We start from the raw sequence: 72,089 nt of genomic DNA on the forward strand, positions 1-72,089 counted from the left end.
TGTTTATCCAGTCTATCCATTGATGGGCATTTTAAAAAATGTGCAAAGGACATGAACAGACACTTAAAAGAAGACATGCACATGGCCAATAAGCATATGAAAAAATGCTCAACATCACCAATCATTAGGGAAATGCAAATCAAAACCACCATGAGATAAAATAATAAAGTGTATAAAATGAAATCGTGTTTGTGTGCTGATGAGTATAATTAGAGAGGTAGCACTTGATGATTAAACATTATTTAATACATTTAAATGCAAATGATTCCACATTTTACATACTCTCTGCACTCCATCCCCAGATTCAGGTAAAATTGTGCCAATATTTATCTTGGAGGGCATTTTTGCATCTTAGCACACAGGGCCTGGTTTCTAGCTGTTCTTCAACAAGAATTCTCTGAGCAATTGCTGTGTGCTTGGTTATTATTTTCAGTGCTGGGAATACAATAGAAAACAACATTCACAAATATCTAATATCATAGAATTTTCCAGAAAATGTATAGCCCATTAGAGGGTAGTAGATACATAGAAAGATAGGTCAGGATAAATGATATGTGAAAAGAATTTTTATGGTATTCAAGTATATCAGGGAAGGCCTCCCTGAAAACATGATTATTGATCAGACCTGGAGGAAGTAGGCCATGCAATTACCTAGAGAAAGGACATTCCAGGCAGAAGGAACAGTAAGTGCCTTGATATGGTTTGGCTGTGTCTCCACTCAAATCTCATCTTGAATTGTAGCTCCCATAACCCCCATGTGTTGTGGGAGGGACCCAGTGGGAGGTAATTAAATCATGGAGGCAGGTTTTCCTATGCTGTTCTCATAATAGTGAATAAGTCTCACAAGATCTGATGGTTTTATAAAGGGCAGTTCCCCTGCACATGCTTTCTTGCCTGCCACCATTTAAGATGTGCCTCTGCTCCTCCTTTGCCTCCCTCCATGATTGTGAGGCCTCCCCAGCCACGTGGAACTGTGAGTTAAATCTTTTTCTTTATAAATTACCTAGTCTTAGATATTTCTTCATAGCAGTATGAAAAGGGACTAATATGGTAAATTGGTACCAGAAGAGTTGTGTACTGCAATAAGGATACCAAAAAATGTGGAAGAAACTTTGGAACTGGATAACAGGCAGAGGTTGGAACAGTTTGGAGGGCTCAGAAGAAGATAGAAAAATGTGGGAAAGTTTGGAACTTCCTGGAGACATGTTGATTGGCTTTGATCAAAATGTTGGTGGTGATTTGGACAGTAAAATCCAGACTGAGGTAGCCTCAGATGAAGATGAGGAATTTATTGGGAAGTGGAGCAAAGGTGATTCTTGCTATGCTTTAGTAAAGAGACTGGTGGCATTTTGCCCCTGCCCTAGATATCTGTGAAACTTTGAACTTGAGAGAAATGATTTAAGGTATCTTGCAGAATAAATTTCTAAGCATCAAAGTGTTCAAGAGGTGACTTGAGTGCTCTTGAAAGCATTTAATTTTATTCATCCACAAAGGTATAGTTTGGAGTTAACACTTATGTTTAAAAGATAAGCAGAGCATAAAAGTTCAGAAAATTTCCAGCCTCATGATGCAATAGAAAAGAAGAACCCATTTCTGTTATTATCCACTTTCTGAAGCCTGTTTCTGTCAATTTGTCATACTCTTTCTCGGTCATGTTGTGTTGCCATGTTGTTGTGGAGTTGTGATCCCTTTAAGGAGAAGAGGTGTGCTGGTCTTTGATGGTTTTGTCTTTTTTGCACTGGTTTTTTTCCCCATCTTCATGGATTAACCTGGCTGTGATCTCAGAGAGGCTGCTTGAGGAGGTCGCTTGTCTGCCTGTTGAGGCATTACTGGGTTTCTAAGGACTCCTTCAGGTTGCTAGGTAAGCTTCCTGTGTTATTTTTTTGTTTACACTGGGAGATTGCTTCGCTGACCTGGAGGTGGGGCTGGGTGGTCAAGAACACTGTCTGTTGCTACACAGATTTCCTGTGTTTTTTTTTGTTAAAAATGAAGCCTACTTTCACCCCTTTAATGGTTGGTTATGTCTTTCCTCCACAGGGCTGGATCATTCAGGGTTCAGCTCAGACTGTGACATTTGGCTGCATAACCTGTTAGAGTTAGTGCTTCTACCCTCTGGGGTTTGGGGGGGAGGGTAGGGACCCACCCAGCCTCACTGCCTCCCTCCCCACTTTCAGATCCCTGTCTGCAGTCATGGGAGAGAGGCTCATCCAGCTGCTCCCTCTGTCTTCAGCGTTCAGCTCCCTCTCTCTCCGGGCAGGGGGAGGGGACGATAGCTTCGTCTGCAGGCTCTCTCGGCCGGCTTATGGGCTTATGTGTTTGCTTAGATTGGTGCGCCAATCCGGGACATTGTCCTGGATTATTATTCAACTGTGCTTGTAATTCCCGGTGCTTGACTGGTTAAGATCCCCTGTTCTGTGTATTGCTGAGGTGTTGGGGGAAGTGCTGTATCTGGACTGTAGTGCCAGAGGAGGAGCCTCTGACTCATCAGTCAGATGCACTTCCTGGGTGAAGCAGCCCCCCTCCCCACCTTGGTCTTCCCTGCCTGGGCTTTGCTGACCGTCGAACCAGACCCATTGAAATGCACCTGGTACCTTGATTAGAGCTAGGAGATCTCTGGGTTTCTGCGTCTCTCTCACTGGGTGTTGTGCACTGGGGTTGTGTCTATTCAGCCATCTTGATTCTTCCCACCCATTTTCATTATTTCTTAATTGATAAAGGTGATTTACTGTGCCTAATCTGTTTGTAGAAACAATAGAATCGGTCCTTAGTGTCCATGGGCTCTACATACTTTGGATTCAACAAGCGGTTGATTGAAAATATTTTTTAAGAAAGGATTGCTGCATCTGTATCAAACATGTACAAACTTTTTTCTTAACATTACTTCCTAAACAATACATTATAACAACTGTTTACATAGTATTTATATTGTATTGGGTAGTATAAGTAATCTAGGAGTGATTAAAAGTATATGAGAGAGGAAGGGCTTCAAGATGGCTGAATAGAAGCATTTCTTGCTCACCTCCTTCCTTCACTTAGAAGAACCAAAATAGTGTATAGACAATCACATTTCAAATACATTGTCCAAGACAGAACACTGAAATTCAACAGAAAAGTGACAGGAAGCAAGAAAAGAGAATGAAGAGAGGCAGTCTGTCTGACTGAGATTGGCTGGGAACTGGGAGTGACTTCCCTACATGGGGGAAAGGTAAGTGAGAGACAGTGGCCCACATCCCCACCATGGAATCTACAATCCTGATCACTTGGAGAGCCCCTCAATACTCCCAAGCACTAAAACTAACATAAAGAGCTGGCAGAAGATGATGAGACAAAACTGTTCTACGGAGAGAGCTTGCACTGTGTCCCAAACCCTTTCTGAGAACTAAATGGCTACTTTAGTTAGCAAGGTGCCATTTTAGATCCCAGCCTTTAACAGAGTATGCCAGGACTAAGTCATTAGTGCAACGTGGGCTGCTGTTGTTAGAGCTGGGGAGCAAGATGGAAACAAGCTCCCATGACTGGGGCTGAGAAGTGAGCAAGGCATGTGCTGCAGCTGCCAGTGTTGGAAATTGAACACTATTAATATTGAGACTGAGATGTGAAAGGGGTGCAAGTTGCCATTGGGACTTAGTTGTAACCTGGGTGATGGACTCCTGCAGCTTGGGCTAGGGTGAGACTTAGGTGTGAGCTACCACCACCAGGATCAGGGGGTGAGCCTTGCCGGAGCTGGAGCATGAGAGGGATATGCATTTCCCACCTGCCAGCCCAGGCTGTGACCACAAGGCGAGCCCCACCCTGTCCAGCAGCAGGGACTCAACTCAGCTTCTAACCACCCTTCTACTGAGCATTCCACCTGGAGTCTGAGGATTGTCTGTCCCTGCTCGCCACAGCTGGTGCCTACAGTCACCATTGGAGGGCCTGAGTACAAGCCCACTCAGCCCAGCTTTACACACTCCCTCCAAGACCCCAGGCATATAACATGGGATTAGGTGGATTACCCAACTCAATCCATCACTTTGAACACCTAAACACTCTTTCCAGGGGCCTGAGATTCAGTAAAATCTTTTGGCCACTGTCACCATAGCTAGCTTCTGCCTGCAAACACCATCTTCAGGTCTGGAGACTGACCCATCCAAGCCATTGCAGCCACTACCAACATCAATGCATACTGTTCCGGACCCAGAAAATTATCCCACCATTGCTAGTGCCGTTGTATATGCCACACCAGTTGCCGAGGGGCCCAAGAACCCACCCTACCATCTGGTTTGGCACTGCCACTACTGGTATGTAAGCAAGCCACCTGGATGCCCAAGAATTGGCCTGCTGGCAACCAGCAACACTTGTGCCAGTGTACACTGTCCTGAAGCACAAGGATACACACTTTCAGGCCACTGCTGCCACTCCTGGGGCCTGAGGACTTGCCCACCCAGGGTTCCAGTACGAAGCACAACTTCATCCCTGCCTCTACTAATAACTACACCTAACCACCAAGTAAATCATACACACCACTAATGCTGCTTATAGCCAAATAAATCCTACAGAGATTACACTACTGCATACACCCAGAATCAAAGCCAAAATGCCCTACCCAATCAACACCATAAATACATCTTCCGGAAAACGTCTTCCCCTTCCAAAGTAAATTCCAAAATAAGAAGAAGCAACTGTTACACTAGATGTTCAGATAGCAACATAAAGACACAAGAAACATGAAAGACCAAGGAAATATGATACTTTCAAAGGAACACAATAATTCTCCAGCAATAGACCTTAATCAAAAAGAAATTTTCAAAATCCCAGATGAAGATTTCAAAATATTGATTTTAAAGAGGCTCAGTGAGATACAAGAGAATTCTTAAAAACAATACAAAGAAATCAGTAAAACAATTCATGATATGAATGACAAATTTGCCAAAATGATAGATATTTAAAAAATAAACAAATAGAAATCCTGGTACAGAATAATTCATTGAAGAAAGTACAAAACATTTGAAAGCTTCAACAATATGTTAGATCAAGCAGAAGCTATAATCTCAGAACTTGAAGACAGGTACTTGAAAATCATCTGGTCAATGAGAACACATGAACACAGGGAGGGGAGCATCACACACTGGGGTCTGTTGGGATGGTTAGGGGAGGGACAGAGGTGGGTGGGGATGTTGGGGAGGGATAACATGAGGAGAAACGCCAGATATAGGTGATGAGGGGATGGAGGCAGCAAACCACATTGCCGTGTATGTACCTATGCAACAACCCTGCATAATCTGCACATGTACCCCAGAACGTAAAGCACAGTTAAAAAATAAATAAATAAAATCAATAAAAATTTCACCAAAGAAAAAAAAAATAATCCTGTCAGAAAAAACTAAAGAAAAAAAGAATTAAAAATTAGCAAAGCTTTCATGACATTTGAAGTACCATAATGTAAATACTTACGGCTAACTGGTCTTTGACAAAGGATACAAAAACATAAAGCGGAAGAAGGACACCCTCTTCAACAAATGGTGCTGGGGTAATAGGCAAGCCACATGTAGAAGAATGAAAGTGGATCTTCATCTCTCACCTATACAAAAATCAATTCAGGATGGATCAAAGACCTAAATTGAAGACCTAAAACCATAAAAACTCTAGAACATAACATTGGAAAAACTCTTCTAGATACTGGCTTGGGCAAAATGTTCATGACAAAGCACCTAAAAGCCAATGCAACAAAGACAAAAATAAATAAATGGGACCCAATTAAACTAAAACACCTTCTACATAGCAAAAGAAATAATCAGTAGAGTAAACAGACAACCCATGGAGTGGGAGAAAATATTTGCAACCTATGCATCTCACAAAGGGCTAACATCTAGAATCTACAAAGAACTCAAACAAATCAGCAAAACTCCCACAAATAAACCCCCTCAAAAAGTGGGCCAAGGGCATGAATAGACAATTCTCTAAAGAAGATACACAAATGGCCATCAAACATATGAAAAACTGCTTAATATGACTAACAGAGAAATGCAAATTAAAACCACAATGAGATACCAACCTACTCCTGCAAAAATGGCCATAATTTAAAAATAAAAAATAATAGACGTTGATGTGGATGTGGTGAAAAGAGAACACTTTTAAACTGCTGGTGGGAATATAAACCAGTACAACCACTATGGAAAACAGCATGGTGATTCCCTAAAGAACTAAAAATAGAACTACCATTTGATCCAGCAAACTCACTTCTGAGTATCTACCCAGAGGAAAAGAAGTCATTATGTGAAAAAGACATTTCCACATGCATGTTTATAGCAGCACAATTTGCAATTGCAAAAATATGGAAAAAACCTAAATACCCATCAATCAATGAGTGTATAAAGAAAATGTAGTATATATACAGCATAGAATACTACTCAGCTGTAAAAAGAAATGAAATAATGGCATTTGCAGAAAATTGGAGTTGGAGATTACTATTATAAGTGAAGTAACTAAGAAATGGAAAACCAAATACCATATGTTCTCACTTATAAGTTGGAGTTAAACTGTGAGGATGGAAAGACATAAGAATGATATAATGAACTTTGGGGAATTAAGGAGAAGGGTGAGAGGGGAATGAAGGATAAGAGAGTACATATTGGGCACAGTGTACACTGCTCAAGTGAAGAGTGCACCAAAATCTCAGAAATCACCACTAAATAACTTCTCTATGCAATCAAAAACCACTTGCTCCCCTAAAACTATGGAAATAAAAAAAAAGTCACAGCACAATGGATGCAAAAGAAAAAAAAACAGCAACATCCATGTTTGTCAAAAATACTGATCATGCAAAATTTCAGTACATTACTAATAGGAGTACAAGTTGTTTTAATCAATTATGGGAGTAGATTGGAATAACCTAGTTAAAAGGAAGAGGCACATAACTATGACTACAAGTACATACCCCAGAGAAAAATACGTACATATGCACCACAAAATATTCACAAGAACATGCATAAGAATGTTGTTCTTATTAGCCCAAATCTATAAAATACAGAAATCCATCTACCCCAAAGAGGACTACTGGGTGGTGTGTACACTCTGTGAATTATTATAAGGTAGTGAAAATGCATACATGAAAACTACAAGCAGCAATGTAGTTCAATTTCCAATCATAATGTTGAGTAAATGAAAGAAGATTATACAAAGTATGTTTGCATGGTTATTTTGTTATATAAAGTTCAAAGGAAGGCAGTATTTATCTAGAGAAACATAGCTAAGATAGCTTTGTAAAGCCTGTGGTATCTATATTGAAATTCCTCCTTTTCTAGCATTTTTAATATTGATAATGTCTGTCACCTCTTTTTTTTTCTGACATTCTATATTTTGCCATGTTTTAATTGTATTATCATCTTTCTTTTGTTTGTATGTTTAACTGATAAATAATGATATATATTTGTAGGGTACAATGTGGTATTTTGATATATATGAATATTATAGAATGATTAAATTAAGCAAATTAACAAAAAATTGAAGTAACAAAGTGACAGAATAGTAGAATAATCGGTATCCCCCAGGGCAAAGAGAGAACAAGAGTATTAGAAAATCTATTTAACAAAATGATAGATAAAAACTGCCCAAGTCTAGCAAAAGATTTAGACATCCAGATAAAGGAGACTCTGATCACCAAGCAGATCGAATGCAAAAAGATCTTTTACCTGACACATTATAGTTGGACTATTTAAAGTTAGAAATAAAAAGCCAAATTCTAAAAACAGCAAGAGAAAAGCAACTTGCCACCTATAAAGAAATTCCTTCAGACTAAAAGCAGGTTTCTCTGCAGAAACCTTACAGGCTAAAAGAAAATGGGATGATAGGCCATGCGTAGTGGCTCATGCCTGTAGTCCAAACACTTTGGGAGGCCAAGGTGGGCAGATTACTTGAGGTCAGGAGTTTGAGACCAGACTAGCTAGGAAAACATAGTGAAACCTCATCTCTACTGAAAAAGAGAGAGAGAGAGAGAGAGAGAGAGAGAGAGAGAGAGAGAGAGAGAGAGAATGGGATGATATATTCAAAGTGCTGAAAGGAAAAACTGCTAGTCAAGAATATTATATCCAGCAAAAGTATGGGAATACAGTCTTTTCCAGACAAGCAAATGTTTAGGAAAGTGCGTTACCAATAGAACATCTCTAGAAGAAATGCTCAGGGGAGTCCTAAATATGGAAGTGAAAGGATGACATTTATTAATACTATCATGAAAACAAATGAAAGTCTAGCTCACTGGTAAAGCAATTACACAAGGGACTCAGAGAAAGGACTCAAATGATATCACTATAGAAAACCACTAAATCACAATGGCAGACAATAAGAAAGATATATAGGGCAGGATGTACATAGTTCTATGCAAATACTACACCATTTTACATAAGGGACTTACGCATCTGTGGGTTTTGATTTCCACACACATTCCTCTTTCCTTTGTTGCATGTATACTGAGGGAAGACAGGATATTTTAAACTGAGTGCTTTTGTTTGTAGGAGTCTAGAGTATTGGTATATGCTTGGCATAGAGTGCCTAAGTGACCAGATCTCAAGAAAAACCTTGCATGCTGAGTCTCTAATGAGCTTCCCTGGTAGACAACCTTTCATACAAATTGTTATGTATCATTGCTGGAGGAAAAAAATGTGTGATTCCATAAGGAGAGAACTTTTTAAAAACTTGTGCAGATATCTTTCAGTCTTCACTCCAGGCATCTTTTCCTTTTGCTATTTTTGTTTTATGTCCTTTTACTGTAGTAAATGTATTTTTTCCTTTTTGATTATGGGAAAATCACATAAATTTATCATCTCAACAATTTCTGGGCTCAGTAGTGTTAAGCATTTTCACATTAATATGCAACTAATCTCCAGAACATTTTCATATTGCAAAACTAAAACTCTATACCCATTCAACAACAGCTCCACTTCTGTTGTAGTAAATCTGAGTTTGAGTTTAACTTATAAACTGAGTCCTGCGAGTTTTCCTAGGAACTCATCAAACTTGTGGTAGTCTTGGGAACACCTGACACTGATGTATACATGTTAAGTTAGTTAGTCTTTGAGTTGCCTTCACTGAGCACACATTTTACATGTGGGAGATGGAGTAGAGGAATTATCACTTCCGCCTCCAGTGAATCTTCATTTTTACATAGATAAAATAAACATAGGGCAGAAGAAACAGTCAGATACACATTTTACTCAGGTAAGCAGAGGGATGACTTTTTTTTTTGTTCGTTATCTGGTACCTGTGAAGATAAGCTATTAATTTACATTGTCAGGGTGAAATTTACAGAACTATCTTAGGGTAAAGAACTTGGGGCTCATTGTGGGCAAATTATGAGAGAGGTGCACAGTTTTATTTTTCTTATGTTTGTAGCTATCTTATTTAGGTGAACAAAATGGGGGGTAGCCTTGTGTGACCCTGGTCCCAGCTCGGCTTGTCCTTTCAGCTTAGTGAGTATGGTGTCCCAAGTTTTTTTTTCTTTCACAGTAGTAAAATGGTTACTATAGTGAAGCAAATAAACTTTTTTAACTCCTAAAATTTCCATTTGGTTCTTTGTTACATCTTTTTTCATGCTTGTGTGTGCATATGCTGAGATGTCTATATTTCTTTCAGAAGTGTTCACGATTGTATGTTGGAGTATTTTGACAATTTTGGCTTTAAGACTGTCAGATAATCCCAACATCTCTGCCTTTTTGGCATTGGTATCTGTTAATTGTCTTTTCCCAGGTAGGTTGAGATTTCCCAAATCTTCATGCTGTGAAAATTTTGAATTATATCCTGGGAATTTTGATATCAGGTTATGAGACTCTTGGTCTTGTATACATTCTATAAAGAATGTTGATATTTTTGTTTTAGCATGTAGTCTACTTATCTTCTCTGGTGATACCTTTGCCATGACTCTTTTCCTCATGATGGAGCTAATGCAAAACTGAAAGGCTGCAGAAGGAAGGTGTTTAGTTAAAGATAGGGTGAGTCTTGAGGGCACTGTTTAAGGTGTCTGTGCCCAGGAGGCAGCTGGAACTGCTGGTGGTGCACAGATTTCAGAATCCTCAGTGAATACCAAACATGGAGGTAAGGTAGTAAAGAAATGGCCTAATAGTTAAAAGTTCTGTCAAGTTTTAACTGCATCTCTGAGATTTATAATGTGACAAGCAACAGACAGTGCCAAGTGAGGAGAGCACCACTTATGGTCTCAACTTTACCAATTATTGAACCAGTACAGATGAATAAACAGAGGACTAAATATTGTTTTATTATGGGTGACCAAGTGTTAACATTTGGCCATTACTTACACTCTGGCTTGGATAGACCTTAGTCAGGCTTCTTTCTTCCTTCCAGGCACCTAAATATTGGTATGCTCCCTAGTTGGGGGGAGCAGTCACTTTAATTCAAAATCTACCTGTAACAGCTTATCCTGAGAAGCAATTGACCACAGCATAAAATATTTTTTCAGGTTACTGGTCATGTTGTCTGTTCATTCTCACGCTTTTCTGCAATTTCCCTTCAAAAAATCCTGCTAGACCTGCTTATCTTTTCTTGCAAGGGAAAGCCTTTTTCTTTTTGATTCTGACAAACTCAGAGACTGTGAGGTCAGAGCATTCTTCCTATGGTAACAGTGTTTTTGAAAAAAGTCTTTCCTAACCTAAGATTAGATTCTTTTTTATTTAACTTAGTGATATGGATGGAGGAAAAAAAGTGTGTGTATGTGTGTGTATTTTGCTATCTTCCAGCTTAGTTATAAATTTAACATGAATGTAAAGAAGTAATGTAATAAAAATAATAAAAGTAATAACCCTTCTGAGGAGAATGATAGAAGACTGGAGAAATTTGGCAATTACTCTTTTCTTTGATAAACTGACCTAGTTATAGAAAGACAATTATCTTCCCTAACTTAATATATAAGCTAAATACTACTGCAATTAGCATCCCAATAGATTTTTTTTTTTTTTTTTGGCATCTGACTGAAAGATTCTTAAGTTCTTCTGAAAGATCAAAGTACCAGAGGAGCCAGGAAAAAGAGAAAATAATAGACGATATTGAATACAGTGAGCTCCAAATTTCTTTTTAAAGAATCTGTATGCCAATATGTTCCGTTTCTGTTTTCTTTGTTCTCCATTTTAAAGGTTAACTTTCTCATTCTCTTCCTCTCCTTGCCTCTAGTTTCAGTAAACAACCTTCCCGCCAGCTCTAATCAGTAGTTCAGATCTGTACCCCTGTTTACTTGCTCCATCCTGAGTCACCCCTGGTCACCTGCTCCATCCTGAGTCACCCCTGGTCACCTGCTCCATCTTGAGTCACCTCTGGTCACCTGCTCTGACTTAAGTCACCTTTAGTCACCTGTTTTGTAACAGTCTTTATTGTGGAAACTTCTCACCCTACCACTCTGGCTCATACCCCTGCTCTCTTTAAAATAGCCAGTTGGAATTAGCTTAGACTGTGTGTTTCAACCCTAGCCAATAGGGGAAAGACACAGCAGTAGGGGTGACGTGTCAGGGATAAGAACCCCTTCCCCTTCCCTGTTCAGGTGTGTTCTTGCCATTGCTCTATCCATGAGATGCACCCTTCTATAGAAGCAAAAATTGTCTTGCTGAGAAAATTTATGTTTGAGTGCTATTTCTTTTGTGGCAACAAAAATTTGCTTCTAACCGGAAGAACAAACATTACTTGAAATTTAAAATATAATTAGGTTACAGCGATTAAAATAGGTTAAAGTGGTATAAGAATAAATATACAAAAATAAATATTGAATAAGCAAATATACAATAAAGAAAGAAAAGAACATTAAAAGGAGAGAACTAAATATGAAAATGAATGGACGTGTAGGACATAAAGAAAGAGCCATTTTAAACAAGTGGGAGAAACAGGGATTCATTAAACAATGGTGAATCCTTCACTTTTTGCCCCAAGTAGATGTGCTAAAGAAAAAATTATTCAATGAAACTTGTTAAAGCATGTCAAGGAAGACTTTATTCTGGATCATTGTGATGGATATGGGGACCATGACACTGTTTTATTTTTTATTTTTTATTTTTTTTATTGCATTTTAGGTTTTGGGGTACATGTGAAGAACATGCAAAATTGTTGCATAGGTACACACATGGCAGTGTGATTTGCTGCTTTCCTCCCCCTCACCTATATCTGTCATTTCTCGACACTGGGGTTTTACAGCAGGAAAAAGAGATTGGATTCAACTCCAAAAGTAGCATGGGAAAGTAGTAATTTATAGCCAAGGAGCAGGGTGGGAGTCAGTGGATGGAAAATTACTAAGAGGAAACATCAGGACTAAGAGGGATTCTGGCTAAACCTGCCTATCAGCATTCTTGCTGAAGACAGGGCAGAGTGATCAGACATCACGTAGGGAATTGTGGAGGATGGGGAACAGGCAGATATCAAAGATAATCAGATATCAAGGGTAGCGTTTCTTGCTAAAAGGACTTAGCAGGGTTCTTTGTTAAAACTGGATTTTACAAGGGAAGTACATAGATGGGCCTAGGAAAAGTTTCAGGAGCCTGACTAAAGTTTGGTCAAATGAAACTCTTTGTCAGATGAGGCAATTAAATGTATAATAATACAACCAAATTGCATTAAACAAAACACGTGTGAATGTATTCATTCTGTGGGGTGGACAAAGTCATTGTAAGAATGACAGAAAAACCAGGAACAGGCAAGGAAATGATTGATGAAAGTGTGAACAAAAAAGCCAAACTCTAAAAAATATCTGAAGATTTATTCTGAGCCAAATGTGAGGACCATGACTCGTATGCAGGGGCCTCCCTCTACTCATGATTTTTCCCTAGCTGTTAAAAAAGAGGAAAGATTTTTTTTTTTCAGATTTAGATGCTGAGCATAATAATGAATTAACATATCTGTTTTTCCTTTACACTGACAACACATATCCAGTGTGTTTACGCAAAATTCAAACTCTGTAAAATATTTGAAGAAATGTATTCTGAGTCACATGTGAGGACCTGTGACACAGCCTCAGGAGATCCTGGGAACATGTGCACAAAGTGGTTGCATTGCAGTTTGGTTTTGTAAGTTTCAGGTAGACATAAGCTATCAACCCATACATGTGAGGTATACATTGGTTTGGCCCTTAAAGGCAGGACAACTTGAAGTGAGGGTACTCACAGGTCATAAATGGATTCAAAGATTTTCTGAATTTGGCAATTGGTTGAAAGAGTTGAGTTATTATCTAAAAACCTGTAATCAATAGAAAAGAGTGTCTAAGTTAAGATGAGGGGTGTAGATACCAAGGTTTATATTAGGTGGATGAAGTCTCATAGGTGACCATCCTTAGAGGCAATAGATGGCAAATGTTTCCTCTAAAAGATGTTAGACTCTCAGTTAATATCTTAAGGATCAGAAAGACCTGGAAAGGGAAGGAGATTCTCTACAGAATATAAATTTTCTCCACAGCAATTTTGCAGAACAATTTCCAAATATGTCAAGGAAATATATTTCGGGATAAAAATACTTCAGTTTCCTTCAGGGCCTGTTATCTGTCATTTGATGCTATAATAGAGTCAGGCTTGAATTTGATATCTTACTGCTACAAAGAGTTTGTTTTGTCAGTCTTAATATCTCTGTTTTAATGTTAGTGCTCGTCAGTTGTGCCTGAATTCCAAAGGGAGGAGAGTATAATGAGGCATGTCTCAGGGGAAGATGGGGCTAGTGCTGGGGGTGCTGTTGGAGCTATCTGAGTCAGGGACAGATTTCAGACTCCTTGATGGAGACTGAGGAAGGGGCAGAATAGACTATAAGAAGGAGTTCCAGAAACTGGGAATACTGAGGACTCGTGCCCACAGCCCCAAGATCTATAGAGCACCCCATGGAGGTACTGAGTGACGAGTGTGCCCTTAGCTCCTTGTTGCAATTTTTCACCTCTGCCATAGATGTCTAGGGAAGGAATGGGCGAGACTGTGTGTTCCAACAAAACTTGATTATAGGGAGGAAATGGGCCTGGCAAATTAGTATGAAAGCAGTAGTCACTCCAGTTTCAGTTCTCTAGTGGTGTTTTTCTAAATGTTTTCACTTTGGAGAATCCTGTTGTGAAACTAAATCTCATTGATAAACTCCTCTATCTTTTTACCATGTGCCTTAAAGTGATTTCTATGCCTGCTTGACCGTGAAATAAACAAAAGCATACTTGCTCTGATTAGAAAGTGTGCACAGTATAACTGGGATTTATTATTAAAACATTTTCAAATAAAAAAATTACCCAAATGCAGGTATGCATGCTTGCCACTTACAGAGTCCAATTAACAAGAATGAAGTCTCGTAGAAATAAAGTGTCTTTTTTTAACCAAAACTACTAAATGGGAAGTGGCCAGATTCCTATCCAAAGTAACAACTTCGATTTCGGGCGGTGGGGTTGGGGGGGAAGTAGCCACAAATATTTGTTTTCCTCTCTAAAATTCTTTATTGCCTAACAACAAATCTCACTTGCAAGTTCTTCCCGCTTCCTGATTCCAGACTTACATCTTGTCATTGTACACAAGGACAACACATGACATCTGTGAGCTCCCATTTGAGCCCTCACACTCTTAAAAACAGTTCTGCAACAAAAGACTCTACTAAGAATCTACCCTGCTTAGTGAAGCAATTATTTCTTCCTCCTACAGAGATTTAAAAATAAATTTCTGATATAAAGGCACTGAAAATCTATGGTTCAAATAAAAAGTGAGACTTATTGTAGGATATCCCAATTTGCCACAACATATGTGTAATGTCCCCACACTGGGACCGCAGAGGTGGATAGACAGGGTGCAGCCTCAAAAAAAAGCAATGTTCCCATCCCCTGGGGGAGAACAAAATGTCAATGGTCAATTAACATAGAGTGATTCCTGTTGCAATAGCAATAAAAGTACTATCAGCGTTTACCTGACTGATTCTGTGTCAGACACTTGCTGATCAGTTTATGAGTCCTGTTTTTCTCACACTAATTCTGAGTGTAAACAGTAATGTTTATCATTAGTTTACATACGGGAAAATTGAGGCCCTAAAGGCCTTCTGTGTTCTCATCAACGCTGAGCAGTCCTTTGCTGGGGCCTTTCTGATCTTCTTCTCCCTCCTCCTAGTGACTAGCTCTAGAATCCTAATCTCACAGTGGTTCCTGCTCTCTCTCTCCTCAGCGCTCATCCCAGCTGTCACCCACTCATATCTTACAACACTTTCACTTCCCCTTCTGGATGACTATGGTCTAGAGTGAGACCAGGTCCGAACCTGAGCTTCCTGCTAAGTCAACGTGATCTTTTCCTGTCAATCAGGGAAGAAGAGCTGTGAAATTGGCCCCATGTTGAGTGACTTGCTGTCACCAGTCAGAGCTCAGACTGCCCACATTGCAGAAATACCTGTTTTTGCCAGCAGGGGCATCTTATCTCCTAGACCTAGACCTGGAGATCCTCAGAGAAGACAAGGGAGAGACACACTCTTTTTTTTGTTTTGTTTTGTTTTTGTTTTTGTTGTTTTTTTTTGTTTGTTTGTTTTGTTTTTTAACTGCATTTTAGGTTTTGAGCTACATGTGAAGAAGATGCAAGATTGTTGCATAGGTACACACATGGCAGTGTGATGTGCTGCCTTCTTCCCCATCACCTATATCTCCATGCTATCTCTCCCCAACTTCCCACCCCCTGCTGTCCCTCCCCTGTTTCCCCCCAACAGACCCCAGTGTGTGATGCTCCTCTCTGTGTCCATGTGTTCTCATTGTTCAACACCCACCTATGAGTGAGAAAGTGCGGTGTTTGATTTTCTGTTCTTGGAGACACACTCTTAAACACTTAAGCACTCATATCTGTTGAGGTCACAGGCCTCAGGGTGCACGAGCCCCGAGCTGGGGTGTCCATCCAATCAACCCTCTCTGTGCATGGGCAGGTGGGGTGGGCTAAGGCTGGCTTAGGCCTTTCCTTTTAAAAGGCCCCAATTTTAGTCAGTGCTGTTAGGAGTCATCTGCTTATGGCCCTTTTCTCCTTCATGCTCCTTTTCCTCACACCAGAAACTTATTTCCAAGGCTAAGAGAAAATTCTCACACATGTTTGTCTTCTTTTTCTTAATGATTGCATTATATGCTTTCTTCTACAAGATGCACTGGTTCTGAGAGAGGTCAGTGCACCTTGTACTTGTGCCAGGGCAGGGCAGGCTACAACTTGGCCAGTCCTGAGGGCACAGGCCTGGATCCTGAAGACACTGGGGAAAACCCCAACAGAGCATTGGGCTTAAGAAAAGACCACCAACCTCCAGCTGAATGCTGGCCAGCTGCCCGCTCTGCCTCCACCCAGCCCAATACCAGGGTCTGAATGCTGGGTCTAGAATCCCAAGTTGGAGTGAGGAGATGCCCCGGGACTGGTAGTCTGAGAGGTAGACAGGCCAGGAGGGCCCCTCAGAGAAGGAGGCAGTAGAAAATCTCCACATGGCTTGAGGGGATGTACAGCTGTGGGATGACACGCGGCCCACCAACCACCTGTTCATTGACCTGCTGTGCAGGTGCAGGCCCAGTTCTTGTCCTCTTTGGGCCTCAGTTTCCTCACCTGCACAATAGGCATAATTACAGCATGCAGGGGATGCTTCTGAATGGAGAGGAGCTGAAGTGATAAGAAAGCAGTTTTGGCCCAAAAGAAGAAGAGCGGGTCAGAGTTGGTGGGGAAAGACTGATAGGGGCCACTTCAGCACAGCCGGGGACTGCCTCCCTGGAAGTCCTCAGAGCAGTCAGACAGGGGAAGGCTCTGAGGCTGTGGTCAGAACCACAAGCCATGGACCAAGTGAGGCTGTTTCTGTAGTGCTTTGGGGGGATTAGCTGCTGCGTCACTGCTCCTTCCTCATCTCTGCTCACAGGGAGCCTCAAGATGAGTCCAGTGGGCTCTCTGCCCCACTGGTTACTGTGACCCACGTGAAGTCATTAGAGCCATATGTCATCACCACAATGGCCACAGGATAGTACTTTGGAAATTTATCCAAATAATGACTTGCCTGTTCTGAGATGATTTTGATAGTATATCATCATTTATTGTAGCCATAGTTTATTCAGCCCTTCTCTTATTGGTTATTAAGTAGTGCTTGATTTACTTTTTATGCATCTTAAACTAGTTGTGGTGAGCGTTCTTGTACATAAATGTAAATATGGAAGATATAAAGCAATGATCATATAGTAGCACTATTTTAATAGCACAAAACTGGAAACAGTCCATTTATATATTAAGGAAATGATTCAATGAATTATGTTATATTCACGTCATGTGATACATACAACAATGATAATGAACAAATTAAACCATATGCAAACATTTGAAATGAAAGATGCCAGATGTAAAAGAGGGCATGCTATATGAAAGTAGACAAAACTGGCATTTAGGCATATATGCACTTATACTAAAACAGTTTCACAGAAAACAAGGATTCTCACCTTCTTGAATAATATTTTTTTGTAATTTTATTTTTTAAGTAATCATGCAGTAAAATTGACATTTTGAGATATATAGTTTAATTAATTTGTAAGCCTGTGTTGATTTACCATCAATACATGCTGTTGGTGGTAAATCAACACAAGCTTACAAATTCATTACTGTACACAGAGCTGCTGCCTCATTCCTAAAAGCCTGCTATGTGCTTTATTTTTATTGTCACACCTCTCTATTCACCTAAGCCACTGTAACCACTAATCTGTTTTTCATCACTATACTTTTGTCTTTTCAAGAATGCCATATAAATGGAATCATACAGCATGTAATCTTTTGAGTCTGGCTTCTTCATTTAGCATAATGCCATTTAGCTCTATTCAAGTTTTTGAATGTATCCATATTTCATTTGTTTTATTGCTAAGTAATAGTCCATTGCATGGGTGTACCACAGTTTGGTTATCCATTCACCCAAGGATATTCAGATTATTTCCCATTCTTTTACTATATATATATATATATATATATATATATATATATATATATATATATAGTGTAATCATAAGTTTTGACTTCTTTAAATAGATCAATTTAGGAACATTGACATCTTAACTGTGTTGAGTCTGTTAACTCAGAAATATGTGCTGTCATATTTTGTTTTCTGGAGACTTTACTGAGAGAGGACTCTTGGAAGCTTATACTAGTTTTCTATGGACTTTGTTTACCTTTTCACTTTGCTGATTTTTGTTTGTATCTTCTTTTTTATTGCATTTTAGGTTTTGGGGTACATGTGAAGAACATGCAAGATTGTTGCATAGGTACACACATGGCAGTGTGATTTTCTGCCTTCCTCTCCTTCACCTATATCTGACATTCTCCCCATGCTGTCTCTCCCCACCTCCCCACCTCCCCCGTCCCTCCCTCAATAAACTAGGTATTGACGGAATGTATCTCAAAATAATAAAAGCTATTTACGACAAACTAACAGCCAATATCATACTGAATGGGCAAAAACTGGAAGCATTCCCTTTGAAATCTGACACTAGACAAAGATGCCCTCTCTCACCACTCCTATTCAATATAGTACTGGAAGTTCTAGCCAGAGCAATCAGGCAAGAAAAAGAAATAAAGGGTATTCAAATAGGAAAGGAGGAAGTCAAATTGTCTCTATTTGCAGATGACGTGATTTTATATCTAGAAGACCCCATCGTCTCAGCCCAAAATCTCCTGAAACTGATAAGCAACTTCAGCAAAGTCTCAGGATACAAAATCAATGGGCAAAAATCACAAGCATTCCTATACACCAGTAACAGATTTAAAGAGAGCCAAATCAGGAACGAACTGCCATTCACAATTGCTACGAAGAGAATAAAATACCTAGGAATACAACTAACAAGGAACATAAAGGACCTCTTCAAGGAGAACTACAAGCCACTGCTCAACGAAATACGAGAGGACACAAACAGATGGAGAAACATTCCACGTTCATGGTTAGGAAGAATCAATATCGTGAAAATGGCCATACTGCCCAAAGTAATTTACAGATTCAATGCTATTCCCACCAAGCTACCAATGACCTTCTTCACAGAACTGGAAAAAAGCACCTTCAGCTTCTTATGGAACCAAAAGAGAGCCCGCATAGCCAAGTCAATTCTAAGCAAAAAGAACAAAGCAGGAGGCATCGCACTACTGGACTTCAAACTATACTACAAGGCTACAGTAATCAAAACAGCATGGTACTGGTACCAAAACAGAGATATAGACCAATGGAACAGAACAGAGGCCTCAGAGGAAATACAACATATCTACAACCATCTGATTTTTGACAAACCCGACAAAAACAAGCAATGGGGAAAGGACTCCCTGTTTAATAAATGGTGTTGGGAAAACTGGCTAGCTATGTGCAGAAAGCAGAAACTGGACTCCTTCCTGACACCTTACACTAAAATTAACTGCAGATGTATTAAAGACTTAAACATAAGACCTAACACCATAAAACCCCTAGAAGAAAATGTAGGCAAAACCATTCAAGACATAGTCATAGGCAAGGTCTTCATGACCAAAACACCAAAAGCATTGGCAACAAAAGCCAAAATAGACAAATGGGACCTAATCAAACTCCACAGCTTCTGCACGGCAAAAGAAACAGTCATTAGAGTGAATCGGCAACCAACAGAATGGGAAAAAATTTTTGCAGTCTACCCATCTGACAAGGGGCTGATATCCAGAATTTACAAAGAACTAAAACAGATCTACAAGAAAAAAAACAAACAAGTTCATTCAAAAGTGGGGAAAGGATATGAACAGATACTTGTTTGTATCTTCTTACTGTAATAGTTATAAGCTATTAGTATGTGTATGACTATATGGTGAATTCTGTGAGCCCTCCTTGGTAATCATCAGCAATCATCGAAACTAGGTGTAGTTTCAGAGATTCCCGACACAGTGGTGGCAGAGTCTGAATTTTTCTAGTGCAACCTAAAACTCTAAAACATAAAAGAGCATTGTTTGGGTAAAGGAAAAATGAATGGTTGAAGAATGATGACTCTTTCATACCTGTGTGACTATGGGGTTACTCATGACTTCTTATGAAGTAGCCAGTCAGCTACTTGTCTGTTATGAGAGGTGAAGCCACCTAGAATATTTAACAATAATGCATCTAACTCCACTGGAGTTCACTCACTGGATCTCTTGCGCTACTATTAGCCATGCTGGAAAAAGTGAGGGGAAAAAGCATAGCTGGGTAATGCCTTTGTCTTTTTTTTTTGTTTTCTCTTCTCCAGGCGGAAGGAGAAGGGTCACAAACATCTCTAAAGATGATATTTAAGTAGGCCAAAAATGTTAAAAGTTGATGTTGCTCGTTTCCAACTAGAAGGGAAAAAAATATATCAGATCCCTTGGCTAGAGCAAAGCTTTGGATAAACCAGAGGGGAAATAAAGGGAACGATACTCCAGTCTTTTCTTAAAAGAAAAGACTTGGCTGCTGCTTCTGATGCAGCCTCTTACTCTCCTCTGGCATTCCAGCCAAGATTTCTCATGGGAGCTATAATGTTAACCTTGTAAATGCTAAATTTATTGTTTGCAGTTTTAATAAACTAGTAATAAGATGAAAAATGAATCAAAAATTATGCTCTATTTGTGGCTATTGCATTTGGATGTCTCATGGAGGTAATTTTATGTGGAAATAAGCTTGTTAGAGTACTTTAGAGGACTTATGTAGAATATGTTGAATAATCTCACTAGATTAATACCAATTTATGTATCTCTATTTATTTATTCCTGCTGTTGTGTTCCTGAGTAATTATACTCTATTTTTTACACTACACCCACCTCATCCACTCCTGCCTGACAATTTGTTCCAAAATCATAAACAATGATTGAACTCTTTGGATAAGAAGAAACTGTAGGAGAAAGCACATATATCGGTAAAAGGAAAGAATGACAAGGTAAACTTGTGCATTTGCTTGCATATGTGCATTGTGTTACACCTGTAACATGTGGTCCCGGTTCTCCCCTTATTAAGACTCTTACTGATGAAGGAAGAATTTGTACTATTTTGGAAAGTATCCTCCTTACTATGATTAGAAAAACATTTTGTCAATATTTTATTAGCCTAGTTTATAGGGCTTAGTGGGAAAAAAAAACTTATTTTTTATAGGATTGTACTTTAACCAAAGCAAAGCAAAGAAATTACATTTCAAATACAAACATTCAATTGGCTATCATTGCTCTAAATTAACCTAGTGCCCTTAAAATATCATTTTCTTGCCCCTGAAGTCACTACTTCAAAAGATGGAGAAAACATTGACACGTTATTATTATTTTTATTGATATGTATCATAACGGATTATATACTTTGGGATACAGGCAATAATTTGATACATTTATACAATATGTAAAAAAACAAGAGTATTGGGGATATTCATCATCTTAAATATTTGTTTTTTCTTTTTTTTTTTTAACTTGGGTGATTTTTTTTAAATTGCATTTTAGGTTTGGGGGTACATGTGAAGAACATGCAAGATTGTTGCATAGGTACACACATGGCAGCGTGATTTGCTGCCTTCCTCCCCTTCAACTATATCTGACATTTCTCCCCATGCTATCTTTCCCCAACTCCCCGCCCCCCACTGTCCCTCCCCTATTTCCCCCAACAGACCCCAGTGTGTGATGTTCCCCTCCTGTGTCCATGTGTTCTCATTGTTCAACACCCACCTATGAGTGAGAACATGTGGTGTTTGATTTTCTGTTCTTGTGTCAGTTTGCTTAGCATGATGGTTTCCAGGTTCATCCATGTCCCTGCAAAGGACATGAACTCATCATTTTGGATGGCTGCATAATATTCCATGGTGTATATGTGCCACATTTTCCCTGAATTATTCTTTTCTAGCTATTTTGAAATACACAATAGATTAATATTAACTATATTCACCCTACTGATCTATCAAATACTAGGTCTTATTTATTTTATCAAACTCTATATTGTACCCATTGAAGAGAGGTTAATTAACACTTTTGCTGTGCCATGTTAACTTGTATTTCATCCTCCCTAAAACCACGGAATGCCACGAAGCTTATCTGCATTTTGTAGATAAGAAAACTTAAATATGTGGCATACTTAAAATCACTTAGCTGGTGCAACCAAAATTTAGATCTGATCTGAAACTTTGTTATTCACTGTCCTGTTCTACTCTAAGTAAGAGTAGATGACTTTGCTTAGAAGGGCTTATTCATTCATGGACAACAGTTCTTAACTGCTGACTATGTATGTACCAAGCATTGTTCTAGGTTTAATATTACAACGTCTCTACACTAATTCACACAGCTTAATAGTGGTTCAGAAATGCACACAGATAAATGCAAAGGGTGAAGGAATCCTGAAAACATGTCTAAAAATGGGAATTTGAATAGGTTATGATAAAATTGGTACTTTAAATCTGTGGGATTATTCGAGTCAAAGTTATTCTTCATTATGAAATATGGGGTCACTGCCTAGTCTTTAGCAAAATATAAAAAAAGGATCCCTTTTAGAATGATTATACTACAGTAAATTCTATATGGACAGAAGATGCAAAATTAGAAAGTAAAGATGCCAAGATACTACATGAAAACATAAAGAAATGTTTTGTAGTATGGACATGTAACACAGTATTCATACAGGGAAAGACTGAATAATTTGATTACACACTATATAAAAGCCTACGTATGGAAAATTTTCATAAACAAAGTTGGGAAGTATTTTGCGAAAAACATGTTAATTTTATACAAGTAATACAATGCAACATGGGCTGTTGCAGCTTGGGGATTTACAATCACAGGACTATCTAATTGATGGCCGACAGATGTGGGGTGAGGTTTTTTGAGGTATATATAGGAGGTGGGCTCTAAATAGCTAAAGTATGTTTGTTTGGGCTATTTTTAAAACAATCGGATGTGTAAAAATTTTATTTTACTACCAGCAGGCTTGGGCTAATGGGTCTCAGGCTTCAGGGAAGAAATAGCCTAGGGGATAATACACAGAGACCATTTTTGGCTCATTTGTATAACATTTCAATAAGATTAAAAAACAATTTGAAAAACAGAGTACATACTACATTCCTATTCGTGTGAAAAATATCTGAGAGTATATGTATGTGTTTTGATTTCTCCTGGTGTATATATGTGTGTAGTACACAGAGTAATAAATTTTAAAAGATGACCATTATTAACAGAAGTGTTTGGGACGGGGGAGGGAATTGGATCAGAGGTCAAAAGAACTTCAGTTTTTAAAATGTTTTAGCACATATATGTATTTTTTCAAATTTTCTTTTACTCGGGATGTGTATTACTTATATACTTTATAAAAGCTAGTTAAGCCAGGCATGGTGGCTCACACCTGTAGTCCTAGCACTTTGGAGGCTGAAGTGTATGGATCATTTGAGCCCAGGAGTTTGAAACCAGCTTGGGCAACGTAGTGAGACCCTGTCTCTACAAAAAATAAAGATTAGCTGGTTAGCTGTGTGTGGTGGTGTGCACCTGTAGTCCTACCTACTTGGGAGGCTGAGGTGGGAGGCTTGGTTTAGCCTGGGAGTTCCAGGCTGCAGTGAGCCATGATCACACCACTGCACTCCTGCTAAGCAACAGAGAGAGATCCTGTCTCAAAAAAAAAAGCTACTTAATTTTTTATTTAAAACCCATTGTGATAGTTACTATTATGTTTCCTAAAGAAAATAATGTATGGGAACCACTTTTATATTAACATATTTCTACCGCTGTCAGAGCAGTAATAAACTATCACTAATACATTCCAATATTTATTCTTGTGATCTTCATGTCTGGGTTTTCTCCAGAGATGTGTGATGCTTGGTCTCACGATCTGTTTTATTGCTGTGCTTGGTTGAGACAGAAAGACTTCATAGACTTGTTGTATAGGACAAGAGGCATGCTAAAAGTTTTAAGAATACCTTTATTTCTATTTTATTTATTTAACTTATTTTTTATTATACTTTAAGTCCTGGGTACATGTGCAGAACATGCAGGTTTGTTACATAAGTATACATGTGCCATGGTGGTTTGCTGCGTCCATCACTCCCTTGTATACATTAGGTATTTCTCCTAATGCTATTCCTCCCCTAACCCCTACTCTTCTGCTAACCCTCCCTTAGCCCCCCCACCCCCTGACAGGCCCTGGTGTATGATGTTCCCCTCTCTGTGCCCATGTATTCTCATTGTTCAACACCCACTTGTGAGTGAGAACATGTGGTGTTTGGTTTTCTGTTCTTATGTCAATTTGCTGAGAATAATGGTTTCCAGCTTCATACATGTCCCTGCAAAGGACATGAACTCATCCTTCTTACGGCTGCATAGTACTCCATGGTGTATATGTGTCAGATTTTCTTTATCCAGTCTGGTTGGTTCCAAGTCTTTGCTATTGTGAACAGTGCTGCAATGAACGTACGTGTGCATGTGTCTTTATAATAGAAAGATTTATAATCATTTGGGTATATACTCAGTAATGGGTATGCTGGGTCTAATGGTATTTCTAGTTTTAGATTCTTGAGGAATTGAGACACTGTCTTCAACAATGGTTGAACTAATTTACACTCCCACCAACAGTGTAAAAGCGTTCCTATTTCTCCACATCCTCTCCAGCATCTGTTGTCTCCAGATTTTTAATGATCGCCATTCTAACTGGTGTGAGGTGGTATCTCATTGTGGTTTTGATTTGCATTCTCTAATGACCAGTGATGATGAGCATTTTTTCATATGTTTGTTGGCTGCATAAATGTCTTCTTTTGGGAAGTATCTGTTTATATCCTTTGCTCACTTTTTGATGGGTTTGTTTTTTTCTTGTAAATTTGTTTAAGTTCTTTGTAGATTCTGGATATTAGCCCTTTGTCAGATGAGTAGCTTGCAAAAATATTTTCCCATTCTGTTGGTTGCTGGTTCACTCCAATAATTGTTTCTTTTGTTGTGCAGAAGCTCTTTAGTTTAATTAGATCCAATTTGTCTATTTTAGCTTTTGTTGCCATTACTTTTGGTGTTTTAGTCATGAAGTCCTTGCCTATGCCTATATCCTGAATGGCATTGCCTAAGTTTTCTTCTAGGATTTTTATGGTGTTAGGTCTTATGTTTAAATCTTTAATCCATCTTGAGTTAATTTTTGTATAAGGTATAAGGAAGGGGTCCAATTTCAGCTTTCTGCACATGGCTAGCCAGTTTTTCCAACACCAATTATTAAAGAGGGAATCCTTTCCCCATTGCTTGTTTTTGTCAGGTTTGTCAAAGATCAGATGGTTGTAGATGTGTGACATTATTTATGAAGCCTCTGTTCTGTTCCAGTGGTCTATATCTCTGTTTTGGTATCAGTACTATGCTGTTATGATTACTGTAGCTGTGTAGTATAGTTCGAAGTCAGGTATCATGATGCCTCCAGCTTTTTGTTTGTTTGTTTCGCTTAGGATTGCCTGAGCTATTCAGGCTATTTTTGGTTCCATATGAAGTTTAAGGTGGATTTTTCCAATTCTATGAAGAAAGTCAATGGTAGCTTGATGGGGATAGCATTGAATCTATAAATTACTTTGGGCAGTATGGACATTTTCACAATATTGATTCTTCCTAACCATGAGCATGGAATGTTTTTCCATCTGCTTGTGTCCTCTCTTATTTCGTTGAGCAGTGGTTTGTATTTCTCCTTGAAGAGGTCCTTCACATCCCTTATTAGTTGTATTCCTAGATATTTTATGTTCTTTGTACCAATTGTGAATGGGAGTTCGCTCATGATTTGGCTCTCTGTTTGTCTGTTATTGGCACATAGGAATGCTTGTGATTTTTGCACACTGATTTTGTACCCTGAGACTTTGCTGAAGTTGCTTATCAGCTTAAGGAGATTTTGGGCTGAGATGATGGGGTTTATTAAATGTATAATCATGTGGTCTGCAAATAGAGACAATTTTGACTTCCTCTTTTTCTAATTGAATGCTTTATTACTTTTTCTTGCCCTATTTCCCTGGCCAAAACTTCCAATACTATGTTGAACAGGAATGGTGAGAGAGGACATCCTTGTTTCTGGCTGATTTTCAAAGGGAATGCTCCCGGTTTTCACCCATTCAGTATGATATTGGCTGTGGGTTTGTCATAAATAGCTCTTATTATTTTAAGGCACATTCCATTGATACCTAGTTTATTGATCATTTTTAGCCTGAAGAGCTGTTGAATTTTGATGAAGGCCTTCTCAGCATCTATTGAGCTAATCATGTGTTTTTTGTCTCTGGTTCTGTTTATGTGATGGGTTACATGTACTGATTTGCGCATGCCATGGTGAACCATATGTTGAACCAGACTTGCATCCCAAGGATGAGCTGACTTGATTGTGATGGATAAGATTTTTCATGTGCTGTTGAATTCTGTGTATTTTAATTGGGGCATTTGGCCCATTTACATCCACAATAATGAGAAGAAACCAGTGCAAAAAGACTGAAAATTCCAAAACCAGAATGCCTCTTCTCCACCAAGGGATCATACTCCTTGCCAGCCAGGGAACAAAACTGGATGGAGAATACGTTTGATGAATTGACAGAAGCAGCCTTCAGAGGGTAATAACAAACTTCTCCGAGCTAAAGGAGCGTGTTCTAATCCAATGCAAAGAAGCTAAGAACCTTGAAAAAAGGTTAGAAAACCAGCACAAGACAAGGATACTCTCTTTCACCACTCCTATCCAGCATAGTATTGGAAGTTCTGGCCAGGGCAAAGGTTAGACAAAATACTAACTAGAGTAACCAGTTTAGAGAAGAACATAAATGACCTGATGGAGCTTAAAAACAGCAGAAGAACTTCGTGAAGCATACACAAGTTTCAATAGCTGAATTAATCAAGTGGAATAAAGGATATCAGAGATTGAAGATCAACTCAATGAAATAAAGTGAGAAGACAAGATTAGAGAAAAAAGAGTGAAAAGAAATCAACAAAGCCTCCAAGAAATGTGGGATTATGTGAAAATTTGAAATACAGAGAATGCCACAAAGATACCACTCGAGAAGAATAACCCCAAGATGCATAATTGTCAGATTCACAAGGGTTGAAATGAAGGAAAAAATGCTAAGGGCAGCCAGAGAGAAAGGTTGGGTTACCCACAAAGGGAAGCCCATCAGCCTCACAGCAGATCTTTCGGCAGAAACTCCACAAGGCAGAAGAGAGTGGGGGCCAATATTCAACATCCTTAATGAAAAGAATTTTTAACCCAGAATTTCATATCCAGCCAAACTAAGCTTCATGAGTAAAGGAGAAATAAAATACTTTACAGAGAAGTAAATGCTGAGAGATTTTGTCATACCAGGCCTGCCTTACAAGAGTTCCTGAAGGAAGCCCTAAATGTGGAAAGGAACAACCAGTACCAGCCACTGCAAAAATATACCAAATTGTAAAGACCATAGATGCAATGAAGTAACTGCATCAACTAATGGGCAAAACAACTAGCTATCACCCTAATGGCCATATCAAATTCACACATAACAATATTAATCTTGAATGTAAACAGGCTAAATGCCCCGATTAAAAGACACAGACTGGCAAATTGGATAAAGAGTCAAGACCCATTGATGTGCTGTATTGAGGAGACCCATCTCACATGCAAAGACACACATAAGCTCAAAATAAAGGGATGGAGGAAGATTTACCAAGCAAATGGAGAGCAAAAAATTCAGAGGTTGCAATCCTAGTCTCTGATAAAACAGACTTTAAACCAACAAAGATCAAAAGAGACAAGCAAGGGCATTACATAATGGTAAAATGATCAATGCAACAAGAAGAGCTAACTATCCTAAATATATATGCACCCAATACAGGAGCACTCGGATACATAAAACAAATTCTTAAAGACCTACAAAGAGACTTAGACTCCCACACAATAATAGTGGGAGACTTTAACACTCCACTGTCAATATTAGACAGATCAGCAAGACAGAAAATCAACAAGGATATACAGGATTTGAACTCAGATCTGGATCAAGTGCTGAAAGGACATGATTTGATTATTTCTTATGGCTATGCAGCAATCCATGGTGTATATATACCACATTATTTTTATCCAGTTCACTGTTGATGGGCACCTAGGTTCATTCCATGTCTTTGCTATGTGAATAATGCTGTGATGAGCATACAAGTTCATGTGTCTTTTTGGTAGAGTGATTTATTTATTTATTTTTGAGCGGGGGCAGGTATATACCAGTAATGGAACTGCTGGGTTAAATAGTAGTTCTAAGTTCTTTGAGAAATCTCCAAACTACTTTTCACAATGGCTGAACTAATTTACATTCCCACAAACAGAGTATAATTGGAACATACATGGAAAACGTGTATTGCTTTTTGACTTTCTAATAATGGCCATTTTTGCAAGGGGACGGTGGTATTCATTGTGGTTTTAATTTGCATTTCCCTGATGATTAGTGATGTTGCATTTTTTTATTCATCTGTTGGCAATTTGCATATCTTCTTTGAGAAATTTCTATTCATGTTGTTTGCCCACTTTTTAATGGAGTTATTTGGGGTTTTCCTTCCTACTGATTTGTTTGAGTTCCTTATAGATATTATTCCTTGGTCAGATGCACAGTTTGCAAATATTTTTTTCCATTCTGTAGGTTGTCCATTTACCCTGTTGATAATTGCTTTTGCTGTGCAAAAGCTTTCAGTTTAATTGGGTATTTATTTATTTAATTTTGTTTTGCTGCATTCGCTTTTGGGCTCTTACTCATAAATTCATTGCCTAGACAAATGTCTGGAAGAGTTTTTACTAGATTTCCTTTTGAAATTTTTATGGTTTCAAGTATTAGATTTAAGACTTTAATCTATCTTGAGTTAATTTTTTTATGTACTGAGAGATCAAGATTCAGTTTTATTCTTCTACACATGACTACCTAGGGAAACTGAATCAAGTGTCCATTCTCCAGTGTATATTTTTTACTACTTTGTCAAGGAGAAGCTGGTTGTACGTATTTGGCTTTATCTTTAAGTTCTCTATTCTAGTCTGTTGGTCTTTGGGTCTACATTGAATACCATGCTGTTTTGGTTACTATTTCCTTGCAGTATAATTTGAAAATGGGTAAAGCAATGCTTCCAGATTAGTTCTTTTTTCTTAGAATTAGTTTGGCTATTCAGGCTCTTTTTTGGATTCATATGAATTTTAGGATTGTTTTTTCTAATTCTGTGAACAATGATGTTGATATTTAGATAGGAATTGCATTGAATCTGTACATTGCTTAGCACAATATGGTCATTTTCACAATATTGATTCTTGCAATCCATGAGCAGGGGATGCTTTTTATTTGTTTGTGTCATCTATGATTTCTTTTTACTTGTCAGTGGAAAATAACTTTTACTGAGACACCAACAGCTAGAAAATTTGTTCCTGGCACTAAGCTTCTTTCTTTGCAACTTGGTCTTTCTTGAGTGGTCCCATGAATGCTTTCTTTTCCTCCTTGGTCTGGAAGTGGCCATGGCCAGACTTGAAGGCGGTGTCAATGAATTTAAGGTCAGTCTTCTACAGGGCCTTCTGTTTGGTCTGCACCAGCAGGAACTTGTGGAGGGTGAGCACTCACTTCTTGGTTTCCACCAAACAGCCTTTTAGCATGACAAAAATCATTGGTCACTTCACCATAGTGGACAAAGCCACCCAGAGGGTTGATGCTCTTGTCAGACGGGTCGTAGTCAGTGGAAGTATTGTTCTTGATATGTTAACTGTCTTTAATCAGGTAGCCCTAGTCAGTCTTAAAGATCTTCTTGTTGATCTCAGTGCAGTGATGGTAGCCTTTCTGACCAGTGTGTGCCACAGGGAAGGCTGCACGAACATGATGCTGTACTCTAATGCAGGCCACCTTGCACAGGCCTTGGTGGGTCTTGAGGGGCAGCTTCTTGCTGTGCCAATGACTGGTGACCCTTTTGTAGCCTTTGCCTGTGGTCATCCCAATGATGTCGATCATTTCTTCCTGACCAAGCATGTGGTTCACAGGTACCTGCTGCTTGAGCCTCTCCCAGGCCCATTCCAGCTTCTTTTTTCCTTTTTTTTTCTTTCTTTTTTTTTTTTTTTAATTTTCCTTTAAGTTCTTGGGTACATGTGTAGATCTTGCAGGATTGTTACATGGGTATACAGATGACATGGTGGTTTGCTGCCTCCATCCTCCTGTCACCTACATTAGGTATTTCTCCTAATGTTATCCTTCCCCAATCTCCCCACACCCTGCTATGCCTCCCCTAGCCCCCAACCCCCCACCAGACCCCAGTGTGTGATGTTTCCCTCCCTGTGTCCATGTGTTCTCATTGTTCAGCACCCACTTATGAATGAGAACATGTGGTGTTTTGTTTTCTGTGCTTGTGTCACTTTGCCGAGAATGATGGTTTCCAGCTTCATCCATGTCCCTGCAAAGGACATGAACTTATTGTTTTTTATGGCTGCATAGTATTCTGTGGTGTATATGTGCCACATTTTCTTTACCCAGTCTATCTTTGATGGGCATTTGGGTTGGTTACAAGTCTTTGCTATTGGGAACAGGGCTGCAATGAACATACGTGTGCATGTGTCTTTAAAACAGATTGATTTACAATCCTTTGGGTATATATCCAATAATGGGATTGCTGGGTCAAATGGTATTTCCATTTCTAGATCCTTGCCACACTGTCTTCCACAATGGTTGAACTAATTTACACTCCCACCAGCAGTGTAAAAGCGTTTCTATTTCTCCACATCCTCTCCAGCATCTATTGTCTCCAGATTTTTTAATGATCACCATTCTAACTGGCATGAGATGGTATCTCAATGTGGTTTTGATTTGCATTTCTTTAATGACCAGTGATGATGAGCATTTTTAAATATGTTTCTTGGCCTCATGTATGTCTTTTGAAAAGTGTCTGTTTATATCTTTTGCCCTCTTTTTCAAGGGTTGTTTGTTTTTTTCTTGTATATTTGTTTTAGGTATTTGTAGATTCTGGATATTAGCCCTTTGTCAGATGGGTAGCTTGCAAAAATGTTTTCCCATTCTGTTGTTTGCTGGTTCACTCTAATAATTGTTTCTTTTGCTGTGCAGAAGCTCTTTAGTTTAATTAGATCCAATTTGTCTATTTTGGCTTTTGTTGCCATTACTTTTGGTGTTTTAGTCATGAAGCCCTTGCCTGTGCCTATGTCCTGAATGGTATTGCCTAAGTTTTCTTCTAGGGTTTTTATGGTGTTAGGTCTTATGTTTAAATCTTTAATCCATCTTGAGTTAATTTTTGCATAAAGTGTAAGGAAGGGGTCCAATTTCAGCTTTCTGCACAGGGCTAGCCAGTTTTCCCAACACCATTTATTAAAGAGAGAATCCTTTCCCCATTGCTTGTTTTTGTCAGATTTGTCAAAGATCAGACGGCTGTAGATGTGTGGCATTGCCTCCAATGCCTCTGTTCTGTTCCATTGGTCTATATCTCTTTTTGGGATGAGCAAAATGCCGTTTCGATTACTGTAGCCTTGTAGTATAGTTCAAAGTCACAGGATGCCTCCAGCTTTGTTCTTTTTGCTTAGGATTGTCTAGGCTATGTAGGCTCTTTTTTGGTTCCATATGAAGTTTAAGGTGGATTTTTCCAGTTCTGTGAAGAAGGTCAATGGTGGCTTGATGGGGATAGCATTGAATTTATAAATTACTTTGGTCAGCATGGACATTTTCACATTATGGATTCTTCCAAACCATGAGCATGGAATGTATCTCCATCTGTTTATGTCCTCTCTTACTTTCTTGAGCAGTGATTTGTAGTTCTCCTTGAAGAGGTTCTTTGTTAGTTGTATTCCTGGGTATTTTATTCTCTTTGTAGCAATTCTGAATGGGAGTTCACTCATGATTTGGCTCTCTGTTTGTCTGTTATTGGTGTATAGGAATGTTTCTGATTTTTGCACATTGATTTTGTACCCTGAGACTTTGCTGAAGTTGCTTATCAGCTTAAGGAGATTTTGGGCTTAGATGATGGGGTTTTCTAAATATACAATCATGTGGTCTGCTAATAGAGACAATTTGACTTTCTCTTTTCCTAACTGAATACTCTTTATTTATTTTTCTTGCCTGATTGCCCTGGCCAAAACTTCCAATACTATGTTGAATAGGGATGGTGATAGAGGACACACTTGTCTAGTGCTAGTTTTCAAACGGAGTGGTTCCGGTTTTTTCCCATTCAGTATGACCTTGGCTGTGGGTTTGTAATAAACAGCTTTTATTATTTTGAGATATGTTCCATTGACACCTAGTTTATTAAGTGTTTTTAGCATAAAGAACTGTTGAATTTTGTCAAAGGATCTTCTCAGCATCTATTGAGATATTCATATAATCATGTGGTTTTTGTCTTTGGTTCTGTTTATCTGATGGATTACATTTATAGATTTGCATATGTTGAACCAGCCTTGCATCCCCAGGATGAAGCCTAATTGATCATGATGGGTAAGCTTTTTGATGTGAGGTTGGATTTGGTTTGCCAGTATTTTATTGAATATTTTTGCATCAATGTTCATCATGGATATTGGCCTGATATTTTCTTTTTTATTTGTATCTCTGCCAGGTTTTGCTATTACAATGATGTTTGTCTCATAAGATAAGTTGGAGAGGAATCCCTCTTTTTGTATTGTTTGTAATAATTTCAGAAGGAGTGGTACCAGTTCCTCTTTGTACGTCTGGTAGAATTGGGCTGTGACCCCTTCTGGACCTGGGCTTTTTTTGGTTGATAGGCTATTAATTGGTACCTCTACTTCAGAACTTCTTATTGGTCTATTCAGGGTTTCAACTTCTTCCTGGTTTAGACTTGGGAGGGTAAGTGTCCAGGAATTTATCAATTTCTTCTAGATTTACTGGTTTATGTGCATAGAGTTGTTTGTAGTAATCTCTGATAGTAGTTTGTATTTCTGTGGAATTGGTGGTAATATCCCCTTTATCATTTTTTATTGCATCTATTAAATTCTCCTCTCTTTTCTTTTTTTATTAGTCTGGCTAGCAGTCTATCTATTCTGTTTATCTTTTCAAAACACCAGCTCCTGGATTCATTGATTTTTTTTTTTTTTTTTTTTTTTTTTTTTGAGACAGAGTTTCGCTCTTGTTACCCAGGCTGGAGTGCAATGGCGCGATCTCGGCTCACCGCAACCTCCGCCTCCTGGGTTCAAGCAATTCTCCTGCCTCAGCCTCCTGAGTAGCTGGGATTACAGGCAAGCGCCACCATGCCCAGCTACTTTTTTGTGTTTTTAGTAGAGACAGGGTTTCACCATGTTGACCAGGATGGTCTCGATCTCTCGACCTCGTGATCCACCCGCCTCGGCCTCCCAAAGTGCTGGGATTACAGGCTTGAGCCACCGCGCCCGGCTTTTTTTTTTTTTTTTTTTTTTTTTTTTTTTTTTTTTTTTTTTTTTGGGATTCATTGATTTTTGAAGGTATTTTTGTGTCTCTATGTCCTTCAGTTCTGCTCTGATCTTAGTTATTTCTTGTCTTCTGCTAGCTTTTGAATTTATTTGATCTTGCTCCTTTAGCTCTTTTAATTGTGACTCTAGGGTGTTGAATTTAGATCTTTCCTCACTTCTCATGTGGGCATTTAGTGCTAACAATTTCCCTCTAGCACTGCTTTAAATGTGTGCCAGAGATTGTCGTACATTGTGTCTTCATTCTCATTGGTTTTGAAGAACATCTTTATTTCTGCCTTCATTTCATTATTTACCCAGTAGTCATTCAAGAGCAGGTTGTTCACTTTCCGTATAGCTGTGTGGTTTTGAGTGAGTTTCTTAATCCTGAGTTCTAATTTGATTGCACTGTGGTCTGAGAGACTGTTTGTTATGATTTCAGTTCTTTTGCATTTGCTGAGAAGTGATTTACTTCCAATGATGTGGTCAATTTAAAAATAAGTGCAATGTGGTGCCAAGAAGAATGTATATTCTGTGGATTTGTGATGGAGAGTTCTATAGATGTCTATTAGGTACACTTGGTCCAGATCTGAGTTCAAATCCTGGATATCTTTGTTAATTTTCTGTCTTGTTGATCTGTCTAATATTGACAGTGGAGTGTTAAAGTCTCCCACTACTATTGTGTGGGAGTCTAAGTCTCTTTGTAGGTTGTTAAGAACTTGGTTTATGTATCTGGGAGCTCCTGTACTGGGTTCATGTATGTTTAGGATAGTTAGCTCTACTTGTTGCATTGATCCTTTTACCATTATATAATGCCCTTGTTTGTCTCTTTTGATCCTTGTTGGTTTAAAGTCTGTTTTATCAGAGACTAGGATTGCAACCCCTGCTTTTCTTTGCTCTCCGTTTGCTTCAGAAGTCTTCTTCCATCCCTTTATTTTGAGTCTATGTGTGTCTTTGCATGTGAGATGAGTCTCCTGAATACAGCACATCAATGGGTCTTGACTCTTTATCCAATTTGCCAGCCTGTTTCTTTTGACTGGGGCATTTAGCCTGTTTATATTTAAGATTAATATTGTTATGTGTAAGTTTGTTCCTGCCATTTTGATTCTAGCTGGTTGTTTTGCCCATTAGTTGATGCTGTTTCTTCATTGTGTTGATGGTCTTTACCATTTGGTACATTTTTGGAGTGTCTGGTACCGGTTGTTCCTTTCCGTGTTTAGTGATTCTTTTAGGAGCTCTTGTAAGCCACATCTGGTGGTGATGAAATCTCTCAGCAATTGCTTGTCCATAAAGGATTTTATTTCTCCTTTGCTTATGAAGCTTAGTTTGACTGGATATGAAATTCTGGGTTGAAAGTTCTTTTCTTAAAGGACTTATCCATTTCTTCTAGATTTTGTAGTTTATGTGTGTAGAGGTGTTCATAATATTCCCTGATGGTTGTTAGTGTTTCTATGCAGTCAGTGGTGATATCCCCCTTTGCATTTCTGATGGTGTTGATTTGAATATTCTCTCTCTTCTTTATTCTTCTGGCTTGTCGTCTATATATTTTTTTGATTTTTCAAAAAAACCAGATCCTGGATTCATTGATCTTTTGAATTTTTGAATTTTTTTAATGTCTCTATCTCCTTCAGTCTAGCCCTGATTTGGGTTATTTCTCATCTTCTGCTAGCTTTGGCGTTTCTTTATTCTTGGTACTCTAGGTATTTTAGTTGTGATGTTATGTTGTTAACTTGAGATCTTTCTAACTAACTTTTTGATGTGAGCATTTAGTGTCATGAATTTCTCTCTTAATGCTGCCTTGTCTGTCTCCCAGAGATTCTGGTAATTGTATATTTTTCTCACTAGTTTCAAAGACCTTCTTGATTTCTGCATTAATTTCATTATTTACCCAGAAGTCATTCAGGAGCAGGTTGACAATTGTTTGGTTTTGAATGAATTCCTTAGTCTTGAGTTCCAGTTTGATTGTGCTGTGGTCCAAGAGACTGTTTGCTATGATTTCAGTTCTTTTGCATTTGCTGGGGAGTGTTTTACTTCCCATTATATGACTGATGCTAGAGTAAGAACTGTATGGCAATGAGAAGAATGTATATTCTCCTGTCTAGGGTGAAGAGTTTTGTTGATATCTATCAGGTCCACTTGATCCAGAGCTGAGTTTAGGTCCCAAATATTCTTGTTAATTTCCTGTCTTGATGATTGTGAGTAGGATGTTAAAGTCTCCCACTATTATTGAGTGAAGTCTAAGTCTCTTTGAAGGTCTCTAAGAACTTGTTTTATGAATGTGGATGCTCCTGTGTTGGGTGCATATATATTTACAATAGTTAGCTCTTCTTGTTGAATTTAACCCTTTGTCATTATGTAATGCCATTCTTTGTTATTTTTTATTTTTGTTTGTTTAAATTGTGTTTTGCAAGAAACTAGGATTGCAACTCTTGATTTTTTCTGTTTTTCATTTGCTTGGTAGATTTTCCTCCATCCCTTTACCTTGAGCCTATGTGTGTCATTGCATCTGAGGTGGGTCTCTTGAAGATAGCATACAAATGGGTCTTGGTTCTTGATCCAGCTTGGCACTCTATGTCTTTTAATTGGGGATTTAGCCCATTTACATTTAAGCTCAGTGTTGATATGCATGGATTTGATCTTGTCATCATGTTAGCTGGTTATTTTGCAGACATTTTTTATGTGGTTGCTTTATAGTGTCACTGTTTTTGTAGTGACTGGTTTTGGTTTGGTAGTCTTGGTTTTTCATATTTAGTGCTTTCTTCAGCAGCTCTTGTAAAGCAAGTCTGGTGATAATTAATTCCCTCAGCATTTGCTTTTCTGAAAGAAGATCTTATTTCTTCTTCGCTTATTGTATTAGTCTGTTTTCATGCTGCTGATAAAGACATACCTGAGACTGAGCCATTTATGGAGGAAAGAGGTTTAATGGAGAACTCACAGTTCCACGTGGCTGATGAAGCCTCACAATCACGGCAGAAGGCAAGAAGAAGCAAGTCACATCTTACATGGGTGGCAGCAGGCAAATAGAGCTTTTGCAGGCAAACTGCCTTTTTAAAAAACCTATCGATCTCATGAAACTCATTCACTATTACAAGAACAGTGCAGAAAAGACCCGCCCTGTAATTCAGTCACCTCCCACAAGATTCTTTCCATGACATGTGGGAATTGTGGGAGTTACAGTTCAAGATGAGATTTGGGTGGGGACACAGAGCCAAACCGTATTACTTATGAAGCTTAGTTTAGCTGGCTATGAAATTCTGTATTGGAATTTCTTTCTTTCTCTTTCTTTCTCCTTCCTTCCCTTCCCTTCCTTCCTTCCTTTCTTCCTTCCTTCCTTCCTTTCCTCTCTCCTTCCCTCCCTCCCTCCCTCCCTCCCTCCCTCCCTCTCTCTCTCCCTCCCTCTCTATCTCTCTCTCTCTTTCTCCTTCTTTTTATGGACAGAGTCTCGCTCTGTCACCCAGGCTGGAATGTGATCTCAGCTCACTGCAACCTCTGCCTCCCAGGTCAAGCAATTCTCTTGCCTCAGCCTCCTAAGTAGCTAGGATTACAGGTGTGCCACCACACCCAACTAATTTTTTTTTATTTTTAGTAGACATGGGGTTTCGCCATTTTGGCCAGGTTGGTCTTGAACTCCTGACCTCATGATCCACCCACCTTGGCCTCCCAAAGTGCTGGGATTACAGGCATGAGACGCTGCATCTGGCCTGGAATTTCTTTCTTTACAGAATGTTTAATATTGACTCTCAGTCTCTTCTGGCTTATAGGGTTTCAGCTGAGAGATACTCTATTAGTTTACTGGTCTTCCTTTTGTAGGTGACCTGGCTTTTCTCTGTAGCTGCCTTTAACATTTTTCTTTCATTTAGACTTTGGAGAATTTGATGATTATGTATCTTGGAGATGGTCACCTTATGGAATATTTTACTGGGGTTCTCTGCATTTCCTGAATTTCAGTGTTGGCTTTTTTTTTTTTTTTTTTTTTTTTTTTTTTGGTAGGGGAGGTTTTCAGGCATAAAACCTGAAATATGTTTCCTGAATTGGTTCCACTTTTCCCATCTCTTTCAGGTACACCAATGAGTTTTAGTTTCACTCTTTATACATAATCTCATATTTCTCAGAGGTTTTGTTCATTCTTTTTCGTTATTTTTTCTCTATTCTTGTCTGCCTGTCTTATTTCAGAAATGTAGTCTTCAAGCTTTGCGATTCTTTCCTGTTTGATTTATTCTGCTATTAACACTTATAATTGCATTATGACATCCTTGTAATGTGTTTTTTCAGCTCTGTAAAGTTAGTTACAGTCTTCTCTATCCTGGCTACCTTGTCTGTCAGATCCTGCTATGTTTTATCATGATTTTTAGCTTCTATGCCTTGGGTTACAATGTATTCAGTGAACTTTGTTCCTATTCATATTCTGAATTCTTCTTCTGTCATTTCAGCCATATCAGCCTCAGCCCAGTTCTGAACCCTAGCTGGAGAGGTGGTGCAGTGTTCTGGAGGGAAAAGGGCACTCTGCCTTTTGAATTTTCAGCACTCTTGCACCAATTCTTTCTCATCTTTGTGGGATTATTTACCTTCAGTCTTTGAGGTTGCTGACATTTGGATGGGTATTTTGTTTTCTTTGAACAGTCTAACCACTTTCCCATAGGGTTGCTGTAGTTCGCTTAGGGTCTGCTTCAATCCCTAGTTACCTCAGATTTTCCAGTACCTGGGGGTATCATAAATGAAGACTTCAAAACAGCAAAGATGGGTCTTCCCCTTCCTCTGGGAGCTCTGTCCCAGAGAGGTTTGAACTCACTGCTAGCCTGAACACACCTGTAGGAAGTAACTGGACCTCCCCACATAGGAGGTCTCTCCTGATCAGGAGGAATGGGATTGGAAATAGTAGTCTGGCCATGTTTGTATAGAGAAGCTGTGCTGTGCTGGGGATACATTTCAGCCCCTGGTCACCTCAGACACTTTGCAAAATGGAGGCTGGAATGGCTAAGATGCCCAAACAACAAAGATGATGGCCTGCCTCTTCTCCTAGGAACTTTGTCCTAGGGAAGCCTGAAATCTCTATCCGCTGGAGAATACTGGTTGGGATAGCTAGAGACTCTGTTTGGGAGGCCTCACCTGGTGATGAGAAACGGTGTTGGAGACCCTGTTAAAAAGCAGTCTGGCCACATTTCCGTGGGGCTACTGTCCTTTGCTGGGATACCACTTCCATCTCCAATCAGCTTGGGCTCTCCAAAGCCCAAATGCTAGAACTGCTAAGTCACCCAAACAGCAAAAATGGCAACCCACTCTTACCTCTGGGTGCTGTGTCCCAGGGAGTTTTCCAATCTCTTCCAGCCAGAGAACATAAGCGGTTTTGGTAGAGCAGATGTGCTATAGAGCAGATCTCAGCAGGGATCCCCTCTGCTCCTAGTGTGAACCCTCCAAGGCTCACAAGCTGGAATGACTAATTTTGTCAAATTACAAAGATGGTGGCCTATCCCTACCTCAAAGGGCTCTGTCCCACATGAGCACAACACTGCTACTGTGGCTTGCTGGGTCTTATCCTGTGAGGTGCCATGGAAGTGTGGCCCACAGACCATCACTGTTTGGCCCCTTGGATTCAGCCGCTTTTCTAAGGGTATATACAGGAGTCTAATCTCCCTCATTGGCAGAGTTGTGCTTACTTTTGCTAGAAATCCTGGAGCCAGAGTATCTGAAGCTCTTGGGTCTCTGCAGGTGCCTGAGCAGCTGCTCTGCTGAGGCTCCACATAGCTCTGTGTCTCAGACTGAAGGCCCTGGTGGAGTATATTCCTGAGGGGACCTCCTGATGCAAGAGTTGCAAAGATCCATGGGAGAAGCATGGTTTCTTGGGGTCACACATTCACTCACCACTCCCTGGTTTGGGGAGGTTCCCTTGGCTCCATGTTGCTTCCAGATAGGCCGTCATCCTGCCTTGCTTTTCTCCATTCTCTGCGGGTGGAGTTATTTCCTTGATTAGTACCAATGCAAGCACCTGGATATTTGTTGAAGGTGCTATCTTTACTCGCTTATCCTCTTCCTCTCCGTGACAGCCATGCACCCTAGTTGCTTCCAGTAGGCTATCTTGCCCATTCTTTTTTAAGCTTTCCTTTTTGTTGTTATTGTTTAGGTTTGTTGTTACTACTTAAATTCAAATGCAAATATTCTTTTTCTTATTTGTCAATGTTTTAAAATCTTAATTTGCAAATTAACTAAAGATGACTGTCTCCAAAAGCCTGTTAACATTTGTGTTCTTTCTGTACAACATATATTGAATTTCTAAATATTTACACATTAAACAGAGTCATCAGCAGATACATTTACTTTACCTATTTATGACTGCTGTCACCACTTTTCACTTTTTAAATTTATTCAGTTTCTATCTAACATTTTTACAGTCCATGATGTCATATTGCACCTATAGTCTTGCTTCAGATTTTGAGAGGAAAAAGTAAATTTTGAGAGGAAATGATAAGGTTCATGGTCCAAAAGGATTTTGATACATTTATTCAAGGTCAGAGGTAAAAATCCCAGTGTTAGTTGAAACTATTTCATGCTATGAGGGACAGAAACGTGAGTCTTGTTTTGGCAGGACATTAATTACCAGGATGTAGTGAATTTCACAAGATTAGTCACATCTTTCTGTAGGCCAATTATTCCTTCTTTGCTTGCTTAGCAATGTTTTAATGAATTTTTAATTCTTCAGGTTGGTTCAAAATGAACGTTTTCAGTCACCATTTTATATTTTTGCACATTTTTAACAACTTGTATTAGTTATTGCTTGTTGCATAACCAATCTTACCTCATGATTTAGCAGCTGAAAACACAAATATTCATTATCTCACTAAAGTTGAGGGTAAGGAATCCAGGAGCAGTTTAGCTGGGTGGTTTTGGCATAGAGTTTCTCATGAGATTGTAGTCAAATTGTTGGCTAGCACCACAATCATCAGTCCATCAGTCATCTAGGGGCGTTACTTGGGCTGGAAGATCTGCTTCCAGAATGGCTTTCTGACATAGCTATTGGCCAAAGGCTTTAGTTTCTCACTACTTGGGTGAGATAAGGTTCTTCATGACATGGCAAGAGAAAGGGAAAGAAACAGATAGAAACGAGTGTCTTTTATAACCTAGTCTTAGTGGTTACATACTCTCACTTCTGCTGATTGCACAGACCAGTTCTGGTACAATGTTAGAGGGAACTGAGCAATAGTATAAATACCAGAAGGCAGAGATGATTAAGGGCCATCTTAGATTTTTGTCTACTACTACACAACCTGTACAGACTTTATAAATATTTCGTTGTTCCTGAAGAGAATAAATATTTACTGGCTTTGACATGTTTTAAATTAATTTTCAGCTAGTAATAATTTCTTATCATTTTTATTTTATATTTTATTTATATGTATGCATGGTTTCCTCTTCTAATATAAATTTGACATATGACTCCGATTTCATCACTTCTTCTTGAGGAATCTTTATTTACTCATGACATCAAGACAAGTCTTGTCAAATGGGGCAAATAGATACAGGACACTTCATTAAATTTGGATTCCAGATAGATAACAAATAATGAGACACACTTATGATAAAGATCATACAATTTATTTTTACCTAAAATTCAAATTTAATTAGGTATCCGGTATTTTATCTGGCAACCTTAACTCAGAATTACTTTGTTTCTACACCCTTTCAGACTAAGATACTGCCCCACCTGCCAACACACAAATATATTCTGGATGTTCTTCATTAGCATAAAACACTCCAAATAGATATCCTCTAATTTTCCCTTGATATGTTTAGACCATTGACTAGATAAAGGGATTCTCTTGCATATTGCAAGAGAGGAATCCTGTCTGTCCCTCTGGTGAAATTTTCTTACAGTCACCATGGCTATTTTCCCTATTTAGAATAAACCAGACCTCAGAAAGTGTGCTTCCATCCTTTCTTTACTCTGGCCCTTGACATTCTGTCCCAGGCCTATAATGGGAAGAGCAGCTAGTTCAAGTAATCTCTTATAAGTTTTAGCATTTTCCAAATTTATAAGAATATTCTCATTTTAAAATTTTAATTATTTTTGTGAAATTATGAACATTGTGTTTCTAGATTAATTTAAGAATTGTCTATAGCTGTAGAAGAATTATTTAATTTAAAAAGCATGGAAATTGTGAGGTTGATTAGGAATTTCTTCCCTCAGTCCTGGAACATTAAAACACTTCTTAAGTCACCTTTCAAAGTTAAATGAGGGTACAGAAAGTAAGGTCAGCAAGACGAGTCATAAATAGCAGATTGAGCACCTTCCTTCATCGAGTTTACCTGGCACTTCCTTGATTTCTGGAAAGAAGGAGTTCAACCACTAACTCTCCTGACCCTTCTTCATTAGTGCACCAGGATAGGTTTTGTAACTTGCTTTAGTATCTTGAAACTGTGGACAGCAGTATCATTTTAGGCTTACCGAAGCTCCACATCTCCAGATGGCCAGTTTACAGATCTAATGTACTAGAAAGGGCACAGAACAGAGTATTTTCACAAGCAACCAAGACCCACACTGAGCATGCTCCTGACACTGTAAATAGCATACAATGGAGCAGGCCCTTCCTAAATGAAAACACCGTAAGACAAAATTACAAGTTTAGTTATAGATCTAATTGGTTTTTATTCACGATTCATTAATCAAGGTTACCTTCATTCTACAAAATGGAATGAAAGCTCCCACTGGACAATAACAGAACGGTAGGTTTTGTAGGGTGGGAATAAGAAAGTAAAACGATAGAAAAAAAGCTAGTTGGTTAATATAAGGCTATTTTAGGTTACTTTTCTGTAAGGGTTAAAGCAGAAGGGACTTCCTTATTATGCTGATGCAGGTAGACTGGAATTCTGATTTAAAAAAAAAAAACTGGTCTGTTCGGGACCTATTTGCTTCCTAAAGCTTCAGATCGATTATGTGCCATTTAGCATGAGTGACTCAGTTTTGATTTGGTCTGGTCTCCTGTGGTCTAGTGCAGGGGCTCAGTCCAAAATAATGGCCTCCTATTATTTTTGTCTAAAAGAAGTAAGAAACAGCAATGGAAGTAGAGCCTTTTATTTGAGGAACCAGAGGACAGGTAGAAGTGTCATTGAATCAAGACTCCCTAAATTTTTCTTAAATTGTGCATTCTTAAACCTCTTTCAATTATCCTGTTGTCTTCCCCGTAGGCTCCTCTCAAGTTCTTCTCCAGATTGATTTACATTTCAATTTACTCTCAATTCACTGCTTTAATTCCTTGGCTCAGTTTATCTTCTTGCCATTGCCAGGTTCTGCCTACTAACAGCTTCATAATGAAATCCATTTTGGTCTAGCTTTAGCCCCAAGCAGCCCTTTCTAGAAGTGACCAAGCATTGGGCATATACCTAGGCAGGGTGCTTACAAGAGAAGACATTCTCCAAAGACACACATATTTACTTTACAAACAGCGTAAAGTATCACTTTTTTTGCTTATCTTCACAAAAGTGAGAGAATGAGTCACATTTTTCCAAGAATGAATAGCTTAATTAGGGATTAATCATCCTAATCACGCTTCTGTTTGTTAACCTTTTGTTTTTCAAATAATTATTCTGTATGTATGAACAATTTTTAATAATTAAAAGTATGGTAGATACATCTTTCTGAAAATATATTATAATGTTCAGATATGCAAAATAATAAATACAGTGTTAAAATAGACATCAAAATCTATTAAAACCATCTTTATGAAATAAAAAACATAACACCCCTTGATTCTGATAAGTGCACAATTTGTTTGGGGGAGAAAAGTTTAAAAATATTCATTGCTATAGTAAAAACAAAGGATCAAAGATTTTAAAAAGTGACAGGATTAAACTTGTGGTCTGGGAGTAAAAGCAGCAAAACAAGGCTGAAAATAATTTCTAAATGGTAAAAAGAGTGATTGTAAATGATTTATGACCATATTATTTTGATTTTGAAAGTTTGTTTTCAAGGAATCTGAATCTTCCCAGCTGGGAAATTTCCGATAATCTTCTACAGAGCTCTCAAGATTTGCCCCAGTAGGTATCTGAGTGACAGCAGGTACAGTAATACCCCTTCTAGTTAGTATCTACGGTGATACAAGAAATTCAGTCATTCCTTTAGGAGGGCAATTTCAGAAACCCCAGGAGCTTAGGGCCTCTCACTAAAGATGTTTCAACCATCATGTGACTCAAGAGACTGCCTCAGGCCTCTCATATGCTTATTTAGACTGTAGACTTCTAGCTAGAGCAAATACCCTTCATTGTTGTGTAATCTGTGAATGGTGATCTCTATGTCTTTTTACCTGAGCATCCTTTTTTCACACAAGGGTGGTTTGTGTAACTTCAATGTAAACCTCATGTTTGCTACCTAGACATGCAGACTCATTTCCACACCCAAACCTGAAATGGGAATCAGAATATTTTCAGACTTTTCAAAAATAATCCATTCATATCAAAGCAGTGAGTAAGGATTTCAGGGAGCAGATGAATTTTATTCCTCAGTATTTCACCAGAAAAACCTGCATTGGCCACATTCTCTAACCAGAAAGATTCCCCTCTATATTCTTCTTTTAGGAAGCCTCTAAATTTCTCTAGATCTTGTCCTACTTGGTTATCAGCTACCGTCCACTCCCATCACGATAGAACAATTATAAATCAAATGTAAGAATCTCTCAGTTTCTAAAGCTAAATTGGAACACTCTACCCATTACTGAATTCTGTCTTGAAGTATGTAAAAAGACATTTAGCATTCTAAGGCTAAAAACAGCACTCAGAAAAAAAACAATCTCCTCCACTTAGTAGAACTCACTTCCTTAAAAGGCAGTAGAGAATTTTAAATAAACCTTTTTTCCTATGGATACATATACAATATAAATGGGCATATTAGTGTTGTTGTTTTTGTTAGGTAGGATGGAGACATTGTGTCTCACGTTAGTTCGTTAGCAGTATCCACTCAGATAACCACTGACAGATATCTATTAGAAGCAAATAGAAACTGTAGCAAATAAAATATAAAATACATACAGCATGCTGTCACTCATTTAGGGCTTAAAGTCACTTGGACCCATGGAACTGGCATTTGGACCAAAAGGAATGGCATTTGGACCAAAAGGAATGTATTCATTCATGTTTCACTGATTACAAACTAATTGTAAGCACATAATTACATTATAGCCTTGTACCAGCTATCAAAACTAGGTTATTCAACTCTAGTAGTTGGCGTAGAATTTTAAGACTGTCACCACCACATTAGAGCAGTTTGCTGCAGAAAGGTGTGCATTAGGCAGATGTCTTTTTACCACTTGCTTTCTCTCTTAATAATGCAGATAACAGTTATGAGGCCCTATTAAGTGCCAGGTGCATTTTTGATGTGTTATCTGATTTAATCCTCACAATATCCCCCTGAGATGAATGTAATTATCATATTTTATAGACGAGGAATACGAGACCTGGAGAGATTTACTGACTAAAGATCAAATGGCGAATAAGGTGTGAATACAGGTCTGCTTTGACTCCACACACCCTATATTAATCACTATACTATAAAGCTCTCTGGCATCTGGCATTCTGATTTTTCTTAAAAGAAAATAAAAAGAAAGAAAATAGTCCAAAGTGGGAAGATTAAACCTTGTTTAGAGACTAATATTTTCCCTTACGAAGAGGCTCAGCTGCATTTTACTGGTAGTACAATGTGAAGACAGTGCAAAGAGAAAATAGCTCGGTGACAGGTGGGATTGCTAAGCAACAGTTTATGAAATCCAGTGAAACCATGGCAATGGAACACTATGGTCCTAGTCACCGATCCTATTCAACATTCAAGAGTAAAAGACACAGCTATCAGGAACATCTGGTAAGGTAAATCAAGAGTGCTATAAGCTTTGGAAATACAAGGCATCATTACCATTATTATTATCACCAGCACATATGATGCAAATAATCCAAGCAATCAGTGCGTTTCAAACAAATAATTGCTTCATTAAAAATGTCATTGTTCCATATATAAACTGTGTACCAATACATCTTTAAAATTTATTTTCCTTGAGAAATGAATTTTCTGCTTTCTTTTCTTATCAAACACAGCTCTTCACTTTGATTAAAGAATGGATCTGTCCTACTCCTCCTGAACACTGCATTTTAAAGCATTTTGGATTTACAATGTGCTTCCTGACAATGTGTTTCTGACAATGATGCTCAAACAGGTATTATCATTCACATTGTATAGAAGGAAAAATTGGGCTTTAAGGAATTTAAGCAACTTGTCCAAGGGCACGCTATTAGTCAATATCACATCCTAAACTAATACAGAGGTCTACTTCTAGACAAGAGCTTCTTCCACTCAAAGTACTTTTTTATAATTCCCTAAGCCACATAGTTATCTGAGTATCTGACCACGGTCGTGGTCCCTTCTTTTGTGCTTTTTGATGCTTGCGTCAGCTCCTTGGGCTTTGTCAGTTATTACATACACCTTGCCACAGATGTCTGTGTACTAAGTGTTTGATCACAAAAATGGACCCTTGATCTAGCAGCAACTTGAAACTCTGCTTAACTTGCTGCCTTGCACTAACCTGCACCAATCCACCTTCTCTATGCCCGAATCAGCACTTTAAATAATGAAGGCAGAAGCCATTTTTTCACAAGACCTTTTCAGGCTAGAGAAACACCTTTTTTCCTCTTTCTTATTCCCAAGATTGTCTACATAGGGTAGATTTCCACATTTGTTATGAAACATATCCGTTAAGGATTGTGGACAATATCTTAGAGGACAGAAATTCATGTTTACTGAAGGTCTGATCATTCCATCCTCCATCATCTCATGTAAAACAGAAGACATAAACCTCATTTTCCCATTTCCAGTTCGATATGCACCATTGTCATTACAGCTAGAAGCATCCAGTTTGATATGCATTGTTTACAGCCTTACAGCCAGAACTGCCTGTTACAGAACATGTGAGAAAAGCTGCAATGTCAGAATCCAACGTTTCTGATAGGCTTAATGCTCCAAAAATTCTTTTGGAGATAATTATTATTACTAAACATGCATGGATATGAGATACACACAATCATGATCACCTTTGATCAGTGCCTCCTCAATGTGGTTCCAGAATTTGCAGAGCGCAGTGGGACTCAACTCTATTTGAATGGCTATTCACATGTTACGCACAATAGAGGGTATCCACACTTGCAGTGATACAATACTTGGCTATTTCTTAATGTCATGCATTTCCTTACAGGTCTTCTGAGGGTCTTGTATACATATAATGTCGTCAGTTTATCACTTCTTGTTACACATAAGTCTTATAGAAGAACATCCTAAGAAGAGCACAGAAAGAGGCATCAGACTGATATGTTCAGTGAACAAAGCACAACATCTGAAGTCTCCTCAGTTTTTTAGTGGACACTCAGGTTGGTGGTGATGGTATTGCTAGTACCAGATCACAGAAAGCTCTATCAGGAGCAACCTAAGCCAGATTAAGAGTCAATAGGAAGGAAGCCAGATCTCTGTAGAATATTCGATTACTGTCCCAATAAATTACAAATATACTTAACTACATTATTCTTCTGGAGACTAAGATCTTCCACATGGTGTTGTAAAAACATTTTTTCAGTAGCAGAACCTTTTTTTCAGACGTTATCTTGAACCCCAAAGCATAAAACTTTGGTTGAAGCATTCAGTAGCAGAGACCTGTTCTCAAATATTACTTGGAACCCCTCAAATAAATTCCAGATTCTCACTAGCTCACTCTTCCTCTTGCTTCCCAAGGTAGTGCTCAAGGCAACTTCATGGAACTCATGGGCATCAAGAACCATAGTTGTAAATCAATATAGAATAGAAAAATGAACCCTCTGAGTAAGACATAAAGAGGACTCAGAAACGAAATCTCTGCAGCTCAATATCTTTTATCACAGCCAGTAGCTCTAGGGCTAGTGTTCTGCCTCAGGTGTCTAAGATAAAAATTCCGAAATCTTAGGATCTTGAACTGCTTTCTTCATGGATAAGTGAGCTTTTTAATTCCAGAAAGATTATAAATAATATACATATGACAAACTGAATTGAATCCATGCTCTTAAAATTTTGCATGCAGATTAGGAATAGCCTTTATATATTTGTTATGTAAAGATTTCCAATGGTTAAATAATTGGGCATATTGGAGAGTTCAGTGGTTACTAATTTTAAATGTGTAGTTGAATTAATGATTAGATTTGAGAATTTTATATTGAAAGTTACATGAGAATTTTGCAAAACTTATAAATTATGTTGGAGTATTTAGGAGAACTTCAGGTCTACTATATTTATATGATTATTTTAATGTTTTATCTAAGTTCTTGAGAAGACTTGTTTGGGAGAAAATTGAAGTATTTAAAATGAAACTCAAATATATTAAATTTATCAATTCAGCTTAAAATATGCAAACTTAATAAACTTGTGAATGAATGCTTCCTTGAAAATGATTTGTAAAGTAAGTTGAAAAAAAGATTTTAAGTTTGACATTAAAAGCTTAAAAAACTAGGACTTTTAGTCTATAAATTTAACAAATAATATGTTTATATCAACACTAACCAAAGTAGTTTTTTTTGTGCACAAACACTGCTTTCGGGAGCACTAAAAAACTCACGTTGATATTTTTCAACTAGTTATTCATAGAAACCAATGAGCTCTCACTAGAAGTATCTTCTCCATAAAGAAACATAGGGTGTTGTCTTGAGCCTCCTTTATATCCCTCCAAAAAGTGGGCCTCCTGCTACAGGAAAGTGTAGACCTGTGCTGTCCAATATAATAGCCACTACCTACATGTGGCTACTGAGCACTTGAAATAGGGGTAGAAATATTGAGATACTATGAAAAGGTGAAATACCCACTAGAATTTGAAGACATAATATGAAAAAAATCTAAATATTTTATCTATGATTTTTAACAACTGTGTTGACATGCAACAAACTGCATGTAAACTCCAGAAAGTTTTCTTATACCCCTTTTTAACCTAACCTTTCTTCCCATCCGTCTCTGTGACTTGTCGCTAGGTAATTACTGATGTATTTTCTGTCACTACACATTAGTTTCTATTTTCCAAAGTTTTGAAGACATGTTCTCTTTTGCTTTGCCTGTCTTCCTTCACTCAGCAAAACTATTTTGAGACTTATCATGTCGTATACATCAATAGTTCACTCTTTTTATTGCTGAATAGTGTATATATCACTTTCCACAGTGGCCGCACCAATTTACATTTCCATATGTACATTCAACGGTGTAAAAGAGTTCCCTTTTTTCCAATCCTCATCAACACCTTTCTTTTGTTTTTTAATAATAGGCATCCTAACAGCTGTGAGGTGATAATTTACTGTGGTTTTGATTTGTATTTCCCTGATGATTAGTGACACTGAGCACATTTTTATATTCCTCTTGGCCATTTGCATATCTTCTTTGGAGATATGTCTATCTAGGTTCTTTGCCCATTTTGTTATTTGGTTATTTGGTTTGTTTTGCTTGTAAGTAAGATCTGCTGGTGATATACTCTCTCAATGTTTGTTTATCAAATAATGTGTTAATTGTTCTTTTATTTTTGAAGGGTAGTGTTTTTCAGATATAAATACTGGGTTGACAGCGTTTTTATTTAATCATTTTAAATATATCATCCCAATGACATCTTGGCCTCCATGGTTTCTGAAGAGAAGTAAGCTATTATCTTATTGAGGATACCTTCTATATGATGAGTCACTTCTCCATTGCTGCTTTTAAGATGTTTTATTTGCCCTCGCCTTTTGACAGTTTGACTACGATATACTCAGCTATGGCTTTCTGTGTTAATCCTGATTGGAGTTTGTTGAGCTTCTGGGATGTGTAGGCTAATGTTTTTCACCAACTTTCATAATTTGGGTGATGATTACAATATTCTTTCTTCCTTACTTCTCTCCTTTCCTAGACTCTTATGTATATGTTGGTGCTCTTGATGTTGTTCCATAGGTCTATGTGGCTCTATTTATTTTTATTCATTATTTTATTTTGGTTTATCAGACTGTATAATATTAATTAACCTATCTATATCTTGCTTACTCCATCTTTCTACTACTTCAAACCTGCCATTGAGGTCTTTTGTGAAAATTTTCATTTTAGTGGCACTTCTCTTAACAATTTCAGTCCTTTAAAAAATTATTTCCATATCTTTATTGATATTCTCTACTTGAGAAGATATAGTTTTCATAGTTTTAGTTCTTTATACATGGTTTCCTTTAGTTCATTGAGCATATTTTAAATAGCTGATTTAGATTCTTTGTTTACTAAGTTCAATGTTCATGCTTCCACAAAAAGTTTGTATTGATTGAGGGATTTTTTTTCTGTGTAAAGATCATAATTACCTCTTTTTTTTTACATTCTCATAATTTTTGTTAAAAACTTGACATTTTAAATAATATAATGAAGCAATTATGGCAATGAGATATTCCCTCACTGCAGGTATGGCAAACAGAAATAATTACTGCATATAGATGTTTAATGTCCTAATACCCAGAATCTTTGATCATAACAGATTATATTGTATAAAGGAATTAAGTTTGCATATGCAATCAGCTTTGCTAATATGCTGACTTTACAATAGGGAGATTATCCTGGATTAACTGAGTGGGCCCAATGTAATAGCAAGGTTGTGTAAAAGTGGAAGAGGAAATCAGAAGAGATAACCTGAGAGATGGTAGCATGACAAAAGACAGCTTGATGTTACTGGATTTGAAAACAGAGGAATGGGGCCACACCAAGGAATGTAGGTGGACTCTGGAAACTGGAAAATGTAAGAAAAAGTGTTCCATCCTAAGAAATCCAGAAAGAACAGACTCCTGCTGATAACTTGATTTTAGCCAAATAAGACCCATTTTAGATGTGTGCTTTCCAGAACTGTAAAATAATAAATTTGTGTTGTCTGAAGCCATTAAGTTTGTGTGAATTTATTACATCGGCAGGCCATTAATGTATCAGGATTTCCTGATGTTGCCAGTTTGTTTTTATTGCTTGTTTAATGACTCTACTGAGCCAATTCTTTAAAGCCTGTATTTTTTTTTTCTTTTGGTCATGTATAGCAAATGAACTCTCTACTCAGTTAGCTTAGTAATTAGTAAATGATAAGGGGCCGGGCGCCGTGGCTCAGGCCTGTAATCCTAGCACTTCGGGAGGCTGAGGTGGGTGGATCACCTGAGGTCAGGAGTTCATGGTGAAACCCCATCATTAAAAAAATAAAAACAAACAAACAAAAAATAAAACGATAAGGTAGGGAATTCATTTCCTTAAATGCCTTGAACCATTAAGTCGAAGCTCTGTGTATGTGTTGGGATATACCTTCAATGCTTCAGCAAGCAGTTTACAATTCTGCCTTAGCCTTCATTTCCTGCTTGTGCAAAACCACAAGTGAGAGATGAGGGTCTTCTCATGTCTTTCTTGAGTGTGTATAAAGCCTTGGACATGTGCATGGCCTTCTAAATTCCCAAGAATGTGTTGCAGGTTTTCCAAGCCCCATATGAAACTCTCATTCTCCAGTTTTTTTTTCGTTTAAGATTTTTTTTTTTAATTAACCTCTTGTTAGCCCTAACGTCTTCTAACGCAGCTGTTACATTAAACACTCACCTTTGATATTTTTGACAAATGTCTTGGCAATAGAGTTTTCCAGAGTGATCTCTGAGTCTTGTCAAATAAAAATAAGCCCTGAGCATGAATCTTTTCAGTGAGATTCCAGAGAGGTCAAATTGCAGTAATTCTCTTGGTGAAGCTTTTGGGGATCTCCAAATGAATCCTCCACTCCCACCCTACAGTTGCTGCTAGGTTGCTGTTTTTCACAGCTACCATAGCACTGGGGCTATTAATTTCCAAGGATATCATGAAGGTAAAGAGTAAGGGAGACAATAAGGGCAAGTTAAAACACCATGAAGTTCACATTTCTTGTTAAGATTCAACCATTTTTCTTGAATAAACACTAAGTTATTGTAAATATTTAGTTAATTTCCAGTTTTGAAAAATTTTGTTTTGACATATTATACCAGTGTTCTTACAGCTATTTTAGGGAAGAGTTTTTTCTTGTCATTTCAGATGGTGCTGCCTTTTCTAATTTAAGTGAATATTTTCATGGTTCTAGGTACTATAAACGATTTTTTATTGAAACCTGGGCATTTTCGGTATTATGACACTATGGACTTTATTTAAATCTTTTTTTCTCCCATGCTGTCTGGAAAAGAGGGGTACTTCCTCATTTTTTCCAGATGGGAGTGGAAGTCCAGATTCTCCACCTGACCTCTACTAATATCCAGTGGCAGAGGCTCATTCTTACTGCTGAGCGTAGGTAGGAGTTGATGCTCATTTTTGGGAAGAAATAGATAATTTTTATAGTCCTACATATTAGTAAAAACTTTCCCACAAAGAACACTCCAGGCCCAGAATTCTACCAAACATTTAAGGAAGTAATAACACCAATTTTCCATAGTCTACTCCAAAAAGAGAACAAGAGAGAACACTTTCCTACCATTCTCTAATGTGAACACTATTCTGATACAAAAATAAAAGATTACAAGAAGACTACACCAATATAAAGTATGAATATAGATACAAAAATCTTCACTGACATTTTAGCAAATCGTAGATATATGTGCGCATGTGTATGTATATATGTGCTATATATATATTATACACACACACACACACACACACACACACACACACAGACACGAATGATACGTTACGTTTATTTTATTTATTTGAGACAAGGTGTTGCCTTGTCACCTAGGTTGGAATGCAGTGGCATGAACGCAGCTTACTGCAGCCTCAACCTCCTTGGGTTAAGTGATCCTCCTGCCTCTGCCTCCTGAGTAGCTAAGACTACAGACATGTGCCACCATGCCCAGCTAGTTGCTTAACTTTTGGTAAAGATGGGGTTTCACTTTGTTGCCCAGACTCGTCTTGAACTCCTTGGCTTAAACAATTCTCCTGCCTTGGCCTCCTAAAGTGCTGGGATTACAGGCATGAGCCACTGCACCTGGCCCAATAATATGTTATAACAACATGGGGTTTATCTCAGGAATGCAAGGTTGTTTTAATATTCGAAAACTGATCAGTAGCATTTATCATATTAACATTCTAAAAAGTACAGTCTATGTGATCATTTCATTTACTACAGAAAACAACATTATACAAAATCCAAATGTTCATGATGAAACCTCTCAGCAAACTAGAAATAAAATAAAACTCCTTCCTGGTAAGGGGCACCTACAAAATACCTATAAATACCATCATAATTAATAGTGAAGGACAGTGCTTCCCCTCAAGATTGAGAGTAAGCCAAGGACATCTTTTCTCAAGACTCCCATTTGAATTTTTACCATAGATACTAACCAATGTAATAAGTCAAGTAAAAAAAAGGGAATACAGATTTTTTAAAAGCAGAAAACTGTTTTTCTAGTTTTAACGTGTTTTAGACAACAGGATTGTCTATGTATATATAAAAAGATACTAGAACTAAAAATTAGTTTAGGAGGGGTGCGGGATACAAGGTCAATATGCATAACTCAATTGTATTTCTATATATTAACAACTAATAATCTGAAAGTTAATAATATAAAAATACCCTTTACAACAGCATCACAAAACCAGAAATACTTTGGAATGAATTTGATAAAATACATACTTTGAGAATAAACCAACATTGCTAAGATACCTAATTAAAGAAGACCTGGCCGGGCGCGGTGGCTCAAGCCTGTAATCCCAGCACTTTGGGAGGCTGAGGCGGGTGGATCACGAGGTCAAGAGATGGAGACCATCCTGGTCAACATGGTGAAACCCCATCTCTACTAAAAATACAAAAATTAGCTGGGCATGGTGGCGCGTGCCTGTAATCCCAGCTACTCGGGAGGCTGAGGCAGGAAAATTGCCTGAACCCAGGAGGCGGAGGTTGCGGTGAGCCGAGATCGCGCCATTGCACTCCAGCCTGGGTAACAAGAGAGAAACTCCGTCTCAAAAAAAAAAAACCTAAATTGATTTGGGAGTCATATGGTCTTCTTGTTAGGAAGCTTTTTTGTAGCAATTGACAAGCTAATTCTAAATTTTATGCATAGAAATTATAAAACATTAGTGAGTTATATAAAAGAAAAACTAAGTAGGTAGAGAAATATACCACATTCACTGGAAGGTTTAATGTTGTTGTTAAGGTATCATTAATTCCCAAATTTATCTCTACTGTCAACACGATCCTAGTGAAAATATTAGCAGGTTGTTTTGTTGAAATTCATAAGACTGCTAAAATTTATTTGTAAATTGTATGCATCTCTAATTGACAAAACAATTTTGAAAAAAGAAAAACTTGAAAGCCATAAACTACCAGATTTCAAGACTTATTATACAGCGACAATCAAAACAGTGTGTTATTGATGTAAAGAAAGACATACAGAAGAGTGGAACAGAAAAGAAAGTTGAGAACTAGATCTACATAACTATATCAATTGATTTTCAAAGAAGGTCTGAAGGCAATTCAATGGGAGATAGAAAATTCAGGGCCAGGAGTGGTGGCTCATGCCTGTAATCCCAGCACTATGGGAGGCTGAGGTGGGGAGATTGCTTGAGTCTCAGGAGTTTGAGACCAGTCTGGTATAGATTGGTGAAAACCCATCTCTCCAAAAAAATACAAAAATTAGCCAGTTGTGTTGGTGTGCACCTGTAGTCCCAGCAACTCAGGAGCCTGAGGTGGGAGGGCTGCTTGGGCTGGGGAGACTGAGGCTGCAGTGAGCCATGATTGCACCACTGCACTCCAGCCTGGGTGACAAAGTGAGACCCTGTCTCATTAAAAAAAAAAAAAAAAAGAATAGAAAATTCAACAATTAGTGCTGGAACAATGTATTAAACAAAGATAAAGCAAGATTCTTAACCTCTATTTTATGCCATAAATCAAAATTAACTCAAAATTGATTATAGATCTAAATGTAAACACCAACACTATACAATACACTGTTATTAAAATAAAAAGGCAAAGCACAGATTGGGAGAAAACACTTTCAAAACATATATCTGAAAGGAATTGTACTTCGAATATGTAAGAAACACTTACACCTCAATAAGAAGAACATCCAATTTTAAAATGGACACTCCACCAAAGAAGATACATATAGGATCAATAAATATATGAAAACATATGCTACATAGAATTTTCATATGGCCCAGAAAGTCCACACTTTGGTTACTACCCAAAATAAATGAAAAGGTATATGCATGCAAACTCTTATGTATGAATGTTATGAATATTCTGCATTATTTATAATAGTCAAAAAAGTTGAAACAATCAAAATGTCCATCAACTGATGAAAGTATAAACAATATATAGTATATTCAGACAATAGAATCTTATTGACTAACTAAAAGCAACAAAGTACTGATACATGCTACCATATGAATGAACCTCGAAAGCAAGATGCCAAACAAAAAAAGCCAGTCACAAAAGGCCTCATAATGAACTACTCCATTTATATAAAATTTCCAAAATAGTCAACTTTCTGGAGACAGAATGTAGGCACATTATTTCTGTAGCAGGTGGGGGAAGGAATGGGAAGTGATCATTAGTTGGTACAAGATTTATTTGAGATATGATGAAAATATTTTAAAATTAGATTGTAGTAATGATTATAACTCGTTAATTATACTAGAAACAACTAGATTGTAGTCTTTAAACAGTTTCACTTTGTAGTTTGTAAATTAGATCTCAAGAAAGCTTTTTTTTTTTTTTTTTTTTTTTTTGAGATGGAATGTCACTCTGTCACCCAGGCTGGAGTGCAATGGCGCGATCTCGGCTCACTGCAACCTCCGCCTCCTCGGTTCTTGCAATTCTCCTGCCTCAGCCTCCTGAGTAGCTGGGACTACAGACACACACCACCACATCAGGCTAATTTTTTGTATTTTAGTAGAGATGGGGTTTCACTGCGTTGCCCAGGCTGGTCTCGAACTCCTGAGCTCAGGCAATCTGCCCGCCTCGGCCTCCCAAAGTGCTGGGATTACAGGCGTGAGCCACTGTGCCCGGCTAAGAAAGCTATTTTAAAATGATCATTTTGGCATGAATTTGTTCAAATTGCTTTCTTTCTTCCATCTACGGCACTACACACTTTCCTGACCTGAAGCCCAACTAAGGTTATGATCTTAAGTGGGCCAGCTTGTAAAGCTATTACTTGTATTTAATTTGGAAAATGTATTTCATTTTCCAAAACAGCTTGATAAAGTGACTGTTAGAATAACTAATTCATTAGGTCAGGCATGGTGGCTTATTTCTGTAATCCCAGTACTTTGGGAGGCTGAGAAAGGTGGATTCCTTGGACCCAGGAGTTCCAGATCAGCCTGGGCAACATGGTGAAACCCTGTTTGTACAAAGAAGTACAAAACATTAGCCAGGCGTGGTGGTATGTGCTGGTAGTCCCAACTACTTGGGAGGTTGAGGTGGGAGGATCACCTGATCCTGAGAGGTCAAGGCTGCAGCGAGCAGTGATTGCACCACTGAATTCTGGCCTGGACAGCAAAGACAAACCTTGCCAAAAAAAAAAAAAAAAGAAAGAAAAGAAAGAAAGAAGAGAAAAAAAGAATAACTGATTAAAGTCAGCCTATATGTCAATTAGCTACTTATTCTTCAAGTATCTTATGTGACATGATGCATTAAGGCTTCAGTTCTCTTGTCCATCTCAGTCCTAGGATTAAAATATACCATCTGATTTTAGAAGACAATAAATAATGAAATATGACAGTTCATAAGAACTTTATTGTATATAGCTTGTAAACGTTTTTATAGAATGCATTACGGCATTTCCATTAAAGCCATTAAAGCAAAATGTTTACATTAAATAAGTTCAATTTTAAACAAATGAGACTGGGAAATAGTGCTTACATCATAATATTCCCCTTCACACCCATCCCTGATTAGTAATATTAATGTTTTTTATGCATCTATGAAATTATATTACAAAAGCCCATACTTAAACCTTAAGAAAAAAACTTTTGTAAAAATAATAGAGTAACAGCTTCAGAATGTATTAACATACCCTTATATGGTTCAAGTACTTCTCAGTAGTAATAAAGACTATAATATATACTATAAAGAATGCTGGATTTTACTAGTTTTTTTCCATAAAGAACAGGTAATCTGGGAATATCCCATGTTGAGGATATTGGATATTTTATGGTTATTAACATGATTTGGCCAGTCCTACCTATTTGTATTATTGACATCTGATCCAAATATGATTTTATGATTTGATAACTTTAAAAACTGCCTTACTTTTTTTTTTTGAGACACGGTCTCACTATCTCCCAGGCTGGAGTGCAGTGGAGTGATCTTGGCTCACTGCAGCCTCTGCCTCCCAGGCTCAAGTGATCCTCCCACCTCAGCTTCCCCAGTGTCTGGGTCTACAGGTGCGCACCATCATGTCCTGCTAAGTTTTTGTATTTTTTGTAGAGACAAAGTTTTCCAGTGTTGCCCAGGCTGGTTTAAAACCCCTCAGCTCAAGCGATCCTCCCATATCAGCCTCCCAAAGTGCTGGGATTACAAGCCTGAGCCACCCTGCCTGACCAACTGCCTTACTGTTCTGCCATTAGTGGATGTCTGCAGATTCTTGAAACTCGCTATTATACTTTGTGATCTATGTAAATTTATGAATATCTTTAAATTATTAACATGAGTGAAACAACAAAGCTACTTTATGAAAATCATAGCAAAAATAATTGCAAATCTATTCTAATCTAAACTAGATATGTTGGTAGCTCTCAAGGTTGAGATTCTGGGGAGAAATTTTCCAATATTATAAACTATAATTAATTCATTAAACTCTCACAAGTGGATGCTTTTTTATCTACTTTTAAATTTTTTCTTCTTGACTTCCTCTTACAATTTTGAAATCCATACTGACTTTTTCTCCCAAATGAATTCACTCAATATACAAAAGATAGAAAATTGCTAGATTCCTCCAAAGATATTTCTCTTTCCTACCTTAAGTCCTAGCATACAATATTTTTCTTGTAAAAATGAGTATAACCCTCACCAAAGTTTACATGTAAGTCAAGAAAGGTTGACTATAACCCTCACCAAATTTTACATGTAAGTCAAGAAAGGTAGCAAATATTTCTTGATATTCACAGCACTAACTTTCAAGTTTTATTTTAGACACATTTAATAATTAGTAGTCAGAATGTTAGTAAAGCAACTTTTGAGAATAAACTACATGAAATATTTGTTTAGTTTTAAGAAATAGGATTACTTAGTAAGAAGTATTAATGCTGCTAATTCTTTTTTTAATGCTGCTAATTCTTTAGAAACACTATAGAAAACTATTATTGAAATCAATATCCCTAGTTTTCCAGTTGAACATGGAATCAGGAATGCAATTCCTATAAGAAGAGTTTATGATAAAAAATAGACCATACAAATACACATATTAATTTCTTGTAAGGAGTAGAAGTAGTGAGATAAGATCAAATTATCAACCATGCAAATAAAAGAATTACTTGAAGCAAGGACTTAGAGTCAGTGCTATAAAAGCACACTCAAGTCATACATTTCCAAAGTACTTTTGTATGTTTGTTTTGCACATAAAATTGACAAATAAATTTAATGTGCTTGTATCTATGCAATATGTAGTCCTAATTTGCAACATGTCTTTTTAAAGAATGTTCAATTATGGCTTCAGTAGATGTCGAGCCTAAGACAGTAAAGAGTGATACAAACTAATTCAAATTAATGATTTCAACCAATTCAAAGTATTGGCAGCAATATTAAAATAAGCTTAGTTATAGAAGTATCTGACGACTGCTATGTTTTAAATTTTTGCTGAGATTTACCATTTTTTCAAGAGATTAATTTATTGCCTAACCATAATGTTTATATTAAGTTAAAAATGTCAGTTTAGGCTTCCCCAGTAAGAATTAAATGCCAGCTGAGTAATTTTGAATCCTCTCTGTCTGAAACTGTGCTTAATTGCCAAGCCAAAAAAGTACGTTTCAGTTTACGTGTAATTCAAATTGATAGGTTAAAATGGCTGATAAGTACCATTTCAATAGCATCTCACTTGTATATATGATAATTTCAAACAAGAAATTATAATTTCTAAATACTATTCTAAATTTCTGAGATTAAGACTAAAGATTGTGAACATTTTTATTTTCCACTAACTGTTATTGGGGCCTCCATTGGGTCACTTGGGTTATAACAATTGCATATGATTTGCCACAAGAAGTTGCTGTCCATCACTTATATAGTATCAGTTATGCGAGATGAATACATTCTGAAGATCTGTTGTACAACATTGTGCCTATAGTTAACAATAGTCTATTGTGCACTTATAATGTGTCAAGGGGATAATCTCATGTTTAGTGTGCTTACACACACACAGACACAAACACACACACAGACACACACAGGAGAGGGGGAAAAAGTATCTGCAACACCAAAAATGAGTCTCTAAAATAGAATCACCCTTTGTTTAGAGAGAAAACTACTTTACTTCTTAATAACTGGAATTGTCCTATGCCCAGTGATATATAGATTACAACCTGAATATTTAGAAAACTTCAGATATACAACATTCTTTCCCATGTCCATATATAAGGTAGAAAATTACCTGGAAATTTTATTAGTATGTCTTTCACATTCAGAGATAGCATGAAAATGTTTGGCAGATCGTATGTCCTAACTTTAGATTTACACTATCTGTTTGTTTACTAGAGTTAGTATTAAAGAGCAAGTTAAATTACATCATCACACAGATATCTTTGATACCTGTCTCAGCTTTTGTGGTAGAAATTGACTTCCCATTAAAATTGCCTGATAAAATACAGGATAACATGTTAAATTGAATTTTAGCTATATGGTGAATATTTTAGCACAATTACATCCTGAATATCACAAGAAGGATATTTATACTATAAAATAGTTGTTTATCTCTGTGAATTTGGGTTGAAGACTTGTGAAGGATTAAGATGATGAATATAATGATTGAGTAGGTTCTACTTACCACTCTCTACTACCTAACAAATTTAGCCTGTGATATAATTGTGATCACGTCTACAGTGAGATGGAGTAAACAGGAAGACATATTTGAGTAAGTTACCAAGAATGAAATTCAAAGAAATGAAGAAATTAAAAATATGAAAGATAAATTAAAGGATATGGAGAATATAGTATGCAGATTTAACATTCATCAAATTGTAATGTCAGAAATAGATAACAGAAAGAATAAGAAAGAGGCAATATAATGGCTGAGAATATTTCAGAAACTATGAAAGAAGTAAATCCTCAGCTTCAGGAAATCTGGTGAACTCCACATAGAATATATAAAATTAAATTCACACCTAGATATAATAAAACTACAGAACTCCAAAAACAAAGATATGTTCTAAGTAGCAAAAGAATATGTAATTATCTACAGAAGAATTACATTTAACTTTTTAGATGACATCTCAATAGCAACAGTAAAATCTAGAAGACCCTAACATCTACAAAGTGATTTTAAAAAATGGGGATTTGGGACAAGATGGCTGTCTAGAAGCAGCTAAGGTGCATGGCTCTCTCAGAGAGGAACAAAAGGGGCAAGTAAATATAGCACCTTCAACTGAAAAATTCAGATACTCACATTGGGATTAATCAAGGAAACAACTCGATCCACAGAGAATGGAGAAAAACAAGACAGGACAACAGCCCACCTGGGAGTGACACAGAGCCAGGAGAACCTCCCCAACCCAGTGAAGCAGTGAGTGAATGACCCCAGGAAACCATGCTTCTGCCACTGATCTTTGCAACCCTTTGGTTGGGAGAGTGATCTCATGGAGACACTCCACTGGGGCCTTCAGTCTGACACTCAGTGTGAAGTCTCAGCAGAGCAGCCACTCAAGCATGCATGAAGGTTCAGGAGCTTTACATACTCCAGCTCCAGGCTTCCTGGCAAAAGTGACTGCAACTACCTCAGGGCAAGAGGTTGAACCTCCACACACACTTCTAGGAAGAGTGCTTAGTAGCAATGGTCTGTGGGTCTTACTTCCACTGAGCCTCACAGGAAAAGACCCACTGCTTGGAATTCCAGCCAGTGTCACCCATACCTGGGACAGAGTTCCCAGGGGGAGGGGTGGGCTGCCATCTGTGCTGTTTGGGTGACTCAGCCATTCCAGCCTGCAGGCTTTGGAGAGTGAAACCAGGAGCAGAAGGGATCACTAAGCACAGCACAGCTGCTCTACCAAAACGTGGCCAAACTGCTTTTTTAATCAGTTCTCTGATCCATTCCTCCTCACTGGGCAAGACCTCCCAACCTGGGCTTCTAGCCACTCCCACTGGTGTTCTCTGACTGATAGAGATTGGAATCCTCTCTGGAACAGAGTTTCCTGAAGGGAGGGGTGAACTGCCATCTTTGCTGTTTGGGCAACTCAGCTGTTTCAGCCAGCAGCCTTGGGAGAGTTCAAACCAAAAGAGGGTGAAAGCAGTATTCTGGCACAGCACAGTTGCTCTATAAAGCCATGATCGGACTGCTTCCTTAAGCAGGTATCCTATCCTGTTCCTTCAGACTGGGCGAGAACTCACAAACAGCATATCCAGCCACCTCCTACAGGTGCATTTGGGCTGGCAACAGTTCCATACTTTCCTGAGACAGAGCTCCCAGAGGAAAAGGCAGGCTGCCATCTTTGCTGTTTCACATCTAAAGGTCAGCAATCTCATAGACTGAAGGTAGATAAGCCCACAAAAATGAGAAAGAATTAGTGCAAGAATGCTAAAAATTCAAAAAGCCAGAGTCCCCTATTTTCTCCAAATCTCTGTACCACCTCTCCAGCAAGGATTCAGAACCAGGCTGAAGCTGAGATAGCTGAAATGACAGAAGTAGAAATCAGAATATGAACAGGAACAAAGTTCACTGAGCTAAAGGAGTATGTTGTAACCCAAGGCATAGAAGCTAAAAATAATGATAAAACATAGCAGGAGCTGACAGACAAGATAGCCAGGATAGAGAAGAATGTAACTGACCTGATAGAGCTGAAAAACACATTACAAGAATGTCATAATGCAATCATAAGTATTAATAGCAGAATAGAACAGAGAAAAGAATCTCAGAGCTTGAAGACTACATTTCTGAAATAAGACAGGCAGACAAGTATAGAGAAAAAAGAATGAAAAGGAATAAAGAAAACCTCTGAGAAATATGGGATTACAAAAAGAGACTGAATCTAAAACTCATTGGTGTACCTGAAAGAGACTGGAAAAATGGAACCAATTTGGGAAACATATTTTAGGTTTCATGCATGAAAACTTCCCCAACCAAGGAAGACAGGCCAATATTGAAATTCAGGAAATGCAGAGAACACCAGTAAAGTACTCCATGAGACAATTATCCCCAAGACACATAATCATCAAGTTGTCCAAAGTTGAAATGAAAGAAAAATTCTAAAAGGCAGCTAGAGAGAAAGGCCATATTACCTACAAAGGGAAGCCTATCAGAAGAACAGTGTACTTCTCAGCTGAAACCCAATAAGCCAGAAGAGATTAGGGGTCAGTATTCAACATTCTTAAAGGGAAGAAATTCCAATGCAGAATTTTGTAGCCAGCCAAACTAAGCTTCGTAAGTGAAGGAGAAATAAGATATTTTTTCAGAAAAACAAAGGCTGAGGCAACTTGTTACCACCAGACCTGCCTTGCAAGAGCTCCTGAAGGAAGCACTAAATATGAAAAAGAAAGACTGTTACCAGTCACTACAAAAACACAATGTACTTCAGACCAGTGACAGTATAAAGCAACCATATAAAATGTCTGCAAAATAACCAGCTAACATGATGACGTGATCAAATCCACACATAGCAGCACTGAGCTTAAATGTAAATGGGCTAAATCCCCCAATTTAAAGACTTAGAGAGCCAAGCTAGATAAATAATCAAGAACCATTTGGATGCCATCTTCAAGAGACCAATCTCAGATGCAACGACACATGTAGGCTCAAGATAAAGGGAAGGAGGAAAATCTACCAAGCAAATGAAAAACAGAAAAAAACCAAGGGTTGCAGTCCTAGTTTCTTGCAAAACACAATTTAAACAAACAAAAATCAAAAAGACAAAGAAGGGCATTACATAATAATAAAGGGTTAAATTCAACAAGAAGAGCTAACTATCCTAAATACATATGCATTCAACACAGGAGCACCCACATTCATAAAACAAGTTCTTAGAGACCTTCAAAGAGACTTAGACTTTACATAATAATAGTGGGAGACTTTAACACCCTACCCAAAATACCAGGAAGATCATCAAGACAGGAAATTAACAAGGATATTTGGGACCTAAAATCAGCTCTAGATAAAGTGGATCTGATAGATATTGACAAAACTCTTCACCCTAGACAAGAGAATATACATTCTTCTGATAGCCATACAGTATTTACTCTAGTATCAATCACATAATGGGAGGTAAAACACTCCCCAGCTAATGAAAAGAGCTATAATTATAGCAAACAGTCTCTTGGACCACAGCACAATCAAATTGGAACTCAAGACTAAGAAATTCACTCAAAACCAAACAATTGTGGAAAAATTGAATAACCTGCTCCTGAATGACTTCTGGGTAAATAATGAAATTAAGGCAGAAATCAAGAAGTTCTTTGAAACTAATGAGAAAAACATACAGTTACCAGAATCTCTGGGAGACAGCGAAGGCAGCATTAAGAGGGAAATTCATGGCATTAAATGCTCACGTCAAAAAGTTAGAAAGATCTCAAGTTAACAACATAACATCACAACTAAAATACCAAAAACAAAGAAACCCCAAAGCTAGCAGAAGACAAGAAGTAACCAAAATCAAGACTGGACTGAAGGAGACAGAGACGTTTTAAAAAATTCAAAAGATCAATGAATCCAGGATCTGGTTTTTTGAAAAATTAATAAAATAGATAGACCACAAGCTAGAAGAATAAAGGAGAAGAGAGAGAAGATTCAAGTAAACACTATCAGAAATGAAAAGGGGGATATCCCCACTGACCACACAGAAATACTAACAACCATTAGGGAATATTATCAACACCTCTATGCACAAAAAGTAGAAAATCTAGAAGAAATGTATAAATTTTTTGATGCATACACACTTCCAAGACTGAACCAGGAAGAAACTGAATCCCTGAAGAAACCAATAATGAGTTCTGAAATTGAGGCAGTAATACATAGCCTACCAGCCAAAAAATAAAATTTAAAAAAGGCCAGAACCAGATGGATTCACAGCTGAATTCTACCAGATGTGCAAAAAAGAGCAAGTCCCACTCTTACTAGAACAATTCCAAAAAATTGTGGAGTAGGGACTCTTCCCTAACACATTCTATGAGGCCAGCATAATCCTGATACCAAAACTTGGCAGAGATACAACAACAACAGCACCAACAAAAACTTCAGGCCACCATGCTTGATGAGCATCAATGCAAAAATCCTCAACAAAATACTGGTAATCCAAATCCAGCAGCACATCTAAAGCTTATCCACAAGGATCAAATAGTCTTAATTTCTGAGATGCAAGCTTGGTTCAACATATGCAAATAAACTACTCCAAACAATTTCAAAAGAGGGACTCTTCCTTAACTCATTTTATGGGGCCAGCATCATCCTGATACCAAAACCTGGCAGATATACAACGAAAAAAGAAAACTTCATGTCAATATCCCTGATGAACATTGATGCAAAAATCCTAAATATAATGCTGGTAAACCAAATACAGCAGCACATCTAACAGTTTATCCACTACAATCAAGTCAGCTTCTTCCCTGGATAAAAGACTGGTTCAACATACACAAATCAATAAAAGTAATTCATCACATAAACAGAACTAAAGGCAAAAACCATGTAATTATCTCAGTAGATGCAGAAAAAGCCTTTGATAAAAATCAACATCCCTTCATGTTAAAAATTCTCAATAAACTAGTTATTGAAGGAACGTACCTCAAAATAATAAGAGCCATTTATGACATACCAACAGCCACTATCATACTGAATGGGCTAAAGCTGGAAGTATTCCCCTTGAAAACTAGCACAAGACAATGTTACCCTCTCTCACCATTCTTATTCAATGTAGTATTGGAAGTTCTGGCCAGTGTGATCAGGCAAGAGAAAGAAATAAAGTGTATTCAAATAGGAAGAGAGGAAATCAAATATTCTTTTTTTTTTTTTTGAGACGGAATTTCGCTCTTGTTACCCAAGCTGGAGTGCAATGGCACGATCTTGGCTCACCGCAACCTCTGCCTCCTGGGTTCAGGCAATTCTCCTGACTCAGCGTCCTGAGTAGCTGGGATTACAGGCACGTGCCACCATGCCCAACTATTTTTTTTTTTTTGTATTTTTAGTAGAGATGGGGTTTCACCATGTTAACCAGGATGGTCTCGATCTGTTGACCTCGTGATCCACCCGCCTTGGCCTCCCAAAGTGCTGGGATTACAGGCTTGAGCCACCGCGCCCGGCCCAAATATTCTTTATTTACAGATGACATGTTTCTATATGTAGAAAACTCCATTGACTCAGCCCAAAAGCTTCTCCAGCTGATAAGCAACCTCAGCAAAGTCTCAGAATACAAAATCAATGTGCGGAAATCACAAGCATCCCTATCCACCAACAACAGACTAGCAGAGAGCCAAATCATGAATGAACTTCCATTCACAATTGCCACAAAGAGAATACAATACCTAGGAATACAGCAACAAGGGAGGTTAAGGATCTCTTCAAGGAGAACTACAAAACACTGCTCAAGGAAATCAGAGAGGACACTAGAAGATGGAAAACCTTCCATGTTTATGGGTAGGTAGCGTCAATATTGTGAAAATGGCCATACTGCCCAAAGCAAAGACTCAATGCTATTCTCATTAAACTACCATTGACATTCTTCACATAATTAGAAAAAAACTATTTAAAAATTCGTATGGAACCAAAAAAGAGTTTTTATAGCCAGGACAATTCTAAGCAAAAAGAACAAAGCTGGAGGCATCACACTACTTGACTTCAAACTATATTATAAGGCTACAGTAGCCAAAACAGCATGGTAGTCATACAAAAATGGGCATATAGATTAATGGAACAGAATCAAGAACTCAGAAATAAAACTACACATCTACAACCACCTGATCTTTGACAAACCTGACAGAAACAAGCAATGAGGAAAGGATTCCCTATTTAACAAATGGTGCCAGAAGAACTGGCTATTCATATGCAGAAAATTGAAATTGGACCCCTTCCTTGCACCTTATACAAAAATTAACTCAAGATGGATTAAAAAATTAAATGCAAAACCCAAAACTATAAAGACCCTAGAAGAAAATCTAGTCAATACCATTTAGGACATAGGCATGGGCAAAGATTTTATGAAATTGCCAAAAGCAATTGCAACAAAAGCAAAATTTGACAAATGGGATCTTATTAAACTAAAGAATTTCTGCTCAGCAAAAGAAACCATCATTAGAGTGAACAGACAACCTAGAGAATAGGAGAAAATTTTTGCAATCTATCCATCTGACAAAGGTCTAATATCCAGAATCTACAAGGAACTTGAACAAAATTTACAGGAAAAAAGAACCCCATTGTAAAATGGGCAAAAGACATTAAGAGGAAATTTTCAAAAGAAGACATACATGGGCCAAGAAATGTATGAAACAAAGCTTAACATCACTGATCATTAGAGAAATGCAAATCAAAAGCACAATGATATACTATCTTATGCAAGTCGGAATGGTGATTATTAAAAAGTCAAGAAACTACAGATGCTGGTGAGGTTGTGGAGGAATAGAAATGCTTTTATACTGTTCGTGGGAATGTAAATTAGTTAAACCATTGTGGAAGACAGCGTGGCAATTCCTGAAAAGATTTATAACCAGAAAGACCATTTGACCTAGCAATCTCATTACTGGGTATATACCCCAAGGAATATAAATCATTATGTTATAAAGATACATGCATGCATATGTTCATTGCAACACTATTCACAATAGAAAAATTGTGAAATTAACTCAAATGCCCATCAATGATAGACTGTATAAAGACAACATGGTCCATATACACCATGGAATACTATGTAGCCAGTGAAAGGAACGAGATGATGTCTTTTGCAGGGACATGGATGAAACTAGAAACCATCATCTTCAGCAAACTAATGCAGGAACAGAAAACCAAACACCACATATTCTCAGTGGTAAGTGGGAGTTGAACAATGAGAACACATGGACAAAGGAAGAGGAACAGCACACACTGAGGCCTGTTGGGGGAGGACAGAGGGGTGGGGAGAGCATTAGGAAAAAAAGCTAACGTATGCTCTGCTTCATACCTAGGAGATGGGTTGATAGGTGCAGCAAACCACCATAGTACACGTTTACTTATGTAACAAACCTGCACATCTTGCGCATGTACCCTGAAACTTAAAACATAAAATAACAATTTATAAAAAGTAGAACTACCATGTGGATTCAGCAATTCCATTGCCGGGTATATATCCAAAGGAAATGGAATCAATACGTTGAAGGGATATCAGTACTCCCATGTTCATGGCAGCATTATTCACCATAGTCAAATATGGAATCAAGCTAAGTCTCCATCAGTGGATGAATGGATGAATTTAATGTGGCATATATACACAACAGAATACTATTCAGTCTTTAAAAGAAGAAAATCCTGCCATTTGTGACTACATAAACAAACCTGGAGGACATCATGCTAAGTGAAATAGGCCCGACACAGAAAGATAAGTATCATATAATTTCACTTATATGTGAAACTTAAAAGAGTTTAGCTGATAGAAGTAGAAAATGGTGATTTCCAAGGACTGGGAAGATGTTGGTCAAATTTTACAAAATTTGTTAGGTAGGAAGAATAAATTCAACAGACCTATTGTACAACATGGTGACTATAGTTAACTATAGTTAACTAAGCTATAGTTAACTATTGAAAATTGCTAAAAGCGTAGATTTTAAGTGTTCTCACCACAACATGATAAGTATGTGAGGCAATGCATATGCTAACTAGTTTGATTAAGCCATTACATGTATAAATATATCAAAACATGTTGTATATGATAAGCATATATAATTTGTATTTCTCAATTAAAGAGCAAATAAGTTAAGTAAAAAAGTAAGTATTAATACACACAACAATTTGGTTTGATCTCAAGGATGGATGAAAAAAGCCAGTCACAAAAGATCATGTAGCGTTTATTCCATTCATAAAACATCCTCAAATTGATGAAGGTATAGAAATGTAGAATGGATTAGAGGTTATTAAGGCTTAAGGATGATAGATTTTAGAGAGTAGGCGTGGCTGTAAAGGGGTAGCATGGAGGAGTTCTTTGTGATAATTGAATAGTTTTGTATTTTAAGTCAGTGTTCATTATTAAAATCTACATGTGTGATAATATCAACTATACATATTATATATGTATAGAATATAGAACTATAGACAAGCATTGTGTCAATGACAATTTCTTGGTTTTGATATTGCGCCATAATTATGTAAGATGTTACCAGCTGGGTAAACTTGAAGAAAGCTATAAAGGAACTCTTTGTATTATCTTTGCAAATTTCTCTCTATCTGTAATTATTTCAAAATAAAGTTTTTAGAGCTAATGAATGAAGAAACTATACACACAAAAATAATCAACAGAAGACTGGTGAAATATATTGACATCAGACTGAGCTAGCTTTAAGACAGAAAAACATGTAATAAAATTAAAACCTTATAAATAATGCCAAATTAAACAACTGACTCAGAATCTGTATCAATTTTGGATATGTATAAACCAAATAACACAGCCTCAAAATATGTATAACAGAAACCATCAGACTTACAAGAAGAAATTGATAAATTGACAATCACTCTTCTATTATAGAATTTTAACATAATTCCTTTCAGTAGTTGCTAGATGAAGCAAACAAATACTAAATAAAGATGGCAACAAATTAAACAACTTAACAAGTTTATCTGATGAATGCATGTAAAATAAGGCGCTGAACAACAACAACAAAAAAACCGAGTACATATTCATTCTAGAGTAAACAGAACATTAAAAAAATAAACACATACTATAACACAAGACAAATATTACCAAAGAATCATGAATGTGGACTTCAGGCTGAGAATGGTCAGTCAGGAGCTTAAGGAGATACTGACAGCCAACTGCAATTTAATGGACTCTCACCTGGACGTGATATTTGGTCTTCTCTACTGGCACTATACTCTCTCCCTGTATGAACACATCTACTCCCATGGTTTTAAACACCAAATATGTACTGATGACTCCCAAATTTATGTGTTTAGCCATGATGGACTCTATGATCTCCTGACTTGTGTTGTGATCTAATTGACTACTCATTATCGTCACTTGAATGACTAACAGGCTTTGTCTATTGAACATGCTCAAAACATAATTCTGGACTTTTCTAAATCTTCTTGTATCTCAATAAATGCCACCATTATCAAGCTAATTGCTCAAGCTAAAAACCTATTAATTATCCTTGATTCCTTCATCCAATCCATCAGCAAGTTCAGTACGTCCAGTTCCTAAATACATTCCAAAACCATCCACTTTATCTCCACTGGGCCAGCATTATACCTAAACACCTTCATCTCTCACCTGCAATAGCCTCCTAACTAGTTGTTCTTCTTTCACTACTGACCTTTACAGTCTATTCATTACCCAGCTGCAAGTGTGAAATGTTTTAACTGTTAATCAGATCATGTTACTCACGTGCTCTAAACTTTTTAAGAGCCTTCCACTACACTAATAATAACATCCAAACTTGCTACCCCAGACTTCAAGGCACATTCATGATCTGGTCTCTATCACTGTAGTCTTATATAGTGGCCTCACCTCAAATGTTGTGTTCCCAAAGAAGCCTTTTATTTTCTTCTTGTTTAAGCTAGTACTGTCTACCTACAGCCACTCTTTATCACAGTACCCTGGTTAAATTCCTCATAGCATTTACTATGATCTGAAAGTAGTATACACACACACACACACTCACCTCTCACTCCCACTAAATTTCTTGTCCTATGGTACCATACATCTTGTCCACTTCACTTTAACAGGCCACTCAGAAACTCCAAACACTACTATCCCTGGGAGTGGGCCCAAATTTATACAACTACAAACTAGAATTTGTTCATATATATGAACATTCAAATATAAAATTTACCAAATTCTGTTCAGGCTACAAAACTTATTACAAAGAATATGAAAATATCTTAACTGCTAAATATGCACACCTTGCACACACCATTGATAAAATAAGAGTGATCTGCTTGTCTGTAATATTGAGGTTTTCATAATGAAAGGTGTTTCAATTTTCTCAAAACATGAAGAAACACTTACTGGGATTTTTGACTATACATAAATGGAAGTAGATAGCATCCTCAGACACATGTCTGCAAGAGGGCTATTACTGTTGCCAGTCACAGAAAATATATTATACTGTTGGTCTGCCATAAGATCATATTTTCAAAACATGAGATAAGAAGAATGTCATTCTCTTATTTGAAAATGTATTGAAGATGGGAAAGAAGAAAAGAATTAGAGTAAAACAGAATTTACGCTATTCCTCTAAAACTGAAGATCTTTAAAGAATCTTTAAGGATTTCGTCAAAAAAGCTGGAGACTTGTTGAAGTTGTAAAGACAGATTTTAAAATAATTGGCAGTATACTATTGCGATAGGGAAAGTCATCCAGCATAAACTGAACACAACTTCAGTTTGTGGAGAGGTACCTAGGTATTATAAAGAAATAAACGAAAGGAGAGAGGAAATGGTAAGAACTTGAGCAGAGTACAGGAAATGGAAAATTATAAAAAACGAGAAGGGAGGCTTGAGGTGCCTACTGAAGCAGATATATCTTAGATCACAAGTCCTTTCAAATATCTGAAAAGCCTTCCCAAGGATGATGGTTACAAAAAAGCTGAGACTGTGGTGACTGCAATAATATTGAACTCTTCAAAAAATGCCAAGACACTAAAGAGTATCTACTAGCATAAGCACCATCCAGGAAGATGACCTCACCAAATGGGTGAAATAAGCCACCTGTGACCATCTTGAATAAAAAGGCATGTGTGACCTTTCAGACAAAAAATTCAAAATAGCTGTGCTAAGAAAACTCAAAGAAATTCAAGGTAACACAGAGAAGGAATTCAGAATTCTATCAGATAAATTTAACAAAGAGATTGAAGTAATTAAAAAGAAGCATAAATTCTACAGCTGAAAAATGTAACTGGCATACTGAAGAATGCATCATAGTCCTTTAATAGCAGAATTGATCAAGCAGAAGAAACAATTAGTGAAGTTAAAGACAGGCTGTTTGAAAACTCATGGTCAGAGGAGACAAAAGAAAAAGTGATAAAAAAACAAGGAAGCACACCTATGAGATTTAGAAAATAGCATCAAAAGGAAAAATCTAAAAGTTATTGGTCTCAAAGGGAAGACAGAGAAAGATATAGGGACAGAAAGTTTATCCAAAGGGATACTAATAGAGAGCTTCTCAAACCTAAAGAAAGAGCTCAATATCCAAATACAAGGCTATCGAACACAAAGCAGGTTTAACCAAAAGAAGACTACCTCAACACATTTTATAATCAAATTCCCAAAGATCAAGGATATAGAAAGGACCCTAAAAGCACCAAGAGAAAAGAAACAAATTATATACCATGGAGCTCCAATATATTTCACAGCAGACATCTCAGTAGAAACTTACAGACCAGGAGAGAGGAGTGTGACATATTTAAAGTGTTGAAGGAAAAAAATTCTATTATCCTGGAATACTATATCCAGTGAAAATATTCTTCAAACATGAAGGAGAAATATTTTCCCAGTGAAGAAACAAACCACAACTTGATGGACTTCACAAACACCCAGACTTGTCTCACAAAATGTTAAATGGATTTCTTCAATCTGAAAGAAAAAGGTGTTAACAAGCAATAAAATATCATCTGAAGGCAAAACACTCATTGGTAATAGAAAGTACACAGAAAAACACAGAATATTATAATACTGTAGTTGTATTGTGTAAGCTACTCATATCTTGAGTAGAAGAACTAAAAGATGAATCTATCAAAAATAATAACTAAAACATTTTTTCAAAACATGGACAGTGTAATAAGATATAAATTGATCCAAGAAAAAGTTTAAAAGTAGAGGGGGAATGAAGTTAAAGTGTACACTTTTTATTATTTTGTTGTTGTTGTTTGTAAGTTTGTTTTGCAATTACTGTTAAGTTGTCATCACTTTAAAATAATGGGTTATAAGATGTTATTTGAAAGCATTATAATAACTCCAAATCAAAAAACCTACAACAGACACCCCAAAATTACAAGGAAATAATTTAAACATACCACTAGAGAAAATTACTTTCACAAAAAGGAAGACAGGAAGGAAGGAAGAGAAGACCACAAAACAACCAGAAAACAAATAAGCAAAATGGCAAAGTCCTTACTTATTAATAACAATATTGAATGGAAATGGACTAAACTCTCCAATCAAAAGATAGAGTAGCTCAGTGTATTCAAAAAACAAGACCCAGCGATCTGTTGCCTACAAGACACACACGTCACCTATAAGGACATGTATAGACTGAAAATAAAAAGATGGAAAAAGATATTCCATGCCAACGGAAACAAAAAAAAAATGCAGGAGTAACTATACTTATTTATATCAGAATAAACAGATTTCAAGACCAAAACTATAAAAAGGACAAAGAGGGACATTACATATGATAAAGGGGCCAATTCAGCAAGAGGATATAACAATTGCAAATACATATGCACCCAACACTGGTGCACCTAGATATATAAATAAAATACTAATAGAGCTAAAGGGAGAGGTGGATTCCAATACTCTAA

General features: G+C 37.5%; 1 pseudogene; it reads right to left on the reverse strand.

Moving 5' to 3' along the window:
* Positions 1-29,271: 29,271 nt before the first annotated feature.
* LOC101043634 (large ribosomal subunit protein uL3-like) lies at positions 29,272-39,083 on the reverse strand (annotated as a pseudogene).
* Between the last annotated feature and the right edge of the window lie 33,006 nt (positions 39,084-72,089).

The sequence above is a fragment of the Saimiri boliviensis genome, chromosome X (assembly GCF_048565385.1).
Source record: "Saimiri boliviensis isolate mSaiBol1 chromosome X, mSaiBol1.pri, whole genome shotgun sequence".
Lineage (NCBI taxonomy): Eukaryota > Metazoa > Chordata > Mammalia > Primates > Cebidae > Saimiri > Saimiri boliviensis.